At 34.4% G+C, this 71667-nt stretch overlaps 6 protein-coding genes and 1 long non-coding RNA gene across 11 annotated transcripts; 2 read left to right on the forward strand and 5 right to left on the reverse strand.

The window, feature by feature from the left end:
* Positions 1–6662: 6662 nt before the first annotated feature.
* Positions 6663–10316, forward strand: LOC126715721 (VAN3-binding protein). 2 transcript variants are annotated; one of them, XM_050416483.1, is made up of 8 exons: positions 6663–7310; positions 7513–7584; positions 7676–7744; positions 8301–8664; positions 9146–9313; positions 9459–9508; positions 9856–9904; positions 10000–10316. In XM_050416483.1, exons 1-8 carry the CDS (start codon positions 7125–7127, stop codon positions 10215–10217), a joined length of 1176 nt encoding a protein of 391 aa, XP_050272440.1. In that variant the 5' UTR covers positions 6663–7124; the 3' UTR covers positions 10218–10316. The 2 variants fall into 2 exon arrangements, with proteins under 2 accessions (XP_050272440.1, XP_050272439.1); XM_050416482.1 differs by having other exon boundaries at positions 6668–7310; positions 7510–7584.
* A 578-nt stretch (positions 10317–10894) lies between these two features.
* Positions 10895–11618, reverse strand: LOC126715722 (uncharacterized). Its single transcript, XM_050416484.1, has one exon. It carries the CDS (start codon positions 11308–11310, stop codon positions 11089–11091), a length of 222 nt encoding a protein of 73 aa, XP_050272441.1. The 5' UTR covers positions 11311–11618; the 3' UTR covers positions 10895–11088.
* Positions 11619–20212: 8594 nt separating this feature from the next.
* Positions 20213–26115, reverse strand: LOC126715723 (mannosyltransferase APTG1). Of its 4 annotated transcripts, none has more exons than XM_050416486.1 (10): positions 25794–26115; positions 25308–25571; positions 25067–25184; positions 23095–23199; positions 22559–22845; positions 21504–21785; positions 21222–21423; positions 20853–21004; positions 20595–20760; positions 20213–20479 (listed from the first exon to the last, which is right to left on the reverse strand). In XM_050416486.1, the coding sequence occupies exons 2-10, from the start codon at positions 25520–25522 to the stop codon at positions 20396–20398; spliced, it is 1611 nt and encodes a 536-aa protein (XP_050272443.1). In that variant the 5' UTR covers positions 25523–25571; positions 25794–26115; the 3' UTR covers positions 20213–20395. The 4 variants fall into 4 exon arrangements, with proteins under 4 accessions (XP_050272443.1, XP_050272442.1, XP_050272444.1 ...); XM_050416485.1 differs by having other exon boundaries at positions 25807–26114; XM_050416487.1 differs by having other exon boundaries at positions 20595–20757; positions 25807–26112.
* Positions 26116–29225: 3110 nt separating this feature from the next.
* Positions 29226–32588, forward strand: LOC126705244 (cation/H(+) antiporter 3-like). Its single transcript, XM_050404145.1, has 3 exons — positions 29226–29435; positions 30277–31284; positions 31470–32588. The coding sequence occupies exons 1-3, from the start codon at positions 29226–29228 to the stop codon at positions 32586–32588; spliced, it is 2337 nt and encodes a 778-aa protein (XP_050260102.1).
* A 3172-nt stretch (positions 32589–35760) lies between these two features.
* Positions 35761–41374, reverse strand: LOC126715725 (uncharacterized). Its single transcript, XM_050416489.1, has 5 exons — positions 40969–41374; positions 39277–39432; positions 38870–38965; positions 37817–37937; positions 35761–36212 (listed from the first exon to the last, which is right to left on the reverse strand). The coding sequence occupies exons 1-5, from the start codon at positions 41275–41277 to the stop codon at positions 36043–36045; spliced, it is 852 nt and encodes a 283-aa protein (XP_050272446.1). The 5' UTR covers positions 41278–41374; the 3' UTR covers positions 35761–36042.
* A 3057-nt stretch (positions 41375–44431) lies between these two features.
* LOC126707481 (uncharacterized) lies at positions 44432–45887 on the reverse strand. The gene is made up of 2 exons (XR_007648974.1): positions 45723–45887; positions 44432–44766 (listed from the first exon to the last, which is right to left on the reverse strand). It is a non-coding gene; the product is annotated as an uncharacterized LOC126707481 (long non-coding RNA).
* A 14918-nt stretch (positions 45888–60805) lies between these two features.
* Positions 60806–68652, reverse strand: LOC126715726 (probable E3 ubiquitin-protein ligase XBOS32). The gene is made up of 11 exons (XM_050416490.1): positions 68412–68652; positions 67439–67678; positions 67276–67335; positions 67018–67089; positions 66748–66923; positions 66497–66657; positions 65662–65720; positions 65416–65462; positions 63703–63843; positions 62712–62803; positions 60806–61572 (listed from the first exon to the last, which is right to left on the reverse strand). Exons 2-11 carry the CDS (start codon positions 67631–67633, stop codon positions 61052–61054), a joined length of 1524 nt encoding a protein of 507 aa, XP_050272447.1. The 5' UTR covers positions 67634–67678; positions 68412–68652; the 3' UTR covers positions 60806–61051.
* Between the last annotated feature and the right edge of the window lie 3015 nt (positions 68653–71667).

Raw genomic sequence — 71667 nt, forward strand, 5'->3', positions numbered from 1 at the left:
CCTCCACCACCTCCGACCCAGTCTGCACGGGTAGCTGGATCTGCCCTTTTGGTGTAACAATCCTCCCTTCGAAGCTGAGAAGGGGGGAATCATAAGCTGCCAAATCTTCCGGCTTCAGGTTCAGCCCCTTGTATAGATCAGAATACATTATCTCTACCGCGGTTCCTGAGTCTACTAACACCCTTCTCACATCGAAGCCTCCAATTCTTAACATAACCACCAAGGCATCATCGTGAGGTTGAATCGTTCCCCTCTTATCCACGTCCGAGAATCCCAGTATCAAAGAGCTTCGCTTTTTCGACCTTTTGGGTTCCCTATGCCTGTCCTCGGAGTGGAGCCGATCAACAGCCAGTACCCTGGGGATGGGTGGCCCAGTTCTTCCTAGTGCAGCGAGGATGACATGTATCGTTCCAGTAGGGGGTCTTAAGGACACATCCTTTCGAGACTCTGGTATTGCTTGATCGGGATGTCCGCTCGAGGGGTGCAGAAGGTGACGTAACTTCCCTTCTCGGACCAACTGATCTAGGTGATTCCATAGATTCCTGCAATCCTCAATGGTATGCCCATGGTCCTGATGGTAGTGACAGTATAGGTCCTGGTTACGTTTGGAAGGGTCTCCGGCCATCTTTCCTGGCCATCTAAAATAGGGCTCGTTCCTTACTTTCTCCAGCACCTGTTGTACTGGCTCCCTGAACACGGCATTCACTGTTTGCGAGTGACTCTGTCCAGCCTGTCGCGAGAAATCTCTTCTCGGCTGGCTAAGGTTATACCGTTCCAACCTAAAGTCATTTTCTTTGGGGGGAATGACCTTCTCCTTTCCCCTTCCTTGCAGTTGATCTTCCTCCACCCTTTTGTACTTGTTGATCCTATCCATCAACTGATGAACGTCGGCAACTGGTTTACCAGTGAGGGATTTCCTTAAGCTATGCTCGGTGGGGAGGCCACTTTTGAACGTGCTGATAGCAACATCATCATGGCTGTCATCTAAGTCGTTATACACCTCCCAATATCTATCCGAGTATGCTTTCAGGGTTTCTCCTTCGTGCATGGATAAGGACAATAATGAACTAAGGGGTCGAGGGACTCTGGTGTTTGGGATAAAACGGGAGCAGAAAGCCTGAGTGAGCTGCTTGTATAAGCCTATGGAATTTGTTTTCAGGCTGTTAAACCACCTCATTGCCATTGATCCCAAGCTGGATGGGAAGATTTTGCACATTAGGGCTTCATTTTGCGAGTAGATTGCCATTTTCTGGTTAAACTGGCTCACATGCTCTACCGAGTCTACTCGGCCATTATAGATGGCGAACGCCAGTTGGTTGAAGCGTCGAGGCAGCTTAGCCCCTTCAATTCTATACGTGAAGGGTGATCTTGAAACCTGGTCCAGCGCCTTCTTCATAACATCGTTCCCTGAACCCTTGCTGGATGGGTTCTCATATTTCCGTACAGGGCGTGGTTCCCTTTCGTAGGAAAAGGTTTCACTTGGGGGGGGTCTTTGACCTCCGTCGGTAACTCGCATCCTCCGCATTAGAAGACTCGTCTGAGTCGGAGGGGGATCGTTTTCGCCGCACACGTCGTAACTCCCTTTTCAGGTCATCTATCTCCCGCTGCATGGCCTGATGACTATTTCGCCTCTGGACACGTGACTACCTGTCTGAGTGTGACTCTGGCTCGTCCGGATAGTATGCACACTTCCCTCACGATTCCCCCTGCCGCCTGGGTTGGTGGGGTTATTTTGCCTCTGGGACTCGGCGGGTTGTGTCTGTTGGGAGTTTGCCTGATGAGGATTCTCCTGGTGTGGGCCTAGTTCTGCCATACTCGACCGTTGTACTAGCTGATGCTCTAGTTCTTCCCACAGACGGCGCCAATTGTAGTTGCACGATTTTCCTGGCCCAAACCCTATTGATCAAGCCCTGACCCAAGGCACAACACACAATAAATACTTGTAGAGGATGGGTCAAAAAACTTAGCCTCAGTGAGCTTAGTCGGCCTGAGGTATGGAAAATGTTGTTGCAGGAATAAAAACACTAGAATGGATACTCCACAGAAGATTCTATTTCCTAAGTGCTGAATACATTTTTTCCGTCCTCCTCTTTGAGGGACTCCATTACATTATATAGCTCTCTCATTCTTATCTGAACCTTACACCTGTTGATCATCTAAGCCCCCACTTAAGCACCTGTCCTATCAGACACCTTTATCACTCCCTTGTGAGTTGCAGTGGCCAAGGTAGTACTGTTCAGGAGTCTTTTCCTCATTAATGCGGCCAAGAGGGTGGTTGTGACACATTTAATGTGGTGGTAGCAGCTTTTCATGAGATATTTTGGGTTTTATTCTTTTTTATATGCTTGGAGGATGAGCTGCAGTGGTTGGGGCGAGCTTTTGGTCTGGACTTCGTAGTGTCCGAAGAGGTGTTACTCTTCGGACAGGTTTCTTTTACCGCAGTTGGGCCTGAATAATGTTTTGGCTATGACTTCTCCTCGGACACGATACTTCTCGGACGGGCCTGTATTTAACTAGCCCATTATTTTGAGCCGGGCCCCACACTAAGTATTTAATATATTTTTTCTCTAAAAAAAAGTATTTAATATATTTAGCATATATTTTACTTCAAATTTAGTTTTTTTTTTTAAGGAAAATATATAACAAGTGTTAGGGTACTTTTTTTTTTTACACCTAATTTTATTTGAGTACCACCTATTTATACCGCTAATAAGTTATTGGGTTTTCCCAAATATTTTTTGCTCTATTATTATGTTAATCACAAATGTTTCATATCTCATTATCTAAAATTGGGTTATGATATAAAACATCACAAAAAAGCCCAATTCTCGTTGACAATATCAAAACCCAGTTCTCGCTGGCAATATTTAAAAGCCCAAGCTAACTACTTGGCACTATTCTATCAAAAGCTCAAGGTTATTAATATTTAATCATAATTATTTTACTTAAAAGTCCAATGATCAACAATGTTTTAAGTTCTTAAACCTATTACTATAATATTACAAGCCTATGAAATTTATCTTATAAAACCCATGGTAACCATTTATGTTACGTGACACTATTCATTTTTCTAAAACCCATGGCAAACATACATCAAGCCCATGGAGAATTATGAATTTGTGTTACTAATATAAAAATCCGTGGAAAGTTATGATTTACATTAAACCCATAATATTTATTTATTTCATACCTTATTATAAACCCATGGTAAGTATTTATGTTATGTAATACTATTCATTTTTCCAAAACCCATGGCAAACATATATCAAGCCCATGGAGAATTATGAATTTGTATTACTAACATAAAAGCCCATGGAAAGTTATGATTATTTATTTTGGATGTATGACATCTATTTACTTCAACCATAATATAAACCCATGGAATTTATATAAGAACTAATGGTCACTATTTATCTTACATCACAATATTCATAATATTTATTACCAAAACTCATGGTAATTATTCATCCTACATGGCCATTATGATTATCTATACAGAAACTATACAAGTTGTTATTTAAAGCCCATGAAAATTAATACCCAAAATCTGTCATAAATATTTTATAAAAACTCATGGATTCATTTTATTTCTACTAACAACTAAAACCCATGAGGAGTAAAAAACCCATGGCAAAGCATGTCTTTGATGTCCATTTTGTAGGCTTAAGAATCTCATGAAGTAGGAAATAAGCTCAAGCAAAGAAAGGGCCATGTGGCGCAACTAAAAGTGCTGAAATGGAGAAGAGTTCCAGCCCAAAAAGGTCCCCCAGCAAGAGGCTTGAAAGTGGGCAACCAGCTCTTGTTCATTCCTAACCAAAAAGAGCAACTAGATACTCATACAAGGGAACCAAGCCTTTGAGAATGGACTAAGGGTTGTCCCATCAATTTTCTGCCACCCTCTGCCTGACGTTAACAATGCCCAAAGGCTGTCATATCAGCTAAAGTCAAAAGGATGAAGGGACTCCATCATCTTTCTCAAGACTGTACCTCCAGCGAAAGGGGAGTTGAAGCCAAATTATCCAAACTTAACAAATTGATGCTATAAATGTTAAAAACGATCAAGACATGATTCATGTACCAAGCCCATGAATCCTAAAGGGGAAAATTTGGGAACATGTGGTTTGGAGGGCATAAAGGGATCTCCAGCGGAACCCCCTAAAGTAGACTAAAGCTTGACACCTGGCTTGGGGGTGTTGAATCTTACTTCTCAGGAGACCAAATCTCAGTTTGTAGCATTAGGATTCACTCTTGATACACAATAATTAAGCTCAGCCCCAAAAATCTTGGCACTTAATGCAAAAAGCTCTAAAATCCCATCATTACCCAAAGAAGCAAGACAACCCTTCAAAGTGGATTTTCCTACTTCTGATAAAAAAAACTCAGGAAAGTTAAACCTTGATTTCGTCACCCTTGATGAGTCATGCATTTTTGGATTCTTGTCAATCAATGCTTCTCTAAAGCTCTATTATAAAAACATACACACCTTAGCCTACTGGAGGAAAAAGTCTCTTTAAAATTTTCTGTCATTAACTACACTCTGCAGAGATTCAATCTCTATTTGCTTTCTTTAAGCTTCCCCAAGCTCTTTTGAGCTCACTCACAACCTTTCTCAGCTTATAGTCACCATAACACCAACATTCACGACATTGCTTACACCTTCCTACTCCATAAATGTCCCATAACTGACCAGGACAGCCACTCCCTCTGAAACCCTTGGTTTGTTTACTACTTTGCTCGTGGTTTAGCTTTCCTCAAGCTCACCACTCATCATCTTCAGCTTACACTCATCTAATCCCAGATATTCTTCCCACCCCTCTACACAACCACAACTCAAAAATGTCCTCCAACTAGACACAAACAACCCATTACTCACAAAAAGCTTCAATCTCAGTGTTAATCTCATCTCACTCACTCAAAATAGCCCACATTCACCTCATTCATGCCTTATGATTATACACTCACCAAAATCTTAAATTAATACTTGCTGCACTGAGCTGGGGATCTTTCTCTCCCTTCGTTCCATCATATTTTTCCTCTTTTATTTGTAACTATGGAGCCTTTAATCATTGTTTATTATTATGATGAAGAATATAATGAATTTTTCCCTCACAATTGATGTAATGATGGCTGAAAGTATTATAAATTCCCTTAACCAAGACACACAAGGACCCTCAGGAGTGAACATTTTCCTAAATTTATTTAATCATTAACTGCTGGACTATAAGTATAATTTCACCCATACCACTAAAGATAATACCATACCACTAGAGGACTGATTTGAACTATGACACTGTAAAAAGATCAATAATATAACAAACTAACAATACTAACGTGTTTATTGGGCTTTATTGTTTTTTTCTTGTTAGGGTGCAGCCTTTATCTCTTACTTGGGAAGACTTACATCACACCGATAGCCTTTGGGCTTTATTTCAAGGGCCCATTGTCGAGTTTCGGCTTGGCTACCCCATATTCTATTTGGGAACATCAAAAATTTCCCCCTCAACAACAAGTAAATGAAGAAAATTATTGTCTCATGTTATTATAATTTCAAATTATTTAATTTTTTGTTAATTTAAATCCAATATATAAATTTTATATGGCAATAAGATCTATTAATTCAAATTTTAAGAAAAACATAATAGATGAAAATATTTTAAGATTATAATAAAACATGAAAATGTTGATGTTTTAATATAAATAATAAAATGTGGAACTTAAAATATTAATGACATTTTTATGTGATGAGATGAGATAAACATATTGGGGAGATTTTAATTAAGTAATTAATATAACATAACAAATAGGGACACCATTTAACTAAAGCTTAAGACTATGAGTTTGGGTTTAATTATGTTCTATTAATCACTAATTCTTATCATTATTATTCCATTTTGGACTTTTATTTACATATATATACCCAACACTAAACTACCCGTCAAAAGCCTTAAAGCTCAACTAGCATTTTCTAATGTTAAGTTCAAATCCTCCATCTCTCAGTATAACTATCAAATATCCACACACACAAACACAAAGCTGTCCAACATTCCCTCTCTTTAGTCTTTACCTAATTAATCTCTTCCTCTTTAAATCTCGGCTACCCTTTAAAATCCATAATCAAAAAACAAATGCATCGACCCTAGACCAACATTGGGTGGTCCTGAGGATCACAACCCACGATTAAGAAATACTACTTAGTATAATTGCCTGTCACATGAGCCTAATGAGCACAACTTTAACCAAATCTCCAAAGGTCACAGATTCACCAACAAAATATTATTAAGGAAACCCCACAGAAATTTCTGAGAGACACAACCAGATGAAAAGCTACCCAACTAACTTTAAGAACCTGTTTTAAATTTTAATACCAAAAAGCTAATCTTTGTTTAGATTATCATTTAACAAGTTAATCACTAAAGTAATTATTCTAATGAAAGAATGCTTAACCTTAATGATACATGTCTACCTCCTTTTCATCAATGTTCGCATCAATCATACATGTCTACTATCTTTTCACCAATGTCGGCCCAAGTGCATGCTTTGCTATAATGCCACTCTTCCTTTTCTAGCCTGTTATGGTTAGGAAATGCCTATAATGTGGTGGCCCTAGACAACTCTAGCAAGTAATCCTTCACTCTTAGCCTGAATCTATGGTTTTCATTTAAAGGTACAAAAGGTTTGGGCCTTCTTATGTTGTTTTTTAAGATTTCATCCCACGAGGGTCGATGCTTGTTTAGTGGTTAGCATGTGTTCTCTCCCACTGAATCTTTTGGGTTTTCTCTCAAATCAAATTCCATTTCCAACTGTAATACCTCATCTTTCCAACATCTTTTTGAAAAATTGATACTTGATAATTATCTCTTAGGTGGGTCAATCCAACCAACGGTAATGATTTAGTTAGTAGAGCAACTAGCTATAGTCATACTATAAACACTATTTATATGGGTGTGCACTCTATGGTTGAAAACCCACTTGCTTTCTAACATATAGATGAGATGGTGATTTAGCATGTCTAGTCAATTATACATGCATGCTTAGAGCGATCTATATATATATTTGAAGCTTGGGATTGCAATTTCTCATTCACTAAAGTACACTGCCCCTAAGATAATCATCGCTCCTAATCCATGGATTCAAATTTCAATCCTACTCCTTCAAATGCACATCCCGAGAGTATGGATTTTCTTTCGAGTGCATGGTGCAACTTTGCTGTAGAAGCGCTTCATCCAGAGCTAGAAGACCGATCGTCAATCATGATCCTTGATAACTCTATCAATAAGCAGTTCGAGAGCAACACCAAAGTTCCTTTCATGGTAAGTTGAATTGCTATTAATTATTGTTAAAATAATGGTTAAATGATTAAATTTACAATTTTTAACAACTTAATGTATTGATTATTAATTCAAAAAGATTATAAAAAGAAGTTTTGGTAATGAAACCTATGTTTTATATTCACTTCTTGGATCACGAAAAAGTGAAACCAAGATTTTATTTTATCTATAACTTGCGCAGAAGATGGACAAAAGTGTTAAGATGGATGATACAGATTTCAAGTCTCAACCACCTTGGAAATCCAATGATGTGGAGGTAACAACATCTGCATCCTAATCAAATACTATACATCCATATACACATTCAAAAATGAAAATATTTTGATATTCTTTTTACCTTTCTCCAGTCATGGATATGGATGCAGCAAGCAATGCACCCGGAATTAAACTACCACAGCTATTTCCAAAAGAAATGGGTATGTTCTTTTAGATATAGAAATAATACTAGCTTTGCTACCAAGATACAGTTTTTTCCCTTATCCCAGCCCTACTAATGTTATAATTTTTTGGAATTGCATGTGATTTTGGAAAGTAAAAGAATCGTTAATTCATAATGCCTTCTTTTTATACGTTTAGAAAAATATTGAAGCTAGTACTAGTTTTACTGTAAAATACTGCCTGAAACCCTTTACAATCAATCTGGTTTTTTTTCTCTTTCAATTCTGTCATGAATTTCTTTTTGATTAACATGATAATGAATGTGCATGATTACTGTCACTTTTTTTTAATCCAAAATTAATTGATGTCACTTTAAGATAATATATAAATGTCTAAGTTACTTTATTATGATCATTAACACATAAGTCTATAAAACTTTTTTTTTTTTTTTTGAGAGGATAAGTCTATAAAACTTATATATATATATAGCAAAATTGGTATTATCCCTGACATAAGTTTATGTATATATTTATTCTTTGGTATTAATTTTTCTACCAAGATATAAATAATAGTAAGAGAAAACTTTTGGCGCAGATGCCATGGAAGATTACTCCATTCAAGAATATTATCTCAATCAAGAAATGGTTGAAAGAAATAAAACAAAGGCGAAAAGAAGAAGGGAGGCTACAAAGAGCTGAAGTGCATGCGGCAATATCAGTGGCAGGCGTTGCAGCTGCACTGGCTGCCATTGCTGCTGAAAACTCTAAAAAGGACGAGTACTCAAGCACCGCCAAGGAGGCTGCTGTAGCCTCTGCTGCTGCTTTGGTTGCAGCCCAGTGCGCAAAAGTCGCAGAAGCAATGGGAGCAAAGAGGGAGCAGTTGAGCAGTGTAATAGGCTCAGCCATGAGTGGTACAAATGCAAGTGACATCTTAACACTTACAGCTGCAGCTGCAACATGTAAAACCATCCTTCTCTGTAGTATTATAGGATTGATAGTTGCTTCTTATGCAACATTTATATACACAACTTTTATCAAAACAACTAATATCATTAACAAGTTATTAGTTTTGATATAAGCTTACAATTGACAACATTTTAATATTTATTACTTTTTTTTTTTTGATAAATTTATTATCTACTATCGATGACTTATCAGCACAACAATTATGAAAAATATTTATGAAAAAAATTGTATACATAGACTTATTGTTTTAAGTAATGCATGATTAGGCTTAACTTTAGATATAAGCCACCTATATATGATTTTCATAATCATGCTATTTTCATTTTTAATTCTTTGTATGGGTAAGAAATTTTTAAAGGGCTTAATTGAAAAGAAATTAAAAGGTGTAACATTTAATTTAGTGCTTTTTTTTTTCAATCATTTGCAAACTATCTCTGATTGATTACTTTTGGTTCCGTGTTTAACTTGTTGCAGCACTAAAAGGTGCATCTACACTTAAAGCAAGATCAGGATGCAAAAACAGATTAAATGGGAGTGCGCCTATTCTGCCCATTGAGGACAATAATGATTTGGACTTCAATTTCGAGAAGCATAGAACAATCCTGGCAAAGGGTACCGAGCTCAGTGTCGAAACACCAGATGGTACTTACATCTAAAGTCATCATTCTTGCAAATAACAGCAAATTAACATGATTCATAATGTACCAAGTACTTTCTTTTTTCAACCTCCATGTTATTTTTGTTACTTCTCAAATTTACTTTTTCCATTTAAATTATATGTGAACAGGGAATTACACTGTGAGAACAGTGTCAGTCACACTGAACAACGAGGCCAAGGTTTGACTCATAATTTTTTAGCTAATTGAGTTTATAACTCAAAACACAGAAAGTGCCCATTGAAAGTAGTGCAAACTTTACAACTAGTTTACCTATGGATCCATAATTAAATTAGTTTTAAAGTTTTAACTGCTTTTAATTAATAGGGACCTAACTAAGTATAAAGTTAGTCACATAAATCTACCATACAACCCAATATAATTTTATTTTTTTTAAAAAGAACTACACTAACCACCCTCAAGATTTGTAAAACAAAATATTAAAAAACAGGAAAATAAAAAATAAAAATAAAAAACCTCACATCTTATTTTAAAAAACAACTTTTAATTCTTATTTCAACTTTTCAGGTTATGCTTAAGATAAGGAAGCTCAATCTGTTGAGAAGTAAGAAGGAAAGTAAGTCATTCTTTTACTTTCCTATATTTCATGGTACTTAGTTAATTTCAAAGATTATTAGCTATATAGATTGCATTATATGGAATTGTTTATAGGTATCGTGCTGGACCTGCACGCTGAGCTGTATAAAGATTCAGAAACCGAAGACAGCAATACATGTTATCTCATCGTTTTGACAACAAGTAGGGGGACATTCAAGCTAGACATGGCGGATGATTATCAGCGTTACAAGACATGGGCCACCACCATCAATCATATGCTCATGCTCTCTACTTCATTCACTAAATATGAGCTTCAATATTACAAAACCTGATTAACGTTACTCTACATTTCTCTTGTGGTACCTTGTGTACTTCGATATTTGTGTAATTATTATAAATTATAACACAAAAACTCTTGTTTATTTCATATATATATTTGGTTTTTTTTTTCCACCTTACTAGCTAGGATAATATTTAATTTTGTCGCTTAAAAACATCTCTCAGAAAGAAAAATTGTTACTTAAAACATATATTATAGGTCATCATTTGAAGAGGAGATTTACAACACAAGAAAACACCTACATCTTGAAGGTGGAAAACGATTCATGCTCGTAACAAAAATGGATGGCAAAAAATAAGCCTTCATTTGTTGATGGAAGGATACCTCAACAAATAATCAAGAGGTTTGGAGCCCCATAAGTTAAAAGTTGTTAGCTTTCAGGGATACAGCTACTTTTCTATGAGAAACAAAAGCTAAAGAGAAGTTGGCTTCGTTATAGATTATTTAATATGCTCTACAAAAGAAATTGCACGTATTATACAACTAAGGACAAACTTAACTGCGACAAATTCAGTACCATTACTAGAAAGCCTAGGCATTATTTGATTGAGTCAATGAAGAATACTTAAATTAAAGCTAGTATTGTTCCTCAAAAAAAAAAAAAAAAATTAAAGCTAGCATTTGTTACACGCATTATTACACGCCCGTATTTTAAACCGAAATCGTGGGTTGAAAACATGATTGTGTAACAGTTTTAATCATTATGTTAAACCAGGTCACAACATGCTTTGTTTATCCAACACCAAACAAAAGATACATATATAGTACGTGAAACATAGACTTACATGACTGATGACTCGCATCACACAGGCTTAAACTTAAAAGCATATTGAATAAACTTATTCAGTGCCATGAAACACAATCTAGCTTGCCCCATAAAAATTTGATAGGCTTCTAAGGATACGAACTTGCAGTTCTAGTTTTTTTATATGCTCCATAGTCTTCAAGAACAAAGTGTCAACATCATTCTCCTCCTCGCACCCTGGAATAATACTGCGCAAAGATCCAAGATTTCTTTTTCTTTGTGCCAAAATTCTAGCAAGCTTCAACTTCTTCCTAGATACTGAACGAGGCATCTTTACCATTTGGAATTTTCTTTTACCTAGTATGCAACAAGCAAAACTCTTACCATGAATTGAAGATTCTTGAATGCCACAATAGAGATTTTATAGATGAGTTTCTCCCACTACAGACAATGTTACAACTTTGCGATCACAAAAAAATATGGAAAAGATAGATCAGCGGTTATTAATATCTTTTTCTGTGGTGTCACTAGGAGATGGTTGCTATCTTCACATGATTTAACACTGCACTGTTACCCTCAGAAAAATACTACTCCTATGTAATTAAAAAATTTAGAGAACGACAATGACAAAGGAAGGAGCATGAAAATGTTTGTACAGTACGTACTACTAGGCCCTGCTTTAAAGAGCTTAGGGGAACACGTAACTTTTTGTCCTTTTTTGTTTCTAAACCATTTTGGCAGTTTCAAAGTTTGATGGTAATTAGGCAAACAAGATGGGACTTATCCAAATAAAAAAAGTAGTCGGTAGTGATTGCAAAATTTCCCCACCAACTCTCCCCATGCCCCCCTTCTCCACGCAAAAAAGTAGTCGGTAGTTTCATTTGTCACTTTAGTACTCCTTTCACTTATTTTATTATTTTATATTAATTATATAGAGAAATGTTAACGAGTGTCTTTAGGACACTGGTTAATAATCCATATAAAGAAAGTTTTTATGAGAAATAAAAATTAAGTAATTAATATTTTGACAGTTTTTTCCATTTTTCATAAAAGTGGTATCAAAACTTTCCTAAAATGGATTATTAATGAGTGCCTTAAGGGCACTCGTTAGCATGACCCAATTATTTATTCCGTGGATTTCATAATAAATTATCTTTATCAGATATTTTATGGTGCTCATTAACATTTTCCTTTTATCAAAATTAAAAATGAATTGAATTGTTTATGAATAATTTGGATTCAATTTGGAAAAAAAGTTTGTTTATTTAGTAAATGAGTCAAGTTGGACTCTAATTTTAGACCGGACTATTAAACAAATTAAACAAAAATATAATAACGTGTTTATGAATAAAATTATAAGTATGAAATTCAAGTTAAATATATAAAATATTATTTTATGTTTATATATTATTATATCAGTCACTTTAATTAATTCCTTACTAATATTACCCAACTAAGCGTCTGTTTAGGAATTGATTATTTTGCTAAAACTGAAAATTTTTTATTACTGTAAATAAAGGTAAAAATTAACTAAAATAGTATAGTAAGACTCATGAATAATACCAAAAGCTGTAGTGGGGCGTACAAATAGTAGCAAAAATAAGTTAAATAGTATAATAATTTAGTTTTTTCATATGTATCCAAACTCACAAAGTCTTTTGGTTTCAAAAGTATTCATTTATGCAAGACAAGCACACAAAACGTGCAAATTATTATTCAGCCGACCCCCTTGGTCTTATGTGGAAACTTTATATACCACCCTTGGCCGACTTCTTTTTATATATATATATATATATATATATATCCAAATTTAAGTAAGGTTATATGAATTAATATTTTTTTATTAAATGCAAATTTTAACAATTTCATTGTTGGATTATATATATATATATATATATATTTACAAATTTTCAAAATAATAAAAAATTAATAACATTGTCATCTATCACATATTTAAATTTAATGTTTAAATTTGTTGTTTAAAATTATGCATAAATAATGAGTTTCTAGATCGAATAATAAATAATATTCAATTCACAAAAAATTTAGCATATATGTTAAGAATATAAAGAACATGTAATTCAACGATGTGGTTTTCAAATTGTTATTTCAATGAAATATTATGGAATGATATAACATTACTTAAAGTTATATCATATTTTATTCTAAAAAAAAAAAAAGTTATATCATATTTAACTTGATCCTAATACACACACCCACACATCATGTCTTACATCATGTGTGTATTATTCAATTAGGCTTTGAAGAGAGTTCATGAGGCAATAATTGCTTAGAGAAGATAAGGTTCTCTTGTCCTGTGCTATTGTGAGAGGGGGTTCGTTAAGTGTATTTGGGCTTAGGGTTTGTTAGAGTACTCTTGTGTCATGTTTTGTAATCTCTCTATTTTCTTAGTAAAAAATTTTCCTTGATGTCATGCATGGATGTAATTCCAAAGCCAAACCACATATATCTTTTTTATTTCCTATGTGATTGTTTCTTCTTATTTCTATATCTATTTCATGTAAATACTAAATCCACTATATTTGGATAACATACATAACAAATTAATAAGTATCAAAAATTTTGCCATGGCAATAAGTTGGTATCAGAGCCGTGGGTTCTTTGTTTAGATTTGAGGGGACCGGATGTTTTAGTTTTGCTTTGGGTTCATTATTGAAGCATTTGATTGTTACAATAACCGCAAGATCTATTTGGTTGTCTAGTTATCTGTTACTTGGATTTTTCAAAATGACGATAAATGTTTCATTGGCAACAAAATTTTAGATAGAAAATATTAATGGGAAAATTGATTTCAATTTGTGGCATATTAAGATGTGTGCTTTCTTAGTACAACAAGGATTGTTGAAAGCACTGAAGGGGGAGGATGTTTTGCCGGCAACACTATCAGATGAAAAAAAAAAAAAAAAAAAACTCTTGCAACGGGCACATAGAAGAACACCACAACAAAATCGGGTTGCAAAATTTATGAAAAAAATTCTTTGGGAAACGGCTCGTTGGGATCGACAAGCTAGCAAGTTGTTCATATCACAGAAGAATTACATTGAGAAGAAAGTACTTGAATGCTCTAGCATGTAGTGATCTAAGCCAATGAATACTCCATTAGCGGCACATTTAAATCTTCCGGCGGCTTTGTCACCACAATTTGAGATGGAAAAGGAGCACATGTATGTTTTGTTCTTATGCCATTGCAGTTGGTAGAATGGTGTAGAGGAAAAGGATATCTCTATAGGTTGTCTTCATCTTACCTTGTTGTGCCATCAATCGAAAGGCGACGTTACAACCAATCTTTGTCCATTATAGAGGCAAAGTTCGTTGTAGCAACGATAGAGGCAATGAATGAAATTGTTTGATTAAAGAATTTGGTTGGAGATCTGGGTTTGAAGCAAGATCATACTGTTGTGTTTTGTGATGTCTAGAGCACCATATATTTTACTAGAAATCATATAAATCATGAGAGAATCAAACACAATGATGTAAAATATCACTCTATATGGGAGACTATCTCAAGACACCATTATAATAGTCAGAAAGGATGCTACAGGAGACAATGGATAATCCAAGAGATATGATAACTAAGTCAATTCCTTTGAACAAGTTGATTATTTGCAATTAATGATTTCACTTATTGGCTTTGATGAAGACAATGAAAGAGTTCCGAGGCTTAACTAATATGAGATTATCGTGCATCCTAGGTGTGATAATCATTTCATACACATATATACTTAGATTATCTAGAGTAGAGCTTTTATTTTGTAAAAAAAAAATATATATATATATATATATACCAATACAAGACAAGGTGAAGATTTGTTATATCGTTGGGTTGAATTAATTCTGTGCAAGGAACTAATATAACTAGCTCAATATTATTCAGCCAACTCTCCTTGCTCTAATGCAGAAGACCTTATACTACCTGTGGGTACCTAAGGCATGTTTGGCAACGTCCTTAACCGTTCTCAGTATACTTTGCAACATTCTTGGCCGATCTCGACATGCTTTGCAATCTAGGCGTCCCACATCGAAGAAAAACCCCCCCTCACTTTCTGCCTTAGGTACCCACACCACCCTTTAGCCGACTTCTTGATATGTATGTGTGGCTTTGTTCAATTGGCTTTCGAAGAGAGTTAAGCTAGCCATGATAGTCTACTAATCAGCAACCAAGGGGTCAAAGCGAACTCCACCACTTTCCAATAAAAGAACAAAACACAATAATAACCTAAATTATTCATTAATAAAGATTCATGATTTGATCTAATTACATTAATTTTACCAATAAAAATGTCCATGCCGGTTCTGGATATGCATGAACTGCTTTATGTAACATCTTCTGTAGCACTATCACTTTTTGATGTTTAAGGGTCCTACAATGTTCAGCTCTGTTTGGTTTTAGGGTAGAAAACTTCAAGAGAACAAGATGCAAAGGTAATGGGGAGCTCATAGTAAAGATTCTCCCCATGAGCTTGAGTATAAATTTCAAATTAAAGCAGTGGTCCACGTCCAACTGTACAGGTTGGTAGGCATGTCTTTAATTCTTGTCTCCTAATCTTGTTGCTTCTTCTGCAATGTCATCTCATTTCCATTTTCTATAAAGAAGAATAGGAAAGTCTTGATTCAGATAAAAACCAATAAAGCTTCTTTGTTCACTTGTGACCTACCCCCCTATCTACTATTGCTAGGCATTCTTAGAGAGGCTGAATCCTGAGAACTAGAGTCTCTTTCTACTGCTGTCTGTACAGTGTATGTGATGTAAATGAATTGACTACTTTTCATGATCCATACAAATCCAAACCTCTCTAGTAGCTGGCACCTTGAATACCCTTTGATTTCATGGTCCTTGCAATATCTTTTCCTCTCTAGTCTCTTTACGTATGGGTCTTTGACTCTTTTCTGAACTGCCAAAAGAACTTGGCTTGGCTTTGGCTTTCAGGGTACTGTAGCTGTTTTAAGACATGGCCATTTGAGCTGTATAGATAAAGCTATATCTGAGTCCGTAGTCATGGGCAAAGTGTAGCTGAACTAATTGCCCATAGACATAGTTGTGGGAATTTAAAAGACATTGCTGGTGAGTCAGTCAAGTTGGCCAACTGGCAATAGCAACAGCAAGTGCTTGATTTCATTCAAGGATTAACTTCTGGAAGTGCCAGTGCCGGTGTTTTAACAAAGCAGTTCATGGATGCGGACAACACAAACAGAAGTCAAAATACGTATAATCTTTATGATAATGGATAATTTTTTTTTTTTTTTGAACATGATAATGGATAATTTACTATTAGTATTAAACTACTCAAATAAAAATAAGCTTGAAAATGAAGAGAATGCAAGTCCCATTTTTTTTCTATAATCAAAACTAGTCTCATTAATGACATAAGCAACAATCTTTTCAACAAAGTTTCTTTTCTAACTACCGAACTGTCAAGCATTTTTAATTCAAACAATGATATGGTGATAAGCTTGAAGTTGTCCCATTAATGACATAAGCAACAATCTTTTTAACAAAGTTTCTTTTCTAAGCAACAATCTTTTTAACAAAGTTTCTTTTCTAACCACCAAATTATCAAGAATTTTTTATTCAAACAGATATATGGTGTTATGCTTGAAGTTTTCCAAGGAATTCCTACGCATTTCACTGCTTAAACTAGCTCTATCTTTAAAAATTATTAGAGCAGTATCAAGAATGATAATTAGAGTAGTGAGATTGAAGCAAACTGTTATATATATATATATATAGAGAGAGAGACAGAGAGAGAGAGTTTTGTATGTATGTATTCAATATATAAGTAGAATGCTAAATTATACGCAAACCTAGCCTATGAGTGATATATAAGAAATATGAGTGCTGCGCAAGTAATAATAATGAGTTTTTTTTTTTTTTTTTTTTTTTTTTTTTTTTTTTTTTTTTTTAAGAAAGAAATAATAATGAGTTGAGGCATTAGGACCTACAGTTAAATAAAATAATATTTTAACATGCTCCCTTGAACTTAAGACTACAGTCTATGGATTTATTAACAATAATACAAAAACAACCTTGCGGATGAGACTTGTTATTAACCAATTAATAAGTGGAAGTAACATAACAAAGATGGAGCATGCCAACACAAAATGGCAAACGATCTCAATATATTTGGGTTGCCTGTAAAATATGTCCTTATAAACAATTGAGAATGGCACCCCAATTTTCATAATAAATAGTAGAGGTAGTATATGTGTTGAGGTGCAAGTGTGAAACAAGCTCCTGTAGCAAGCAACGTAACTAGAAAAGCTTAGAGTTTGTGTCAATAAGAGCATAGTAGTTAATGCTAGAGCAAACTACAACATACTTGAATGCTCAAAAATGTGTAAAAAAACAAGAGCTTATTTAGACCTCCAATTAAAATATTACGGCTAGATTGTTTTTACTCTAACTTATCTAAGTGCGGAATAAGAGTAAATGAAGTGCAATAAATCGAAAAAAAAAACTACTCTAGTGCATAAGCATGAACAACAAGCATTAAAAGTAAAGCAATGAGTAAGGGAAGAGGGAATGCAAATACAAAATAACACGCCGATGTGTTATTGAAGAGAAAACCGAAGAACTCGGCGAAAAACCTCACCGCTGCCCTTCAAGCGGTAATCGATCCACTAGACAATTAGTTGGGCTAGATTGTTTTTACTCTAACTTATCTAAGTGCGGAATAAGAGTAAATGAAGTGCAATAAATCGAAAAAAAAACTACTCTAGTGCATAAGCATGAACAACAAGCATTAAAAGTAAAGCAATGAGTAAGGGAAGAGGGAATGCAAATACAAGATAACACGCCGATGTGTTATTGAAGAGAAAACCGAAGAACTCGGCGAAAAACCTCACCGCTGCCCTTCAAGTGGTAATCGATCCACTAGACAATTAGTTGGGATACATGGGTTAGCAAGAGACCCTCCAAGCCTAATCTACCCGATGTACCTAAGCCCTCTAAGTTCCTACTCCAACAAGACTTCTCGGAACCGTGTCTTGTCTAACTTTCAGGATCCCGCAATACGCCCAATTGCATTCGCCAAGCCTCACCGGCTTCTTTTGGCAATTCCCCAAAGCTTCCCGAGCTCTAAAACACTCTCTATACTCTGAAAAGATGTGAGTTGTGTTTTGGTACAAATCTCCTCTCAAGGTATGACAATGAGAGAAGGATGGAGAAGAGGCTACAATGATTTCTCACTAAGGATGAGTAGCTCTCTCTAAAAAAGATGGGTGTTTGTGTTGTAGAAAACCTATCTAGGATTTTTCTCTCTAAATTGGCCTCACTACATCATGTGAGTAATGAAAGTATATATAGTATGGGGTGAAGGGTAAGAAAATCACTCTTAAAAATCCTCTAGGCAGAATATTTCGCGACTATCTCGCGGGAAGGCCTTACCTACGAGACACTCGCGAAAATGACAGCTTGGCACGACTCTTCAGCTTCCAATCATGTGCTCCTCACGTGGCTCTTTCGCAGGTTAGCTTCTCGCGAAATCCACTGATTCTTTATTTAAGCTTGATTCTTCACCAACTTAATACTAAATCCAATACAATAAAATCTCACAAAATACAAGGAACAAAATTAAAGCAATTACAACACTTTTTGTCATGGAATAAAGCCAACATAAAACATAGTTGTAAATCACAACTTTACAATACTTAATAAAATAATTGGCTAGAAGAAAATAGTAGACAATTGTAGATCCCCGATTAGTAGGATCCCTTATCCAATCTACATTGGAGAAAACTCGTAAATCATCTAATGAAGATTGGAATGAGAAAAGAAAACCATGAAAATGTTTATCATTCACATATAAAGGATCCGAAAGACAACTGTAGACGACTAAATTTCTAAGCTCAAGAGGCCTCCTAATTGATTTGAGGACCCCATAGTCTCTCTCCAATTGCTTGGTCTTACAACAGAAGTAGAGGTTCGGAACAAACAACAACCTAAGAAAGGGCTTATAGGTTTGCAAAGAGTAACATGTCATCTAGAAGAGACTATTGCACTAGACCTTGGATGAAGTTGTAGGCCGGCAAAGGGTAGCATATTGTTCATAGCTACTGTGCCACCAACCCTTGAAATCAGTAAGAGACATTAATAGTTACCCTGAAACCAATCCGTCTGAATTGTCAAACACTGTCAGAACTGCCAAAGTAGACCAAAAGGCCATAAGTCCACAAAACTAACACCACAGATAGGTCGGGAATTTTCCCTTTCTAGAACAACGACATAGGAAATATCCAACCATGTAACGATGAGATAGATCAAAATCCCTACCAACTTATGATAGAGAGTAACATTTTGTAGTTCACCATCTATTGCATTCAGTTTAATATTGGCTTCTAGCGGACAGTTTGGTGTCTTATTACACTACTAAATAAGGCCAACACTAGACATAAGATCATAGCCATAGGTGTACTCAACTTGGGAGAGGAAGAATCCTCAGAGCTAGATGATATTTCAAGGCTATGGAAATAAAAAAAGCTAAAGGTGCCTGTATCCCTCAATTCAAATTTTCAAGGCTAAGGAAATAGCTAAAGGTGCCGGTATCCGTCAATTCAAATTTCCAAACGAGGAAAGTTTGTAACATATGAATACCTTGTCTATCATTTCTGGTAAGGGAAATAATGATACCATTCTCAATGTGGCGGATGAACATTAAGGCAAAGTCATATAAGAGGTAAACCAGGTAATGGTTCTACTAAATTTAGCAAACCCAGCTCAAGATTTACATTAAAGAGCACATCCTTAACATCCTTCTGAAAAAACGTTCCAACAAAGAAAAACTGCAACAGCATGGTTTGAAGGTAAAGCCCAATTGGGTTATGGTGATTTTTTATTATTGCAACTCAAGTCAAATTAAGCATAGTTTCATCATGTATCAATTGGGTTGTTGCGCAAATTAATTGGGGTTTCGAAAGTTTCGAACCAGTGACAAATATAATAGAATTATACTTTGCCTCATCCCTAGAATATAGGATTTGAACCTGCATTACCAAAAGTCAATGATAGGCCATTTAACTAGAAGCAAAAGCAAGGATCAAGATTCTTCCTTTTTATTTTTTTCTTACAATAGCTGGGGAATGGGAGATTCAACTGATTATGGGATTACCCTTACAATACTTTAGTAACCATATGCATTATGTTGTAAAATCAGAAAAAGATATATATCCATAAGCTACTACAAAGCATTAATCATCTTAATATTTCAGATAAAAAAAATTGAGGGTTGTCCATCAAAGCATTCCTGTACATTTTAGATCAAAAAATTGAGTGTTGTCCGTCAAAAGTATTCCTGTTAAATGTACCACTGACATAAGTTTGAACAATATATCTCCATAAGAAGCAAGCAAAAAAAAAAAAAAATTGCTAAGGGCTAGGCGACATAGATTGGTTGCATAGAAGACAAATGTCACTGGCCTGCCAAAACATATACAACAACCGATGATTGAAGATTGCGGTCCACTTTGAAATGAGAATGGAAAAACCTTTTAATCTGCCAATAAAAAAAAAGATTCAGCCAGAAACAAAAACCAAAACAAAACTAAAAATGACTAGTGCTAAAAGTGACACAAGAAAATAAAACATAAATAAATAGTCTTAGCATGTACCTCTCTATAAGAATGCAGGATTAGAAAATCCCTCAATAATCTTTCTTCTGAATCAAACAACACAACATGACTAGGTTTTGACCAATTTTTTGCAAATTCTGTTGCAAAACTGACAGGGTCCATCATGAAAAGATCTGACTCATCTAGGACTCCTTTCTCTTCACTGCTGAACAAACATTAAAGAGTAAGAATTATAAACCATCTGCATTTAGAGATTGCATGGGGGAAAAAATAAGTATTTTAGCCAAACTGTCAAACCTTGGTGAGCAGTCGAGAAAACGCATGGGTAAGTTGCGATGCAAAGTGGAGTAGTAAGGTGTTGCGTGGCATTGCATTAGGAAAAGGATGCTTTCAACTTTCTCATTTCTAGCTTCTTTGGATAGATAGATCATTACATCTTCAGTTCCTCTCTGTTTAGCATGCTTGCAGTTATGTATCAACCAAAACAAAAAATAATTCCATTCTAAAAGCTTTGGCAGATTATTTTTTCCCCTCCGATACTAGTTAACAAAATTTATACACACGCACACACAATCATAAGGCAGAAATAATTTCTAACAATTGAAGGGAAGGGGGCAAGAGCAAAAGGTAACCAGCTTTGTTTCATTGGCAAGGAAAATGATGTACCTGATGAATCAAACTCATATACAAGGCCATTGGTATGTTTGTAGCAAGCAAGAAGAAGATGAAAAATTGCATTTTTGACGGACATCTGGTATGAATGTTCAAAGATCCTTTCTTTTCAGCATTTGGAGAATCAGATGCATTCATCTTAGCTAATGCATATCCAGAGAACATCAAAGCTATTGGAAGCACAGGCAGGACAAACCTGTAAAGAACCAAAGGTTCAAAATATGCATATTCACACCAGTATATGTGCAAAACAAATAAATTCTCAGACAAGGGTACCTGAACTCTTTGTGACCCAGTACACTGTAAAGTCCTAAAACCCATGCAATAAGGCCAGACAACTTCCATTGTTTGGATTGTATGATGCCAGCTACGGAAAATGGTAAGAATGTGAAGAGCATGACCGTAAATCCCTGAGTGAAGTACCAGTGCCACTTGTGAGTGCCATAATAATCTCCTCCAGAGGACAGAAAATTGAACTTTAGAAAATTAAGAGGTACTAAGACCCACGAGCCATACATCAAACGATCCAATAAACATGTTAGTCCAAGAACCAGCACCCTGATACATTAGTCAAACTGTAAGGGAACATTATACAAATCATCCACAAACACACCAAAGGAGGGGGGTGTGGATATTTTCAACTGTGTTGTGAGGAGGCTTACAATATAAATCCATCATATTATGCTTAAATCTCTTCAAAAAGTCAAAAATATTTTCAGATATAAAAACGATTGTGTAATATTTTCCAATAAACATCCAAACATCCATCCTCTGCCTCCTCAATGTCAGGTTTTAGATTTGATACACCAAAGTTTAGTATGCACAGGTACAGGTTGCACGCATAGCACATCTTATAAGGCATTTCACAATAATATTACTTGCACTATCAGCTTCATCATGTGCATAACATAATTTATTTAAAAATAGATTTTACATGTTTGTGTGCATGTACAATGAGCAAATTGCTATGAAGTGGCACTTCATTTGTTTCTCCCTAATCAAATATAAATTTCTAAAATTTTCTTTTCTTTGTACTGGAAAAAGGTGGCCTATCAACAGAATACCTTTTTCTCATCTACATTAAATATTGGAATAAAACTCTCTCTAGCACTTCGGATATCAACTTAAAGTTTAACAATGTTTACTAACCAATTGATCATTGCAAATCAAGGAAGGAAAAAGAAAATTTTTACTAGAGATAATTAGAGTCCTTTTCTAAAAGCATGAACAGAAAAAGACAAAAAAAATAGCAAGATGAATTCATGAATTTGAAGGCACAAAAGAAATGATAAAATTGTGATAACAAACAAAAAAGCTGTATTAATACCTACCCAATGGGAGCCACCTCAAGAAAAATGAATCTTAGTCTATCACGAGTCACAAACAGCTCAAGTAGGCCAACATACACCCATATAATAGCGCTCGTTGGTCGAATAGAAAAAGCCAATGCTGCTATTGCCAGACCCCACTTCCTTGAAACCAATGGAATTTTAGTGGAAGAATCTCTAATACAGGACCAGTGGTATAGGCCAATAAGTGTAAGAACAGTCTCCAAATTATTTGACAACGTGCGAGGGAAACAAAATATCATAAACCAATTTGTCAATTGTGCAAAGAGCTGCAATAAAGTTAAGTATGCCATGTATCACAAATGCCTTAATAAGTAACAACAGTGCTATTTTATCTATAGTAAAGATGAAATGGTAGTTCCCATCTTGAAATGAAGTTAGGATATATATTGATAATATTCTAAACTATTGAGGTTGTGGGTTCACCACCCACTAGATTCATGTGCAAAATTACCAATCCCACCCCTCCAAAAAATAAAAATTAAATAAACTGTAAAGAGTATGAATAAGAAGGATACAGCCCATTTTGCAACACAATCACCAAAGAGGACATCTGACAGCTTGTACAAATACAAATCACCAACTGAGGAACATATGGACTGCAGCAGCCGTGGAGCCCTCGTCTATGAAGAAAAGAATATAGGAAGTAACTATCTTTGAAAGATAACAAACACAACGCCAAGATTTAATGCATTTATGGAAGCACTGTAAGCAAAAGAAACCAGAAACTAATGTTTCTAAAGAAATGAATGTGAATTATTTTCTGGAAACATGTGTCCACAACAAATTTTTTAGTAACATTCATTGGAAATAAAAAGAATATTACTAAATATTCTGCAACAATCCAATGCATCTGAGACCCAAAAAGAATTCCATACATCTTCAAAATTTTGCATAAGTTGTAATTGCTTATATGGCACTAATATGTGTATAGGAGGAAGTGACAGGTATTCAAATCCTACAAACTCCACAAGAGAACCTAAACCAATGAGGTTATGGAAATATTATGATTTTAATTTCTCACTTTTATCTAAACAATTTCCAATAAAATTACTTACAAAATGCATCACTTAGACCCTAATATATAGCTTATTCTAACAACTTCCAAACATGGTTAGAAGTCTAGAATACATATTGAAGCAAAATTTTTCTTTTTGATCAATTAAAATTTCTATTCAATCAAGTGGAGAGTTCAAAGTTTAAACCACACAGGCGGAAAAAGCTGCAAGCAGAGTTTCTAAAACACCACATCAGTACCTAACTAATGAGCACCAAAAACAGAGAAGGGGATCCTCTAATGCTACAAAACATATCTTGAATAGAGCTTTTAACCCTCTTTTAAGATGATGTCCTACACCTCACATCCATCATCACTGCCCTCAGCATTTTAACATCATTTTTGGTTCCCATTATGAATCCCTGATTTCAAATCTATCCAACTAGGGTAGATAGTTGCTTCTCAGGCCAACTTGCTTAATTTCTGCATAAAACGTCCTCCCTTAAACTTGTTAATTGCCCAACTCAGCTCATCAACCCAGCTTCAAAATTTGTTGGTAAACAGATATTTCCTCAACACTTCCTTATTATCTTAGTAAAAGATCATTCAAAATATAGGTGATCTTGTGACTCCATCTGACTCTAAAAAATGTGCATAGGATGTCTCCACTATATCCCCATGCTGCTAGCCTTTCCCATGTTATAAGTCTGCTCTTCACAGCCAGCCAGAAAATAAATGTGTGCTTAGGGATATTGAAGCAAACTTTGTTTGAGTGAAAACTACACTAACAATGAAGAAGTAACTTTCTAACTAAAATAAAATATCTGTAATATGCATATCCCAAAAGCCCTCCATGTTTAGAAATAATTGTTTTATTTTTTCATACATTGAACATATTAAATCCTTTTAAGTTTTTAGAGGTTATTATGACACATGATTGAGTCTAGGTAGTAATTATGCAACTAAGAATGCTTCCAAATACAGATTACACTGATAAATGGTTGATTTCCTTTGTGTGTACTTTGCCTTCAACTATAGCTCCATTATTAAGTAAATTTCTATATTTTCAAATAGCCTCAAGCCAATCAGAAACAGTTTTTCCTATAAATGCAAGCCTTAGGAGGTGGCATAAATATGAAATAGCAGCAAAGACCCTTGTCCACCTCAAAAAAATAAAATCCTCACACTTCCTGTTCGTGCCACACCAATTGAGTCCTCAGATATTAACTGCTAACCGACAATCATAATCGTACTTTGATCTAATTTCACCACTCATATAATTTTTTTTTAAAAGAACTGGTTTTCTCACCCAAATGCCCTTGCCTAGCTGAAGTTGTGCTAAATATAATTTAAAAACCCATGAAACTTTTTCAGTCATTTTAGCTAATATTAAAATCATAATCCTAACTAGTCTAGAAATACCATATGAGATACCCTTTAAAAAATGTATCACAATTTTCATTTTTAGAGGGAAAAGAAAAAGATATGATTACCATGAACCATAGTGTATCCAGACCCAATATAGAAAGAACTTTATAGAGTACAGCAAATAGCACTGGATGCAAATAGCTACGAATCCCCTTCTTCCACTCCCATGTCAAATGCCCATAGCTTCCATTTTCAACAACCAAAACAAACAAAACCCATTATTACTAAGCTAATTTTGAAGCATATTCCACTCCTTCTCAAAGCAAAATAAACACACAAAGAAATAAAGATGGAAATTGAAGTTACCCGAAAGCAATGCGGTGAGCAACTTCAAGGGCTTGCCAGTGTTCATCTGGGTTGAAATAGGTCTGCACCAACAAAGCATTGACCACCCGGAACGCCAAGCAGAGTGCAAAGACTCTCTTTGTTGAAGAAAATATAAAGGATTTTGAAAGTTTTGGTTTTTGGGTTGTGGGTTGATTGGGTGTTGGAATGGTTGGATTCTTGTGTCTCTGCCTCATTGTTTCTAACAGTCACTTATACAAATATTATTCACCATATCATTTATCCCTGAAAAAATTTGCAAGGCACAAAAACAAGAAAAATGAAAAGAGCATATTATTCAACAGACACATATGCACTTTATTCTTCATTCAGATTCAGCAAAACCTTACTAGTACTAGAACTATGTACCTAATCAAAATGTGACAAATCCAAATAAAGTTTATAGCTTTATGTAAAAATATAAAAAATATTAAAAAAATTCAATATATGGGTATTATAGAACTAAACTTCTATTCCTCACCGGAGTACTAGTCGCCATTTCAGTCCAGTGGGTGGAAATGGAATTCAAAGCTTGGGGATTTCAGAGTGGGTTTGAATTTTGGGATTTGGGGATTTTGAGTTAAAGAAGAAAGAATAGGAAAAAAATGGTGTTAATTTGAACTGGGCACCACGCAAAGGCGGCTCCGGCCACTTTTTTCCAGACTATCCGACCGGGTCTCCGCCGTGTTGGACTTGGATGTGGTGGTTCTTTGATCGGTATGACCAAGGCTTTAGAGATTTTGTGAAATTTGGGTATTAAATGAGGAAGAATTGGGTGTGGTAAGGTGTATTCCTTTATTTGTGAAAGGCTAATGTGGCTTCTTGGTATTGGAATGTGTAAAGAAAGGAGTTTGCACCAGTTGTTTTTGTTTTTTTGTTTTTCTTAATATCACCCAAAAATTAACCCCAGAAAAAAAAAAATATATATATATATATATATATATTTCCTATTTTAACCAACCAAATTTCTAACTACGATTGTGTTTGAATACCATTTATTTGCTGAAAACTGAAAACTTATTGTTAAAAGCAATGTAACAAAATAATTTTTAAATGTGTGAATAGTATTACGAGACTCAAATTTACCTAAAAATCTATGTTTTGCTGACTTTTGTGGGTCCGTAAACAGTACCTATGAAACTCGCTAAAAAAATGCTGACGCACAAATTGGGCAAAACGCCCAATCCAAACGCACAGTACATCCTCCCAATTTCATTGAAATTATATATTTTATTTAGAAAAGTACTAAGTTCATAATATTTTCACAAAAAATAATATATGATAAAATATTATTGGTTCTAATTTAAAGATACCACTTAAATTACTTTTTTATTTACTAATAACAAATAAGAGTAGCAAAATTAGACACGACCTGCTAACCCGACATGACACAACACAAAATTAGCAAGTTATGGGTTGAGGCTTAATGGATTTGTGTCATATTCGGGTTGACATGACTGACCCGTTTAATAAACGGGTTGGGTTAGTGTTCAACCCATGGAACCCGTCTGACCTGTTTAATTAAATGACATTTTACCAATATGCCCTTCAAACTCTAGGTATATAAACTTATTAGTTGTTGTGGTTTATTTTCTTTTCACATATTATGATTGATTCTTTGTGATATTGAGATATGTTTTAGTTTTGAATGATTATTTGTGATGTAGTTGCTCGTTAGTTCTGAATTTTATATTAAAAATATTTATTTGTTTGTTTTTTCATCAATTTTTTTTTTTCATTTTAATAAAATTTGATAAACAGGTCAACATGACTAACCCGTTTAATAAATGGGTCGTTTTAGGGTTGAAGAATTTTGACCCGTTTAATAAATATGTAGGGTTATTGTTGACCCATATAACCGGATATTTATGAGTTGAAATGACATGAACCCGACACACGAACACGAATTGCCACCTCTAATAACAACTCATAATTAACAACCTGCAATTTATGATTTGTTATATAAGTGTTGTAAAAACATTATAAAGCATTTTTTTTCTCCCCAAAATCTTTTTGCCATGTATTCTTCAAATTTTTGTCTCCCAAAATCTTCTCCACCCCATCACTTGGAAGAATTGAAATTCTATTCTTCCTCGAATTCAAGTATAGTGTCAATTGTCCCATGCTGCTCATTAAGTTTAAAGAGTTGGTATTACATGTATGATGTATCTAATATATATATCCAATTTCACCCTCTTATATGAGGGCGGCGGATACATATATCTTATACATAATAAGTTTAAGGAGAAGTAGATGAAGAATGATACTCCTCCTTACCTTTCCAAGTCATAAAACTAATCGCCTGTCAAAGGTTATAAAATGCGATTGATCATGGTTGAAAGCAATAATCACATAAAAGTCCCCTAAGCTGCTTATTTCTTCCGTGTAGTAAAGGAGGTTTACTCACGACCTCTATGGACTTTAAGCCGATAAAAACCATCTCCTACTACTAAAATAAAGGGTGAAGTATGAACTAAAAGTTCTTACTGGTTTCTAAAAAAAAAAAAAAAAAAAATCAAAAAAAAAAAAAAAAAAAAATATATATATATATATATAGATATATATGAATTGAGAGTTGGTGCCCTTTTGAGTTTTGAATAATAGGCTTCTCTTGATTGTGGACCTACCATGTCCCATGTTATTGGGCTTGGAACTCACTATTCCTCAAATTGGGGACCCAACATTTTGTCCCACAAAGATTAAAAAATAAATAAATAAACCTATACTTTGCATTTTTTTTTTCAATGTATAATTCTACTTTGGATTTTGCACAACAAGAAAAATAAACAAAATAAGTTCATTCAAATGCACATTAAAGATTAGGAGATTTTAATATATATATATATATATATATATACACTATTTTTAAGTAATAGATGTTATAAATTTAATCATCTATAAAATTAAAGTGAATTTCACAAAAAGTGGGACTAAAGAACAATGTAATGTAATACTAACTAATAATGTAGCATAATATATTTCTAGCAAGAAAAAAAAGAAGCATATTATATTCTAATGCCTTGAATTAGTATGACTAAGTCAAGACCTCCAGTTATTAACTGACAACTTGACACATCAAGACTCCGATAGTATACGTGGTATTACCTTTATCGTCACTTAACATGGAATTGATGAGTACACACCAGAGCCTCCTTTTTAATTCAGCAAAAATAATAATAATAAAATAAAATAACAATTTGGAAATTCAATAATCCCTACTAAAATATATAAAAATCGATTTCTATTTTTCATGGCCACTTTGAGACTTGTTGGTATTGTTTTCTTCTATATTTTGAAACGTAAATGCACAATACCTTTTGGAAGTGAAACAAGTAACAAACAACGGTTGTAATTTGAAACCATCTTCTACGTACTGATATGGATTCTTTTGTTCTCATAAAAGGAATTAACAACATGTCTTGTCTGTCTTAGGCTTGGAATAGTACTAAAAAACTAAACAGAACCGATTAGACACACGTTTTTTTTTTTTTTTTTTTAAGATAACAACAAATTGTAAAACTGTTAACGAGATAAAATCACAAATAAGCAATAATTGCATTTATGAACTCCCAAATGAAGTGTAAAACTGTTAACAATACCAGTTGGACGTTATTACAACAAGAATGAAGGCAACATTAGTAGGCAAAAGATGCATGGTTGGATGTTAATTACAATTTTCTGGAAACTAACGCGGTTCTAAGGCTATATTGTTGCTAATAATATTCATCAAGAAACAGGATGGTGAAATATTTTCTCTCTATAAAAATTATTAGTGCTAATTTTTTTTTTGGCCAATATTAGTGCTAAGTTTGATAAACCTCCATTGTTGTCATCTTTTCTTGGTACATTACTTGTTGTCTCTCTCGATAAATCAGTTAGGAATAAATTGAATCCAATCAAATGGATGAAAGAATTGTGCCAAAAGAAGTCTGCATTAGTCTACCACCTGCTGTGAATTCAGATGGGGCTTGGACGAATATGACTGCACCTCTCACCGAGTTTTCATTGCCACTGCTTCAAACACAGATGGTTGCTATTTTCACCACTACCCAAATCTCTCATTTGGTTTTCAGGAACTTTGGACTACCAAAGTTTGTCTCTGAAATGATAGTATGTCTTTTAATCCTTGAGATTAATTATTTCTTATTCTGATTTATGATACATACTTCTTTGTTTGCATGGCCAACCTGGAAAAAGCATAATTTTTGTCATAGACTCATAGTGATGTAAGCATTCAGAAAACACATTTGGGGTGGATTCTAATGGAACATTCTAGCGTTTACATTTTACTTGCAATGTAAATTTACATTGTAGACATACAAAAAGTGGCAAATATTGAATATATTTGCAAAATGTGTACAATATTTACCACTGTTTGCAAATCTATATAATATTTACAACTTTTTATGCGATTATGATGCAAGTTTACATTGCAAATACAACGTAAATTTACAAAGGTCATGTAGAATAAGAGAGTGCAATATTTAATTACCATGGAACAACCACCCTTCCCTCCTCCCCCTAAAAAAAATGTTAAGAAGAAAGAGGAAAAAAAGAAAAGACAAGGCCTGAAAGTCGTGTTATCTTTCCGATTAATGTCTTTCCTACTCAGTTTTGTCAAGAATTTGAAGTAGAGTCTCAACTTGTTGTAGGACTAGCTGTGGTCTCCCTATAATCTAGTGGTACGTGTTAAAATGATAATTTTATGGCAGTATCTATGAGGCTACATTGATATTACAATTGAAAATCTTGGAAACACTTAATGGATTAGTATTGGCTGTGACGTAGTCTGTCATGTTGCTGTGATTCTTTGTTTTCTTCCAAGATTTTATGCTTTAGTTATTATGAAATATGGAATAATTAACCAACTTGTTCAAATTATTAAATATATAATCCAGTTCTTTGGTTTGAAAAGACATACTAAAAATCTGTGATTTTATGTATGAACCAGGCTGGCATATTCTTCGGTCCTCAAATACTAGGACGCATAAAAAACTATGGAGAATTCATGTTCCCCCTTGTAAGTCAAGACCTGCTTGGTACAATATCTTTGTTAGGCTACACACTCTTTCTATTTCTAAGTGGAGTGAAAATGGATATGAGCATTATATTTAGAACAGGAAGAAGGGCCATGTATATTGGTGCTTGTTCCCTAATATTGCCTTTAATAGTTGGTATGACTACGCAAAAGCTCCTCGGTGATCATTGGGGACTAGGTGGCAAAGAAAGACTGCAACTTATCCTTGCAACCGCAACACATTCTTTGACACCATTTCCAGTCATTTCTTGCCTCCTAAGTGAACTCAAAATCTTAAATTCTGAAATTGGTAGACTTGGGCTATCTGCAGCAGTTGTGAGTGACTTGTTCAGTACCTTTCTCACCAGTATTTTCAGATTGGCTAAAGTGGCATATGATCAATCAACTAAAGAGGCTTTCATGGATTTTGGGATTATTATAGTCTTTCTCCTCCTTGTTGTGTTTGTTGCTCGGCCTGCTATGTATTGGATGATCAGACAAACCCCTGAAGGCAGGCCTGTGAGGGACATCTATATCTACACCATCATTTTTGCAGTGTTGTGTTCAGGTTTGCTGTCTAATTGGTTTAACCAATTGATTGTGTTTGGGCCTTTTATTTTCGGTTTGGCTGTACCAGATGGACCACCATTGGGATCTACTCTAGTCAATAAGTTCGATTGCATGGTGTCTGGTGTGCTTTTGCCGGTCTTTGTAACCACAAGTATGATGAAGGTGAATCTGTCAAACATCAATTTCCATAGCAATGTAGCAATTTGCCATGCAATCGTTTTGGTTATTGTTATCATCGCCAAGTTTGGAGGCTGTTGGGTGCTTTCATATGTCACCAAAATACCTAAGAATGATGCCATCACACTATCTCTCATCATGAGTTGCAAAGGCGTTGTTGAAATGGCCGACTATAGCTTCGCCAGAGGCAATAATGTACGTTAATATACTTTCCATGACATAAAATCATTTGTTTCATTTTCAGTGTTCTACTTTATTCTCCATCAATTGCATCTTACCACACCTCCCCCTTTATTTATTTTCCAATAAAGCAACCAAAGTTTTAAATTCTAATCATCATACTCAATTTATATAACTTTTTTTTTTTAAATTCAACGCAGAACTTAAACATGGAGATCTTTAGTGTTGGAATGCTTGCTGTTTTAGTCACTGCAAGCATTGTGCCAATTATGATAAGACGCTTGTACGATCCATCGAGGAAATATGCAGGCTACCAGAGAAGAAATGTTATTGATCTTAAACAAAATGCAGAGCTCCGAATACTTGCCTGCATCCACAGACCAGACCACATTACTGCCATTGTTGACCTACTTGAGACAATACATCCAACAAGGGAAAAACCCCTTGCTGTTCATGCTCTTCACCTGATTGAGCTAATTGGTAGAGCCTCCCCAATCTTCATTTCACACCAAATGCAAAAGAAAACACTTACTAACCGCTCCTACTCCCAAGATGTCATTCTTGCGTTCACCCACTTCCAGAGAAACAATCATGAAGCTGTACTCGTCAATGCCTTTACGGCCATCTCCCCACCCAAGCTAATGCACGAGGACATCTGCACGCTTGCACTGGACAAACTCACTGCTCTTATAGTACTCCCATTCCATCGGAAATACGCCATTGATGGTTCTGTTGAATTTGACGACCCCACCCTAAGGACCCTAAATTCTAGTGTCATTGAGATAGCACCTTGCTCTGTGGCAATCCTTGTTAACCGTGGCCATATGAGACGCTTAAATTCAACACCTGCTGTGGTGGGGTCATATAGTGTTGCTGTGATCTTCGTGGGAGGCAATGACGATAGAGAGGCACTTTCTATAGCTAAACGCATGGTGATGGACTCTGGCATTCGCCTAACTGTGGTACATTTGATTCCTGAGGGTGAAGAAGGCATTACTGATTGGGAAAAAATGCTGGATTCAGAGGCATTGAAGGAACTCAAGCACAAAAGTAGTACTAGTGATGGTGAAGGTTATGTAGTTTATGTAGAGGAGAGAATGAATGGTGGTCCTCAGACAGCAACAAAATTGAGAGAACTAATAGATGACTTTGACCTTTTCATAGTTGGGAGAAGATACAATGTGGAGAGCCCTCTAACAATTGGTCTTGATGAATGGAGTGAATTCCCAGAGCTTGGGGTTATGGGAGACTTGCTTGCCTCTACAGATTTCAATGCCAGATGTTCAGTCTTGGTGGTGCAACAACAACAAATGACATAGTATAGCAGACTGACAGAAGGTGAAAAGTGTTAACCATTTACAGCCTATGTAGTTCCAAATTTCTATGTAGGTAGTTCACCTCTTTTTCTTTTTCCTTTTTTTTTCTCTCCCTTAAATTCACACTTTTTCCCCATTAAATTCACATTCTTGGTTGCACTGGTGTATGATATTTCTCCTCTCTCTACATTTGGCAACTAGATTAATTTGATTTTAGACAACAAAGCCAAAAGTTCAATGTGTATGTTCCTTCAAGAGTAAGAGAAATCTCATTACATTTGGCAACTAGATAAATTTTATTTAAGACAACAAAGCCAGAAGTTCACTGTGTACGTTCCCTTAAGAGAGCAAGAGAAACTACTTGGTTGCAAATGTCCAACTCAACAACGGCAGAGTTAGAAATTTTGAAATTTTTTTTCAAAGGGACCAAGTTTAATTGATCAATCATTTTTAAATCCACAAACTAATAAACGTATATTCTTTCTACAAAATAATAATAATAATAATAATAATTAATACACATATACATCGTTTATACTTGAAACGTGTCTTTAATATAATTTATTCTTGGGGACCCCAAAAAAAATTGATTTTTTCTATATATATATATACATATATATATTGTTGCTAAACTTCAATGGCATTAAGTTAAAAGGGAAAACAATGATTTATTCTATATATTATTTTCTCAAATATATGAAAATTTCATCAAATTAGTTTTTTATAATTAAAACAAATATTTTCTTTCATTAAGTTATGTATACTTTTCCATTAAATTATGTTAATCACAATTAATATTCTGGTTTTTCAGAAGAACAATTAATATTCTTTAAATAAATTTTTTATAGATTTGATAGGATTTGAAACTATAGTGTCAACTTTATAATAATTACTCGTCATCATTAATTAAGCCAAAAAATGAATTGGTCTCTTTTTTGTTTAGCTTGGATTTGAACCCAAGTGTTTTATTTGACGATAAGAAACTTTACTCATTAATCAAATTGGAATCCACATTCTTTAAACATTTTTATTAGGTTTTTAAAAAATATAAAAATAGCTGTGAAAAAAAATAAAAGTGCACAAATAAATAAGTTTTAGATAAATCAAATAGTAAATGTTACTTTATATGTCTTGATGTACTCATGTACCTAATCTATAATAACAATAATCTATATAATATATATATATCTAAAAGTTGAAGATTGGCATTTATTTTTGCTACATCAGCGTAGCATCTCGGTCCACTTCGTTTCATTTCAGTCTACTTCAGTCTATTTCAGTCCATGTGATCGACTTCGATCTAGTTTGGTCCACCTTAGTCCATTTTGGTGTCCACTTTGGTCTACTTTGGTTCATTTAAATTCATTCGGTCAATTTGGTTCATTTTGACACACTTACTTAAAAATGGGAAAAGAGGGGTTGAAAGTACCTATTCTATATTCAAATTTATTAAAAAATATAGATCTCAAACTTGTTTCAAATTCTATTAAATTTTACAATTTAATCTCAAATTTATTTCACATATATTTAATGAATCCAAATTCATTTTAAACACGTCTAGCTATTTACTTTATTTTGCTTAAAAATAAACAACTTAACATTACTTATTGCTAAATTCTAAAACACTACTAAATTACATTCAAACCTCATAGCCACAATATCTAGTCTAAGGCCTAACATATATTGAGTAATATAAATCAATAAATATTTGTTGAATATTCTATGACTATGTCTACCAATTACTATTACCATTAATAATATTAAGATTCTAAAAGAACATTTAGATTATACCGCAAGACTAAGAGAGTGAGATAAAGAAATGGTAGATAAAGTTAATCATAAAGAAATTATGATTAGGCGAAATGTCTAATAACATGTTATAGTCAACCATTAAATAATTGTACTCACCTATAAAGTAAAATAAAATAACTGCAATATTTGTATGTATTTGCTAAGTATTACTCAAAACTAAGATCATTTTGCCAACTTGATGTATATGGCATTTGAATAATTTACCAAATTAATAATTTGTCCTAGATTCTCAATAGAAAATCAATGGAAACGCAAAATTTTAAAAGTCAAATGTTATAATTTTCTTGGTATAATACGCTTGAACTTAATAATGAAAATATGAGTAGTTTCAATTTGCTAGATTGTGGAAAACAATTTAATTTTTTTTGAAAACGTTCAATACTAAGGGATCAATTGAAAATATGAGCTATTTCAAAAGTGCCACTAACTTACCAACTTCCAAACCAAACCAACTATTGAAAGCAGTTTTTACTTGGTAGGGACTTTAATTGTTCAAGTAAAATAACTTTTACTAATTGAGTTGATTAGAATCCAAGCATTATCCAAATTTAAGATGTATAAATAATATTATTAATTTTTCCTCTCTTTGGGTCCACTAAAAGCCTATTTTTATTTTATAATTAAATAGTTGGGGGTAGGAGAGGGGGGATTTATACCCCAAATGTCTATGTTAGAATACTAAAATATGCCAGGTAATACCTAAAAAAAAAACAAACAAACAAGCAAGTAAACCATAAGATATGCCAAGTAATACCTAAAAAACAAACGAACAAGCAAACCAAAAGGGACAACTTAAGGAGAAATTGCACCTAACATTAAAACAAAAAAAAAAAATTAAAAAAAGAAGAAGAAGCAAGTAAACCATAAGATATGCCAAGTAATACCTAAAAAAAACAAACAAACAAGCAAACCAAAAGGGGCCAATTAAGGAGAAATTGCACCTAACATTAGATAAATAAATAAAAATACCTAAAAAAGACAAACAAACAAGCAAGTAAACCATATGATATGCCAAGTAATACCTAAAAAACAAACAAACAAACAAGCAAGCAAACCAAAAGGGGCCAATTAAGGAGAAATTGCACCTAACATTTAAAAAAAAAAAAAAAATCCAATTGACATTAATATAAAAGGAGAGGGAAAAGCAAGAAGCCATGATATTAACTCGTCAGCTAGAGCTTCTTAACTAGTCGGCAAAACGCATTTTCTTACAAACATAGCATTAGCATTAGTTCAGGTGATGATAATAACTCAACAATGTACAATCTATAGGTATAGGACATGTTAATTTTGTGCTAGTTAAATTAGTTTTCAGCTAAACAAAGTAGAGGATATCACTCATCAAAATTCCAATTCCAGCGCAAACACAAGTAAATCCATTTTCATAATGGGCCTCACTTTCATCTATTACTTATATTGAGATTCCAGAGTTTATATTTTAATGACGATTACATTAATTTTTCCAAAGCAAATATGTCACTATAAGCTCACTTTACATTTCAAAATATAAATGATAAATACATTTTTTTTTTTTTTAAATGATCCCATAAACAAGTTTGTAACAATATCGCAGAAAAGCATGTCAAGGAATAAGAAAAAAACAAAAATAGCACAAAATAAATGATGCTATACAAACATTGCAAAGTCACAGCTGCGTGCCAGGGAGACCAGTCCATAAAAGCAGTCTTCGAGGCCGATCTAGAAATCTGGCTCGCCAGGCAGGCTCATCATTTTCATATACAAAACTACTCTTCATATACAAGTTCTTTGCTGGTTCATTGTCAATAGCCACGTGGACATATAGATCAGTTATGCCTGAAAAAAATCCACGAATCCAGTTGAAATATCAGGTTAGCTTGGCTTAATCCTTTCCAGCATTTGCATAAATAAAATTGATAAAAAAATAAAAAAATATCAATTAAATTCAAGTGTGACGAGAGAGAGAGAGAGAGAGAGAGAGAGAGAGAGTATAAAGTTTTAAGCAACAATTAGCCTCGTGGAGACTCAAAATTTTACTTTGGAAAATAGCTTGGGATGCTCTTCCTACTAGAGAAGACTTGAATAGGAAATGGCCTCAAAATGACTTATCTTGTGTGCTTTGTAACCACCCCACAGAATCCCTATGCCATCTGTTCATTTGCCCCTTCTCTATCACGACATGCTCCCTTACTGAATGGCCATTAATCTTTCTAAGCTGGGTTCTACCAGCACCTTTGAGCTTGTAAAATGTTTGATTTTCCCCCACAAAGTCCCTGTTAATTCCAAAAGAGGTTTCCCTTAAATTCATTCTCTTTATCTCCATCTTTATTGACAACATTTGGAGAATTTGAAACCAATCTATTTCTGCAGGTCTCATTCCTATCTCAAAGAAAGCAGCAGCAGATATCAAGGGGCATATCAAGAGCACCTAGGAGCTTGGACAGCCCTCAAGTCCCACATATCTGCCAAGTGGATGCCACCTCCTCCAGGCTGGGTCAAGATTAATTTTGATGTGGCCATCAGAAATTCATTCTCCATTGGGCTGCTGTTTGTAGGAATGATCTTGGAGATGTCATCTTTGCCCACACCACATTGATGCCTCCCTCTAATTCTCTCATTGGTGAAGTGAATGCTGCCCTCTTAGCATTAAAATTGGCTAATCATCATAATCTCACATTTTTCCAGTATGAAGGGGATTCAAAATCTGTGATTGACAATCAGCAGTCTCCTACACCCTCTATCCCAGATTTCTTGTTGGATGCTAGGCCCATTGTTTCTTCATCTTTAAAATCCCTATTCAGTTGGGAATTTTGTTTTGTATCCAGAAACCTTTAATTATTTTGCTTGTTGGGCTTCTTTTTGTAAATAGGATGGGCCTATTGCCATCTCTTCTCTTCCTAATTGGGTTTCTTATCCAGTAGTTAGAAATGGGCCCTCCCCCTCCCCCTCTCTTTTCTCTTAATATAATCTTCATTATCAACCAAAATATATATATATATATATAACTATAAATTAGCAATTACATAAGAACAAAGAAATCATTTACCCAAAATCAGATTGGTCTACTGAATAACATTACACTAATCTCACAAGCAACATTTGTCTAGCAAGAACTTTTTTCCAAAACGTTCAAATTTTTTTCTTGTATTTATTTAACTATTAAACTGTTTCATTCAGTGTGGCTGAAATGAAGGATAAACATCGAAATATTGGAAATATATATATTAATATGGAAGAGACTATCGATTTACAATCTGCTAGTTCTATTGTGTACAACAAGAACAGCTCGGATGCTCAAATGGAAGGTACAATATAGGTATTTGCAGCCATAACACAAGTTAACTCCAAGGAAAACAGTTACCAACAAACCAAAAGCATGCTCGAATGGTGTTTAGTTAAGGCAATGACAGTGAAAGTAAATACACATGGTGAGTTCTTACCCCAATCTTGAGCAACACTCTTTGACTTTGCGACAAGCAAATAACCTAAACCATTTCTATGCAATTCCTGGGCAACGCATACATTGCTTAGATATGCCCTCAAGAAGTCAGCTCCAATCCCCTGTTCAAGTGAACCAAAAGCTCAATTATACTTCACCTGCCCTGTGAAGTTGTGACTGTCATGCTTTTGATTGGTCCAAAGCTCACTGGTTCCACACTCCATGCAAAACCATGCAGTGAGGCTTGTGGCTTGCATGTAACCCATGGCCCAATCAACACCCACAGTTGAACCACATAAAGTTTGTTGACATTAAAAAAAAAAAAAAAAAATCTGGAAGCCACATCAAATATATCATAATACAAATAAGGTTTAATAACTGATTTAGTATGGTCTCCAAAATAACGGGTGTTACAATGACATTGCCCATAAACCCAAAACCTATGTATATATTGCATGTTACTTTCTTTTATGTATTAGGATAAAATAACAATGTTGAAATTACTTTTAAAGATAATCCAGAAACAAATGTGTAGGAAGCTGGATTGCATAGTATTATCGGAAACATATATCATATCTTTTTACAAGATTAAACAGAATTGGGCTTAAACAATCCCTATATTAAAATCCGGAGAATGAGACAATAATAATAATAATAATAATAATAATAATAATGATGATGATGATAATATCCAAGATACTGAAACAGGTCTGTTAGGCTCTAAACTTGTAGAAAATTATATGAATCCCAAATTCCCAATGTTAAACTATATGCGGATCAGGGGGAGTTATTATCTAATCCTAAAAGATTTTGTTGCTTGGTTGACAAGTTGAACAGTCTCACCATCACACATCTAGATATATTTTTTTGCAATTAGTGTTGTGAGTCAGTATATGGAAGCTCTTGTCTTCCACATTGGGACTAAAATAGAGGAAAAATATTCAATTTTCATAATGAAATATGCCAATTATGACATCCTGCATGTAATCCTACCAGAAATATGAATGGATATGCATACGATCCAGAAAGTCAGAAGTGAAATATGATCAAATACCTCTGGTTTCATTCCTGTTATCTCATCTGGAAGCCTAAGGCACTGGTTAAGATCAAGGGTCCCAACTACAACCCGATCTTCTCCATTGTCAGAAAACTACAAAAGAATATAAGAAACACAATGTCACATAACAACACATGAAACACTAAATTTTTAGATCTAAAGTAAGAAATTTTATCAAAGACCATTACAAGGAAAACTTGATGTCCAAAGCTAATTACATATGAAACAACAAAGATTCAGATCTAAAGTGGTGCTTAATGGCTGTAAAGATTCAAAGATAAGCTGTTAAGCATTTCTTCATCACAATAGAAGCACTACAAGGGACACACAAATCCGCCAAAAACCCACGAGAAACACATGAAAATGAAAGTTCTTGCCATGTCAAAAAAAGGAAGCAAACATACCTTACATTCAGCACATAGATCATCTGAAAAGCTTGATAACTCTGATAATGGAAGAGTAGCATTTATGCAGGAAACTCTTCTGAAGCCCTCTCTTTTCCCAGCTACACGTTCTTTTAGTGCTTCAAACTCACGCTCGGCCAGGTCTCTCTTATGATCCTAATAGAACTTAACAAGGAAAAAGTACAATCAGTATAATCTGATTCCTGGAAAAAAGAAGAAGAAAAGCTCAAAAGTAGTTGACTCCAAAATGATTACTCCTATATCTTGTGGAAGTTGTGACTAGTGGCAGAAAATATACTGCTTCAAACAACATTTGTTAATCAGTTAAAAAGAGATAAGATGGGAGCAGCAACATACATTTCACCTATTAAAAAAAAAAATACATTTCAGGTTTTCATAAGGGACATGAGAAAATCAATCGCATCTCCAAAAACCATGGAAAACTCACTAGCAATAAAAAGGTTGGTTTTGGCCCCAGATAGGTCCTAGGTACAAATCTTACCAAGTAAGAAAGAACCAAAAATGTATTAAGATCAAATGGAGATTGAAAAGGAGTGTGGCTTTAGTGTTTGCTCCTATTATGAGATTATCCGAGATACACTGACTAATTCTTTCCCTGGAAGAGTATTTGGTGTGTAAAGGCCCCTAGGAGGGTCTCACTCTTTGTTTGGACATCCAGTAGCCTGGAACAAGATTCTTACTCGTGATAACCTTATCAAGCGAGGATTTTCGTTGGTTGGATGGTGTTGCTTGTGCCGATGTAGTGGAGAGACATTAGATCATTTGTTGATCCATTGTGACGTAGCATATGTTTTATGGAGTCTAGTATTTAGAATTTTTGGGATTCATTGGATGTTACTGAGGAGGGTCATTGATCTCTTGTTTGGGTGGAGGAATTGTTTCAGGAAGCACTCATCAGAGATTTGGAACTTTGTGGCATTATGTTTGATGTGGTTATTGTGGAAGGAGCAAAATGGCCATATATTTTAAAGATACAAAAAGATCAAAGGCCCAGTTGGAATCACTGCTACTTCAAACTATGCTACTTACAAATAGCAACTGCCTTCGAGATCTCACGGAATCACTTGACATTTGTACATAATTCTTTTAGTTTATGGTATGCTCCTCATCGTGAGCATGAAGTAATCTATTCTGCTTAATAAAAATATCATTAATTATCAAAAAAAGAAAGAACCAACAAACAACAACAATAACAAAAATTACCAAGTGGAACCTAATGATATCCATCCATTTATATTTCCAAACATAATACAATAAAGTTAGTGTTTGAACACATGATTTGCTCATCGTCCCGTTTCCTTCCCGGACAGAAAAACAATTATCTTAAAAGTAACTCAAAAAGTAAAACTTAACAATTTCTTTTCAATTGAAATTTGCTCCATTCTGTTTCATTATAACGAAACAAATTGTATTCCTTTTCTACAGTCCACACAGTCAAGGTACTATCAATCAAATCAGAAACAAAGAAACCAACTTACCTAATCAACCATTGCAAATTTTCCATTCCATTGCTGAAAGTAAAATTTTACCAAACACAGTAAAGTTGACTTTTTTTTCTATGTTCTTTTGTTTTTGGGTCTAAATAAGAAAACCCAAATCTCAAAATTTGATTTTGTTATCAAATTTGAGAGAACAGAACAGAAAAGAAAAGAAAGTGTTTAAAGGACTCACATGGATGGCGTAAACAGTGGGAGCAAAGTTATAAAAGGAACGGACACGGAGACACGAGGCTGCCCAGAGCTGATCTTCTGAGAATGCCTCGGCAACGTTCAACAAGGACGTGTCAACTGTGGTGGTGGTGGTGGCGGTGGTGGTGCAGAGGTGAGAAGCAACAGTGAGTTGAGGTTGAAGGCGGCGAGAGGAATAAAGGGTCCTTTGGAAAGAGAAGGAAGAGAGGCTGCAATTTGAGTTGAGTGGTGTGTGAGAGATAGAGGAAGAAGATGGATAAGTGACATGAGGAGAGGGTAAGAGGAGCGCCATTTCTTTTCTTTTGTCCAAATTTCTCTCTACTCTGCAAACGTTTTGCTCCTTCCCTTTTTTTGCCTTTCATATCCTTTCTACTCTTTTTGGACCTTCCTGACTTATCTCAGTAGTATTATTTATTTATTTGCCCATTATCTGCTTGTTTTTCTTTTGTTTTATTCTAGATTTAGGATTTGGATTTCTCTTTGAAATGGTGAGTATCCGATTAACGGCTGAGATTTAACTAAAATCAATTTATATTTTGAAATATGTCACATCATTTAAAAGACACTAAGAGTGACCACATCGGTTCATGTATTATACACACCCATTTTTACACTAAAAACCTACTTTTTCTATTTTACACATCTATTTTTACAAAACACCCACATTAGTTTATCTATTCTATCATTTGTTTTATTTAAATAATCATTTTCTTACTTTTCTTATTATTATTTTATCTTAAACCCTCTCTCTCCACACACGAGACTCTGTTCTAGAGTCTTCTCTGAAACTACTTTCTATTCCAACATTTTCACTCTTCTCTGAAACTCCTCTCTATTCCAAACTCTCTGAAATTTCAATCCAAACAGGGAGCACGATGCCGATTTGAAACTCCGATCCAAGTTGAAATTTCCATATAAAATTCAAACACTGATCTGAAATTTCCATCTGAAACTCCGATCCAAGCACGACGTCGATCTGAAACTCCGATCCAAGCACGACGAGAAAAACTCCAATCCAAGCACGACGAGAAGAATGCCGATCCAAGCACTCCGATCCAAGCACGCCGATTCGCCACAAGCGCTGATCCTTTCCTCTCTGTCTCCGTTGGTGTGTCCGTGTGTGGGTGTATTTGGTTTTGTGGTGTCTGTAGGTGATTTTGTTGTTGATTTTGTGGTTGATTTTTGATTTTGTCTATGGGAGTGTGTGTATCAGAGGAAGAAGTAGATGATGAGGGCGTTGGTTGTGCAGATGGAGAAGAGAGAGAAAAAAAATGAGCGAAATTAGAAATTATTAAAATAATGTATAGACGAGCTACAGTAACTGTGTATATATGCACGGTTACTGTAGCTCATGGAAATTTTTAGAAGACTTTACACAGTTTTACATGAGCTAATGTGGGAGTTTTTTTTTTTGCCAAAATGTGTAAAATGAAGGAATTTTTGTATTATAAAAGAGTTTCAACCAACTGATGTGGATGCTCTAACACTGACCTAACATTTTAGGGAGACTTAATAGAGCCAAGGAAAACAAATGTGAGTTTCAAAGGGCTTGTTTGGTCGCCCATTTTGAACACACTTTTGAGCATTTTAAACTACATTACACACTTTTTCACCCACACGTATATCAAAAACACCCAAATAACATTACTCAAACTCCTCTACAAACACCCCCCAAGTGTTCTTTCATTTGACTCTTTGGGGCTCTCTCCTCTCATCACATCTCAGTTTCTTTCTCACTCTCGACAAAGCCCAGCCATGGCTGACTTCTCCTTGCCCGCACATCACCATGATTGACAGTTCTTATGACCGAAATCACCCCGAAGATTTGGGGCCTGTTTGGTTGGTTAGTTCTAACTAACATTTTCACATTTTAAACAACATTTCACACATTTCAACACACTTTTTTACCCACATGTATATCAAAAACACTCAAACAACATTATTCAAACTAACCAACCAAACAGGCCCATATCAGCTTTCTAAATCCCACCCAAAAAAAAATCTTAGTTCAAATTTTGATATCTGATATATGGTTTTGTTCTTTCTTATCTTTTTTTCTTTGTCAAAGAGCAACTTTTTCTTTCATTTATAGCACTAAAGATTATACCTTTCTTTGATTGAAATTTTTTCCTTTCCTTGCTTTAGATCTGTGGTAACTGTAGTGAGTCTCTCCCATCTCAATGTCTCTCTTTTTATCCTTGGGTCTTATTTTCTTTCAGTTTTGATCAGTTTGATAACTGTGTTTTCGTTTTGGCATTAACTAATAGTAAGTTCCAATTTAGTTGACGGAAACAATCATAAAATCTTCTTTTCCAAGTTATATATTTATATTATGGGTCCGGTTAATGTGTGCCCTTAGGGTACACATTAAACCATCCATTTTTTGAAACATTTTCTCGAGAATTGAAAAGGCATTGCTTTTTGCTTTTTCAATTCTCGAGAAAATGTTTCAAAAAATGATCAATTATTGTGTGCCCTTAGGGCACACATTAGCAAAATCCTTATATTATTTTAATAATAATGATAATATGTTGATTAAATTGTATATAAAAGTTTATTAAATTTTGAAGTTTCAAATTTTAAAATTTAAAATAAGTATGTATCACTTGTCAAATAAAAAAAAACTTATAAAAATAAATAAAAGATGCTTAAAGGAGTTACTCTTCAAATCTATGCTGGCAGTTTGGTTTTGTGTTTACAAGAATTGATTATTAAAGAATTCTCTTGGGATTGATCGAACCCATCTTGTTGCATTATCAGCCTTTTTATAGTTGAGCTCATCACTCTTCTGTATTTAGTTAATTTATTGTAAACCTCTTGGTATAATTGTTGGGGGAGTCAAGCCATCAGAAATTGTCTAAATCTGCAAAACCTTCTTAAAAAGTAGATCTTAAAGGATGCAAGACTTTTTTTTTCTTGCCCCATTTTCTATGAGAATCATGTGTTATAGTGGTGAAAAAGGTTGTTTATTGTCACAATCATGTTGTTATGGCTTCAATGACTATAAATTCATAGCAATTGACATGTACTTTGATTTCCTATTTTGTGTTACAGGGCTTGGATTTTGTGGTGAGTGAAGTGAAGAAATCAGGCTCATATTGTTATAAACCAACAACTAGGGTGCGGTGGTAAAGCCTTAGTGGGAAGTATAAAAGAGATCTAGGTGAAGATAGAGAAACTTCCCAAAAGTTGAGCAAGTATTTGTAACTCAGCAGGAATTATTATATGTATTTGATTTGAAGATTGCTTTCTTTGTTGAAAACGTGAACCTTGAATGGTTTCATGTTGAATTTCTTTTGCAACTCTTGTATAAGTGATAAGAGTTTCTTATCTTATGTATTTAACAAGCAAGATTTCTGGTAGTAGCTTCTGTTGTTTCCATTCATGAATCTTATTTGGAGGATTTTTCTTTTTATGGTCATCTTGTGCTTCAAAACAAGCTATGTACCTGAAATGTATCCTAATTCCATATATTCAAATGTATAAAGTATACTCAAAACACTAGTACACCATTACCAAACCAATTGGTATATAAACAACCATTAGAGCATTTGTCCACAACTTATGTCAAAGATTACAAAACATGATTCTAAATTAGAAAAACAGCATCCTAAGCTAGAAAAATGGCTTGACTATGTGCACCATCCTATGCACTCCACTTAAGACTAATTTCACAGATATTTGGCTCAATTGGTAGAGAGTTGAGTTCAACTGCAAATCGGTAGTCATGCAACAAGATGGATCCAATCAATACCAAGAGGATTCCTCAAATAATCAATTCCTACAAACACCAAAACCAAACCACGAAAGAGATGATACCAGTAAGCCTTATTATTTGACAAGTGAATCAAGTGATACAAACTGTATTAGTAAACAGGAAAATTTATATACAAGCATCATACATTTTTTTTTGGATAAGTGTATACAAGCAGCATACATAGACTCCCTCTAATAATTATAAACCAAAACTTTTTAGCTTAAACTGATAAATTTTTGCTGAAAGTGTAAAAAAAAAAAGAAGTTAAAACTTAACTGAATAGTACAATGAGACCCATAAGTAGTACCAAAAAGTGTAACCAAACCCATAAATAATACCAAAAAGAAGCTAAAAACTAAAATAAACTAAAACTTTTATCAGCTTTCACTCACAATACAGTCTAAAATTCAAATTATTAACAATGTCTACAAAGGAAGGGGTACAAACACTACCAAATCTAGTAGAATACTCATACAATGACAACAAAAATAAAGATTTTAGCTCAATAATTGATAACTAAAAGCCATTAAGCGTGTGGTTACTTATTTCTATCATCTATCCTTATTGTCCATATAAGTAAAGGGGTATCCTAAAAAGAAGCAATTACATATGAAAGCTTATTTCAAGTTGCGACTATGATCTGATGACTACCAAACTTACATTAGCATTCAAATCAGTCCCGCCAATAACCCAATTTTAAAACCCAAGAAAAATCATCAAGCTTTATGCTTAATAATAAAACTCAATCATCTAGCCAATCAAAAGTGAAACAAAAAGATATCCAAGGGTTCGGTAAACAAAATAAAAATTAAAGAAAAAAAAAACAGAGAAAGACTCATACACCAACTACAATTACCCCAAATCTATAACAAAGAAGGAAAAGAATTTCAATTAAAGAAAAGCATAATACTTCGTGCTATAAATGAAAGAAAGGGATGATCTTGGCAAAGAAAACAAGAAAAGAAAAGGGAAAAAAATACATAAATTTGATATCAAAATTTCCTTTAGAAATAGAGGTGGATGGCTGAAACACAGTTGGTGCACAACTGTGTGTGGGTGCAAGGAGAGCTGAAGAAGCTTAACCATTGCTGGGTTTGATGGGAGGGAGAGAGAAATAGAGAGGAGAGGGATACAGAGTTAGAGAAGAAAACCTAGACGTTGAAACTAAGGTTAGTTTAGCTTTTTACTCAGTTAAGTCTCCTGTTAGTACTTTTAAATGACGTGGCAGATTTTAGGCCATGGATTTATATTAAATCAATCTCAGCCCTTAACTGGACACTCTCCATTTCTAATGACAGGATCCAAATCCCCAGATTTCTAACAATTCTACCAAACTGCATTAGTATAATGGAATTATATGGTCAAAAGTATAATTATTTATCACATAAAAAAAAAAGTTTAATTATTTATGATTATTTTATTAAACTTTTCTCTTTACTCCATGTATCTATCTCTCCTTTTCTATTGCTTCCAAGGAAACACAAGTGAGCTATTTTGGTTGACGCACCCACCAGTAGGACGTGTCCTCGGTGGTAGACGCACCCATTGGTGGGATGCATCCTAGGTCAATTTTTTTTTTTTTTTTAGGACGCAGCCTAATTCGGTTTAAAACAATTCTAAATGATCCGAAATAGAACCCGATATGGCCCAAATACTTATAAAATAAGAAATTAAAAAAAAAAACTTTAATTTCAAACTTATCTTTTATTTAGTTTTAGTTTCAAAATTTCAATATTATATTCTAATTTATGAACATCATGTAATGGTTATGTATTCATTTTATTATCTACTATTACTCTTAAATTAATATATGTTTACTATTATATGGAAAAAAAATGGTTCTGAAAAAAAAATGCTTAGCAATACGTAGAAAATATATATTTAATAATTAATTAATAAATGTATCTCATTGCATCGGTGTCCTACTTTTTAAAAAATTGTCATGTTGCCGCATTGCACTCACACCCAAACCCAAATCCACACTTGTGCTTCCTAGATTGCTTCTCGGAGTCTCATACTTCTCTCTCATTGTCTTCCTCTCTTCTTCTCTCACTCTCTTCCTTAGCCACCTTCAATTTACCACCCCATGTCGTTGATCTGCTACGCCATGTCGTGGGTAGTGGATAGTGGTGGGGTTCCGATCCGATGGGTGGGTAGTGGTGGGGCTCCGATCTAGTGGTGGGCTATAGGTAGTGGTGGTGGTGGTGGCAGCTTTGGGTTTTGAATTTTTTTTTATTTGTTTTTTTATATTGAATGAGTTTTTTTAGGTTATTTTAATGTGTTGTATATATTATTTTAATGTGTTGTATGAAAAAATAGAATATCAATTATAAAATGGTGTGTTAAAATAGGTAAAGTAATTTTTTGATATATGAAAATATAATTTGTTTAGCACAGTTGATGTTGATGTTCTAAATACTAGTACATTTTTCACTGTCACACTCATATTTTTCTTTCATAAATTACTTTTTCAAGAGATTTGCATCAGTCATGCAAAAATTATGTCTATGTTAACTAAGAACTTATTTTTTCAATTTTACATAATCAATTATTTTAAAACATTCACATCATATTATTTATTTTATTGTCTATTTTATTAAAATATTAATTTTTCATATTTTTTTAATTGTTTCTCTCTCTTCACATATCACAAGTTACAACCAGCATCCACTCCATTTATTCTCAGGAGACACAAAGAATATATATATAAAAAAAATACATATACAAACCTACATTAGCCTTGCAAATTTACATGACTATTGTAGCTAAAAAGAAAAAAAAATACTTAACTTTACACAAACTAGTGTGCTAAAATGAAAAAATACATAACCTCACATAGACCAATGTGTTAAAATTACATGGACTAATGTTTGATGATTTTTAAGGTTGATTGACCAAAATTTTGCATTTAAGCAATTTTGTATGGACTAATGCAAACGCTTTAATTATCATATCTTCTATTGAAATAAGTTGTTTTGATAAAATGGCAGAAAATAAATGTTATAACTTTTTTGGGGTAGTTAAGTTAGATTTAATTTCGAAAGGTTATTTCTATATATATATATATATATATATTGATAGTTCTAATGGAAGAGAGGAGATTTAAACCCAATTGAGCTAAATTTTTTTTTGATAATTTCAAAAGGTTATGCTGATGGATTAAGAGTAATGAAAAAGGGAAAAACAAAAATGAAAAACCGGCACTTGGCAATTTCTCTGTGAAGGAGTTGATGAATTTGGTGCGTGAACTGTGAAGTGCTATTCCCAAATGCATTTTCAGCATTGACGACACAAATATGCAAAGTGTTGATAAAATTAATTGAGTTAATCTGAAAAGCATTTATTAAATGGCACTGGCAACACAATAACCTACATTAATCCACCTCACAATTGGTCACAAGTTTACAAAATGCACAGTCTGGCCTGTGTAAGACACAGCACCTTTTTTTTTTTTTTTTGGCTCTGGGTAAGACACACAGCACTTAATCACATGCCACATTTCTCTTTCATTCCCAACAACAGATTAATTATTAACGCACAGCACTTTCTTTCTTTTTTTTCTTTTTTTTTTTAGAAAAGACTCGCAGCACTTAATAACATAGCACACCATGACACCACAACCCAGTAACAAATGCAGAAGACTTGAACATAAAAATCAAAATATGTTTATATATAATATAACATGTCACAGGATAATAAAAGAGCAATGCTACACATATAACAATTTTTGAGATCAATTTTATAATTGCTGAGTTGATAGATTATTATTGATTCTCATATGGACCCACTATCACCGTTGACATTACTTTATTATTCACCATTCAAAACTTGCCACCTCAGACAATTGTGAAATTTGTTATCAATTTTGGTGTGTTTTTATACTTATTAGATAACAATATGTCATAAAATAAACATTGTATCAACAATCAAGGGCCTTGTAGTTGAATTGGTACATTTTCATGCACAAAATACTTGAGAGTCTAGGGTGAAAACGATTCGAGCTGCGGAGTTAGCACGCGTATAGAAAAAGATTCGAATTGCGGAGTTAACAGTACATATGCGTGTGCGCATGCGCACACACACAATAACCCTCACAAATATGATGTCTTTTTTTTTTTTTTTAAGAAAGTTTCAATTTATCGCGTCCGCTCCTGAAGATAGTTCTTTATCATCAAACCAAGACACCAATCAGTTTTTGGTGTAGATAGGGATTGAACCCTAGATCTCTTATACAACCATTAGAGACTTTACCTATTGAGCTAACTGGAACCCACCACAAATCTGATGTCTTGATAAGAAAGGATTGATTATAAATAAAATATCATAAACACGGTCAGTTGAGGGTAGATGAGACGTGATTAATGATTTGCTTTAATTAAGCAATGGGAAAGTCTTTTGGTTGCTAGAATTTAGTTTGATGACAATTCAGGGTAATTTGGTTAGCTAAACCAACTTCATTATGCTTTCCTTGGAAGAAATGATCACTTAAGAATTTTTTAAATTTGAAGGATCTTGTCAATTATCATTAATTAAATGAGGCCAGATGGCTTTTTCATAGCTTTAATTAATTAGGCTGAGAAGGAAGGGAAATAAAACCGATTGTTAATTAAAGTTATTTTTAGTTAAACTTATGGCTTGCACGTGGGCTTGCTCATGGGCTTTGGATCTTGCAAGTGCTCCAAGCCCACTTTGCAAAGTCCTCCTCTCAGGCCCATGTATAAGCTTTAATTGACCCATTTGCCTCTCAATACCGCAATCCCTCAAAACCTCTATTGGTTTTATATGGACATAGTCACATAGGACACTAAAAAAATAGGTACAAATAACGGGCCCAAAATAACTAGGCTTGGTCTATTTTGGGCCTTGGGAAAGAGAGATTTAACATGTTCATTCATAAAGCCTTTTACTCCTACCAAGTTGGTCAACTTGTTGACATGAATGTATTGATCACAATATAGAAATTGAGTGATTTTTAGGGTTCTTGCCTCTAAGTCAAAGTGGCCTACGCCAATTTCAAATGCTTGTACACCGGCCTGAAAATGGTGTACACTGCTCTAGTCAGTAAGTTATGAAATGGGCTTAAAAATGAGTTTGTGTCTCGAGAAATAAATTTTTGGGCTTAACACATGATATATGTCAGATCATTGTGGTAGAGATTGTGTACATCATTAGAAAAGGGGACCTTGGATATCGGCCGAAATAAAAGGGGTGACTACAAGGATATTCTATTAATAAGCTCTGTCCATTATTTTGGAAGAGCTTCTCTTCCATCTTAGTAACTTAGAAAACATTGTTGCCAATAGGTAGGCTTTGTCCATTCTCTTGGATGACTGTCCCCTTCTTCTAGGTACTTAGAAAATTTTGCCTTTAGTTATTAGGCTTGGTCCATTAATCTTTTGGACAATCTCTTCCCATTTTTTATTTTTAGTTTTGTTGGGTTCCTACTTCCTTGGGAGGTTAGCTTGTAAATGGGTCATTCCAACCCTTGTTCTCTCTTTTGCCAATGAGGTTTGTACAAGCTTTTAGTTTTGTAATTATCACTTTCAATTCGTTTTAATGTACATCCATTAAAAAAAGAGAAAAAAAAGGCCTAATTAATAGTAATAGAATAACAAGTAGTAGGAAGACTTTTGGTTGGTCACTTGGTCCACACTAATAAGTGACTTGGTCCAAGTGACAAAGACCGTGGAGGAATGCATGCTTGGGCACACCATTGCCCAAGCAACAAGGCACATCCTCTCTTTGTAGGTTCAAATTTCACTACCAATTAAGCTACGGTTAACAAGGGCACACATGTGTCTCGACTTTATTTTTTCCAATTCATGGGGCCAATGAAGACTTCCATGGCAGACATTTAATACACAGTTCACTCCTCCACCCGACTCTGAGGAAAGAAATTAAGATGGACTACAACCTCTCATCCACAGCACATTCACAAAAACAGAAAGTTACACTTTTATTACCCTTGACCACAACCATGCAAAGCTTAAAAGATATGAGAACGACATCAGAGAGCCATTAATTTGTAAGATGGAATTAGCTAAGTCACACACATGCATGCAGTGGGTATCAGATTTCAGTACACAGCACAGCAAACACAGCAATATACTAGCATATTCAAATATTTCTTACGTAGGTGGCTGCAAACATGAAGTAGAAAGTAAAAAAGATAAAAAGTACAGTCTGTGAAGAGAGAGAGAGAGAGAGAGAGAGAGTGAGACTTTTGTTTGTGTGTGTGATGGATTGACTATGTGTTGTCCCGTCACAAAGGTCGTGATGATTATCAAGATTAAAAGCTGACTGACATATTCATGAAGATCCTATCCATCTCATACCCCCCCCCCCCCCCCCCACACGCGCTCTTTTCATTGTTTCTTTTCCACACTCTAAAGTCTAATCTCTTCCCACCTATTTGCCAATGTGATTGATTTGAATTGTAGATTTGAAGGGAACCTTTGTTGTGGGAGAGTGGATTAAAAAATTTTCCTTGTTTCGTATTGTCTGTCACACTGGAATAATTGCTGGTGCTCCTTTCTTATCTCCTTCCTCCACGAGTGAAGCAACAACACAACAAGAAGAAAATAATTAAAAAAAACCTATAAACAAGAAGAAAGTATTGGTGGTGGGAAAGAACAATGGAAAAGAAAAGAGAGAACTCTCAATCTGTGAGTTTGTGTAAAATAAGGCAGCTTTTATTTGCAAAGCTGTTTTATGTTTTTTCTCACCCTTTAAAAGGGCATCAAAAGATATTGTTTTGCAGTCTATCCAACATTGGACACCGTGTTGCATTACCCCTTGTTGGACTCATATGTTCGAGAAGTCGCTGTTATGGCCATGCATGGACTTTCGGTACATAACATCATTTTTTATATTCGAAAGGTTCATGTCACAAAGAGTGACAAAGAGTAATGACAACACATTTTTTATTATACACCACAGGTACACATAATGACATGGACTGAAATCAAGGCTTCAAAACAGTAATGCATAGAGTATGCAATAAAATAAAATTATTTATTGACATAGGGACTGAAAACACAATTTTAATGGAGTGTGTATAAAACGTGGAAGAGTGTGACATAAGATTATAAGAGCAACCACTTTTACAAGAAATTTTTTATCTATTTTACAAAAAAAAAAAAAAAAAACTTTTTTTTTTCTATTTTACACATTCATTTTTATAAAATACCCCTATCAATTCATCTATTTTATCATTTATTTTATTTAAATAATAATATTTCTTTAATTTTTTATTATATTAAACAAACCACTACCCATATGGTACTCACGCACCTTTTTCTTTCTTTGTTGTGAGAAGAAGAGAAATGAGAGTGCAAAGTAGTTTTGTATATTTACACATTTTTACAAATACTAATATGGATGTTTTTTAAATTAGAATGTATAAAATTGAGTACTTTTTGTATTTTGTAAATTTTTGCAACTACTGATATAATTGCTCTAAGAAACCAATTATGATATGTTATAATGATGAGATGTAAATACACAGAGTGCACTTTTTGAAGGTTTTCTCAGTGATTGTTTCGCATTTTTGACTGGTAATAATTAGCATTTTCTGTTCAACTGATCAACTCAAAGACATAAATTTCAAGGTCATTGTCAGCTAGCTGTTTAACACTTCTAGTTATTACTTTATAAGAAAATCTTTTGCATGAGAAGTTCATGAGAACCTCTATCTTTTGGCAGCCTGGCAGGTATATAAACATGAGATATATACCTCATCAACCTGTACACGTACACTTGAAGGGAGAAGAACGTGTTTAAAGAATAGTATTAGAAATGGAACATGGCATGAGGATCATAAAGACAAATTTGTAAGGACTAGTCTCTAGAGCTAGTCAAAGATGTCGCCTTAGACAAGAGAGGAGGAAAGAGAGCTAACAAAAAGACACCGCAAAGACTGCAACTATTAATTAACTTTCTCTCATATTCATTGCAATTTGCACTCCATAGTCCATACAGAATTACAGACACTGTTTGAACCTTTTTTTTTCTTCTGTTTTTTTCAAAAACTTGAAATTCCGAGTTCCCATGCTTCTTCTTATTCTTTCGGATTTACGTATCTGAGAGGGTAAAAGATGTGAAGAGTGAAGACAGACGAGAGGGACAGAGATGGTTAAGTCACATTACTAACAGAGCTGTCTCTGTGAACTAACCCCACCTCCTTCTCTCACATCAATCACCAATTTTCTGTTAATAATCCCATATCTCTACTTTTATTTTTTAATATATAAATAGTAGTACTTGTACTATACTAATGGATCATTTTTTCTCTGTACTATCCCAACCCATTTCTCTCAAATCAATCACCAATTTTGTTTTCAATAATAATTTACGTCGAATCAATATTGTAAAATATATGTTATAAAATTTGGAATATACCTCGAACATTATTTATGTAAGAAAATTCTATTTACTATTATAAAATTTATTAGGAAAAGGTTAACAAGCAAAGACAAAATGTTGACAAAAAATCAAAAATTTTAACACAAATTTTGGTGTTTATAGTACCTGTTAACACAACTCAATTTATTATATGAATTTTATAAAGTAATTTGATAATAAATATAATTAATGAATTTTAATAAAATAATATCTTAATTATTTTTCATCATAAACACGTAGGTTTGTAAATGGTGTGATACTATGGTCACAAATTATTTACAATATTTTTAATGATATAGCAAATTTTTACTAGTTTTTATCTCATCCATTACTAATATTATTTTTTTTACTTAACAATAATCACTTGTTCAATCCATTTATAAAATAATTCATGTTTTTAGCCTTTTTTTGATATAAAATTACAATAATTCTAAGAGTACTTACATTAGTAAATGCAAAATAGTGCAAAATAGAAAAAGTGTTGAGATATGCACATTTTAACCAAAAAATATCTGCATCAGTGGATGTAAAATTATGCATTTAATATTTTAGTATTTTTTTGTTAGTGTTGGGTATGTGAGAGAGAGGAGTAGTGAGTGAGGAAATAATAAAAAATTGTAAAAGAATGAATATTTTATTAAATAAATATATAGAATAATTAGACTAATGTAAATGTTTTGTAAAAATAAATGTGTAAAATATAAAAAATAAATAGAAAGAAACTTTTATACCTGCGGTTGCTCTAACATAACATCGTCATTAAAGAGAGAGAAGGCATTGTTTCACTACTTTTGGGTACACTATTTCGTGGTTTTATTTTAATTTAAAAAAAAAAAAAAAAAAAGGAACCATAAGCATATTTGGAACACCCTCAAAAAAAAAAAAAATAAGCATATTTGGAATGTCAGTCCTTTCTTATTCTCATTTATTTCCCACTCATTTTTCTCTATATAAACTCCATCCATCTCTTCAGAAAGTATGCTCTTCTTGCACAATTATATCACTTCATAGCACACCTTATAGACATTGTGTCCTCACAGTCATTCCATGCCTGTCTTTTCCTTATCAAAATGCTCTCGGTCTTTGCTGGTCAACAATCTCTTCCCTATTGGGAATCAAACATGAGGCCTAAGAATCGTGAGAGGAAACACCTGCCCCTTGGCTTCCACCACAAATGGAGAAGGAAGAAAACCGTAGGGTTTTGATGGTGCTATCCTAACTGAGCTTTTCTCTCTCTCTCTCTCTCTTCTTGCAAGATCTTTTTTCTTGACCTTGCAAGGCTTTTTTATTTTTATTTTATTGTTATAGCCATTTTCTAATCTGTTTTTGTTTATGATTTTTATTCTTGTCTTGACCAAACCTCCCATCTTATCACTTTCTCGCTATTCCTCCTGAGCTTTACATTATAATGTTAGACCATGTATACAAGATGTATATATTGTCTGTAAGTTGTAATCTGTAATATTTCAATAAACTACTGTAATTTTAAGTTTTTATTAATGTTCTATGGTCTTCTCTTTCTTGTTTATAGTCTGGAAGACACTGGCAAACTAAGTTGGCAATTTTTTGTTTTTATTTTTGTTTTGTGGGGGATTTAAATTAAAACAAGTTGGCAGTTTATGACGATGCTCCATTATATATTAATCTCGTTTATCATAATTCAGTTTCTTGTTCAGTAGTAGTTTCAAATATGCCATGGTTAAGTGCTTGCCTCGGATACTTGTCCTTGTCCATCTTATGCAGTCAATAAGTTGATAATTAAGCATTTTGTAGTTTCCTTACGTTACTTGTTACCAAACATTAAAAAAAGGTTAAAAAGGAAGAAGTATCATTCAGTTTCAGTCGCATAAGTTTTATAATTGTCAGGAAAAGGCTGTTTTATTGTGATGGCTCAGCAGAGAGAAAAAAAAACTAGCAGCTCATTGAACCTAAAGTTTAGGGGGGGGGGGGGGGGGGGGGGCGTGTTTGGCAGGCAGGAGAATTTAAACGACAGTTGTTGTTTAAATAATATAATATGTATTTTTATAATATATTTTTATTTATATAGTTTTTTAAAAAACTTAAATAATTTTAGTACAACAATATTATCAAACAACTTTTTAAATTTTGATGCCGAAAATTTGTCTCTGCTGTAAAGCAAAGCAAAGAAAAACAATGGATTCTGAAAGCCGGGTGACATTTTTAAGATTAAGAAAATTTGGGGGTCAAGATTTCCAATATTGGCACTTTTATCACCGAGACAAAAAATTGATGAAATTTAACCCATTAAACCTTAAGGACTTGTACAGGATATGATAACTTTATTTGCACAAGATGTATGGATCATATATGATTATATACGCTTTGATACTTTAGTGTCCCGGGTATCTCATAGTTATTAGTTAATATAATACAATAGATATAACTTTTGGTAATTTTTATACTAAATGTGTAACAAAAGCTAAAAACTAACATTAAAGAAAAAAAGAAAAGAAAAGAAAAAAAACTTGTTTTGTTAAATAACAAAAATTAGCATCAGTATGGGTAAAATCTTGTAAAATAGAAAAAGTTACTCATTTTACACATTTTAAGCAAAAAAATCCCACATCAGTGGGTGTAAAATTATGCATTTATGTACAATTGCTACAGTAATCGTGCATATATGCACAGTTACTGTAACTTTTTTATTTATTATTTTATATTTTTTTTTCTCTCCTCTCTCTTGCCTTGTTAGGCTCTCTCTCTCTCACCCACTCTTCAATGCCAAGAAGAAGAAGAAGAAGTCGAAAATCACAACAACCTAGCATCGCTAACCACCACCATTGCAACCTAGTACTGCCAACCACCACCACAACAACACGGACACACCACAAAATCATCAAAATCGTTTTAAGGCTTAGTTTGGATTGAGCTGAAAAGTAGCGCGTTTGCGTTTGCGTTTTTTCCTTTTTTTTTTTTTTTTTTTTTTTGGCTTTCACGCGTTTTTTAGACTTGTGGTTACTGTTCATGTACTGTTCAATGAATAGTAACTGCAAAATTTGACTTTTTTTAACTTTTTCAGCCAATCAATGCACATCATGTACTATTTATAGACCCAAAAATTTCACTTTTCAGTAATTTTTTCATTAAAAATGAGTCTCACGATACTATTCACATATTTAAAAATTATTTTGCTACAGCGTTTTCAGTTTTCAATTTTTAGCTGTATCCAAATGGACCCTAAATCTAGATCCAAATTCATCAAACCCATATATAAATTCATATAAATAATCAAACCGAAATTGAAAAAAGAAGAAGGAGAAGGAGAAGAAAGAAAGAAGAAGATGCTGAAGAAGAGGAAAGAAAAACCCAAACCAAAATTTTGCTTTCTCAGTCCAAAATCACTGCCCTTAATCAAACCCAACCCAAAATCATTGTCTATAATAAAAGTATAAAACCCAAATTGTAAAAGAAGAAGAGGAAAGAAAAAGATACTCAAAAAAAAAAAAAAAAAAAAAAAGAAAAAAAGAAGGAGAAGAAAGAGAGAGGGAGATAGAAATAAGGACAAGAAGAAGAAGAAGGGAGTATATTCAGTCTCTCAGAGGAAAAATAAGTAAGTGTTAGGTGAGAAAAAAGAAGTAAGTGTTAGGTGGGGTAGGTGAGAAATAATAGAAAAAGTGAGGAAAAATATTATTTTAATAAAAAAATGTGTATAATAGATAAATTGATGTGTGTATTTTGTAAAAGTTATGGTGTAAAATAGAAAAAATAATTTTTTTTTGTATAAAATAAACAGAATCTTTTAGACATACTAATGCGATTGCTCTAACGGTAGAGATGATTTTTAATCTGTTAGGTTGAGAACTTCAACCCCACCTAATTTATTGCATGTTCAGAAACTAACTCAACTCAACGCACATGGTTGGATTAGGTTTGGTTGGGTTAATGAATGGTTCATACATATTTTATGTCTTAAAAAAAATTGGGCTATTTTTTGTTTTGTTTTGTTTTGTTTTGTTTTTTTTTTTTTTTTTTTTTTTTTTTTTTTTTTTTTTTTAATTTGGTCTTTTGATGAATGAAATTTTGGGCTAATTTCATCTATTACTTAAACAATATTTCTAATAAATAATTAAAATTTTTATAACATGGTTAAATTATAGAATAAGGTTTCTCTCTAAACTAATTTAGAGAGAAATCTTTCAAACTTCTTATATATTCTTTTATTAGTTGTGAATTTGGATTACATTTGCATGTCAAATTTAGTTAAAATTCAATATTATTTATTATTCGATCAATAAATTTATTTTGTATACATAATTTTATACCACAAAAATTTGGAATTTAAACATTTGATTGATGACATAGCTATTGAACTTTGATATTTTTGAAATTTTGCATAAGTCACTCTCTCCAACCTCTATACGAAGGATATAGTAAAAATATACAATCTAGTTAGTTCATCATGATTAATTCTCAAAATACCAAAATCAACAAACTAAAAAAATAAAATAAGAGTATTAAAATAAACTTATATACATGTTGGGTAGGTTAGATGAGTTGAAAAATTTGTCAACCTAAAGTAAACTCGACCTGAGGTTGAAAGTAAAAATTTCAAACCTACCAAACCCACGAAAACTAATTACTTGAGGCATTTGGTTGGATTGGGTCAATTTCATTGGTGGGTTTGATTCAAACCCCTAAATAGGACATCAAATTTCAAACTTTGATATTGCTATTAGACTACTTGGTTGCTGCCCCCTCTGGATCCCCTTCTTGGTGAAGCTCACGCCGCGTTTTTGGCACTCATGTTGTCCTCCTTCCACGGTCTTGTTCTACTTGAACGGGACTAGCAAAGAGTGATAGAAGTTTCCCAACAATCTTCTACACTTACTCTAGAGTTTCTTTCCCTTTTAATCCTTTTGTTTTTTATTGCTTTAAATTCCCTTGCTTGTTGGGATTTTTGTTTTGTAAACAGGGAATTTAATTTTTTTTGCCCCATAATCTTGCTAGTTGGGAAGCTCTTGGGGTGAGCTCATAAACATCTCTTCCCAAGTCCAAGATAAGGTTTTGGTCTCTCCGACTCTCCCCCTTTTTTTTTGTTTACCATATTCCTTACTTATTAAAAAAATATATAGACAACACTATGTCATTAGAATCAGTGTCACCAAACACATACATATGCCACACAAGTCACAAGGTCTATAACCAGACTAGCACAGATGATTTGTGGCATCCAGCTTAAAGATGTGAATTATTTTTTTATGGTAGGAGAAAGTCGTGAACATGTGTAGAAATGAAATGATTGATTATGTTATGTATGACACTAAAATTTTGACAAAATTTTTTACCTCCGTCAATATGAGTAGTAGCTTAAAAAATAATGTAAGTAGTGGATTCAGATGAAAACCAACTAAGCTTGTGATTTTTTTTTTTTTTTGGTATGTTGCATTGCTCATTGAAAAGCTTCTTGAGAAGAACCTACTTTGTGGTGTGTTGTGCATCACAAAGTTATTTTAAAATCATAACCTTTACTACAACTATTATACGTGACAAATTGTGACTGTTTGCTTGTCACTTTTATATAAATCTACCATTTTTTCTCCATCATTCACAATCAACCACGTAGAATAGTCGTAGAAAATAGAGTAATAAAAGATATAGTCATAAAATTTTTAGTGCATCATAACAAGAATAATATATTTCAACATTCGTCTTTTACCGTTGCCTTAACTTCTATGGTCATCCCTTATTTGAGACGTACTACCATGGTTTAACTTTGTAAAAATGATTCATTATGAAGGTAGTTGGTTTCTCAACTTTCCTAGGTTCGATTTAGCCACTGCATTTGCGAAGCTAATAGATATGCTGATGGCTTTAGCTAGGATGAGATCTCAAGAAAATATAGATTACTGTTTGTGTGATAATCTCACGTGTGGGCTTATCTATGATTCAAATTTGATGGGGATGTACTTAAAAAAGGCATTGTCCCGAGACTTTGGCTGTTCTTTAACTTTCTATGAATTTCCTTTTTCTATCAAAAAAAAAAAAAATTATGCATTATTATGAAGCTGGTGCTGTCTTGGAGGATGCAAGATACCTTTAAACACAACTGATGACCTTCCATTTTTCCCCCTTTTGTTTTTGGCAGAAAGATGACCTTCAATTCTAGTACCAAACAAAGTAAATTGTTCAATAAAGTTTAGAACCTATCTTAAAAAAGCAAACTTAAGACTTGCAACACATGACCAAGGAAAAACGAGAAAAGGGAAAGTTGAAAATACAACTTCTTCTCTTTGGTTGGGAAAATTATCTTGTAAGATGGTTATATAATACATCTTTCTTACAATATTTACAAATCCCACATATTGTAATTGAGATTTTTCATGAGACCATCTCATAAGAGAAGGTAAAAGAACTAAAAATTGAGAGAAAACAAATATGTCAGAGCCCACCATTTATCATCATTCCAAACTGAGCATAAATGGAGAGAAATGCAAGGAAAAAAGTTCCAGATGTCCAAGCTCCACCATTAACAAACTATGAAATTTCCTTTTTCCCCCCGAGTTTTCACTCTCTTTACTTCATTGGGGCATTAAAGTAAAAATACATATTTTCCCTTCAATTTCTCTTCCCTTTGGAAACCAAACAAAAGAAATATCAAATATGTTCTTTTCTTTTCTTTTTTCCCTCCCTACTTCCAAACAGACAAGAGGAAAGCATTTTTCTTTTCCCACTTTGTTTTTTCTTCCTCCCCCAACTACAATCAAACATAGTGTTTCTCTCAAAAACAATCAAGTATAGTGTAAAAGATCATGCACTACAAAAACTGCATCTGGAATTAAAAGGGCAAGATTGAGAAGATTCTTACATAATGGTGCATGTATGAGGATTAGTAAAATTGAAAGGGCAACTTAGGGAGTACCCTATAATGGTTTCTTAGAAATAAATTCTTAAATGCATCCACAGGAAGCCATAAGAAAATTCAAGAGAATGCAGTACTTTCAATCTGTGACAGCCCGCTAGGCAGCATGTGCATTCACTGTAGTAAAGTCAAAGTCATTTACAACAGCATGAGAATAAACAGTTGTGACCACCCACATACAGTTATAAAGGACATACTCTAATTAGTTTCTCAAAAAATAATGGTATGTATTCTAAATAAAGTAAGAAATTTCATGAGGTGTACCTGCACTTCGTATGTGCTATGCAGTCCATAGAAAGAGACAGAGTGCATATCTCAGGCAGAAGAGTAGTGCAACCCTAACAGAACATCAGTGAAGCTCACTCGGATTTTGTACAAGTTCCTCACATGTGAGGAAGTGATAGTGGAGCATCACATTCTAGCATAGTGAAATGTTTTCTTCAAATAATACAATCAACTAACATTTTGGTGGCAATTTGTTGCAAAACCAGAACTAAATTCACTTTGATGCTTTGGTGGCATAAAAAGAATGCTTGAGCTAATTAGCTCTAACTCAAATGGCACCTCTTCCCCCTATAAAAAAGGCGGAGGGTAAGGTTGCAGGTACAAAACCCATTACGCACGTGTGTAAATTTGCAAATAAAAAGAATGTGCTCGATAGTTCAATGAATCTCTACAATAATAGTCTAATTTGGCAATAACAGGACAAAATTCCTGCACCAAACAGTTTCTAAGATTCGCAGTTTCTTTTTTATATTCCATTATCCTGGCAACTAGACATGGAAAGAATATGTTCTACATGAATTTGAAATATAATGAATGTTTAAAAACTATCATACAAAGAGTCGACATTTGTTCCGTAGCTGGTAGCTAATGTTTATTAATATGTACAAGTACAAGCCCAATAATCATTATCAAATGAGAACCCTCGTCTTTTGTTATGGACGAAAAGAAAGAGGGAAAAAAAAAAAAAAAAAAAAAAACTTTGTAAGGCAAAAAAGAGAAATACAATGAAATCAAAAAATTTCAGCACCCACTACCAGTTGTTACATAATGATTTAAAGCAGAGAGCCATGACCTTCTGCCCTCAGAAGCTGATCGCCTAAGACCTGATCTTGAGCACCTAGTCAATTGGTTCCGCAAGTTTCGGTTTACATTGCAAGGAACTAAAGAATGACGAATTTCTGGAGCTCCCATGCAAAGGCTAGAGTTGATTTTCATCGATGGGAACCTTTGGAAGCTCAGGGAACGGAAAGAAGATCCTAGAGGGAAAATTCGGGAGCAACGGAGATCAGGCTTGTAAAATGGGGTTGCTAATGAAGAGGATTCTAGTTCCTCACTCGAACATGTGCAAAATGGTAGGGACAAACTTGTTCTAGAAAAATCCTTTCTAACCGGTCTTGTTCCAGGAAGCTTGACAAATAAAACAATACCATGCCGGCAGAGAGGACATGCAATTGAGCCGGGTGGACCTTTGGCAATAATTGAGGTGCAGTTTGTAGAACAAAGGTACAAGGCACATCGTGTGCAGAACTCATGATCACAACCTGAACCGAGAGACATGTTATCGTGTTGCTGTTTAATGGATAAGTACATGACAGGAGCAGATAGTATAGTAGCACACAAGTAGAGATGTTAAACAAATAATACTTAGTATGGTGCCATTAGTCACACAAAATTTATGTACAAACAAAACATTGGATCATTGAAAAAGCATAAATGGGGAAGAAAGAGGGTTAAAAATGATCTAGAGAAGGATAAATGATGTAAGAAAAACATTGCATGAAAGAAAAGAAGGGTGTGATACATGTTGCCTAATTCACAAATTGGCCGAGGACTGATTTGTGATATATGTGGATAATTCAAAAAGTATTAAAAATCATATGGACATAAAAACATGTAATCCATGTCATAACTGATGCAAAAGCTTCTGCTTTTGAGGGGTCTTAGAAAGGTGATTGGTAGCCAACCTTACCCCCAATTTTTCTTTAAAAGCATCCTTGACTCCTTTTCCACAATTCATAAAAAAAGTTCAAATACTTATTTTATGACTTCAAAATTTCAGGGTTTTTTATGATTGATTATCACATGCTAGAGGCCCTATAATCTCACATACTTAATCCTCATTCTTTTTCTCCTCTGGCTGCTAAATGTGATTTTGACTAGCCCGATCTATGGTTTTCATTAAGATCTCCAACATAGTGACACTCAATAGTTAATACCACCACAACAGATGATACCTTATCAGAACTATACTCACTATCTGACCGTTATCAACCCTGCTCCTACCATAAAATGCAACCACTTCCACCCTAATGAACTACACCTCACTGCCTGATTCACAATCACCATAGCACCATCATCTGCTACACCGTATGCCATCACTTGTTTATTTCACCTCTATATACCACCACCGGGTAGCTCGACCCACTTATGTGCATGCGGTAACATTAGAAAAGAAATTGGTGAAAGATTCTGAGTTTATTCTCCACTGTTATATCTTCTGTCTTCTTGGCAACCAAACAAAGAAAACAAACTTTTCCCATTTTTTTCGAAAAGATCTTGTTCTTAACCTTTTCCCATGATTCCATATATCTAGCAGTTTGATATATTAACAAAATAAAAAAATAATAAAAAATAATAAAAAAAATCTAGGAAATTTAACTAGATTTCAAAGGTTATCTACCTTCTGCAGCTACAGTGCACTTTCTTTCCAGACAGACAACACATGGATCTTGACATGTGGGTAAAGATTCACTAGTCCTCCATCCACATTCTCTGCAAACAGTAACCAAAAGAAATGGGGAAAATTTTAAACTTATTTGACAGGATACTATCCTTCTACACATCCTGACTTGGTGACAAGTGTATTTCCCAAAATTCAAATGAAAAAAGAGTATACAAAATAAAAACATAAGAAAGTTTTTGAAATTTGATGGTTCGTCTTGACTGCCACAATAAGCAGGGCTATTTGTTAATAACTTGACTATGCCAATATCATAGGATGTCAATGAAATAGTAGATTTCGCTTTAACCACATTCATGCCAATAATTTTCACAAAAGGTAAAGTGGCTTTCAGGGCCATATCTATTTAAAGCAGCCAAGCAGGTGGCTTGAGGAAGCGGACAAAAGCCTATCTATATGAAATAAAGGAAAACTAATATCAGACAGAAGTAGAATTTTAGTCTTATTTTAGGATAGAAAGCCTGATCTAATCGATTTGTTGAAGGAGGTCATTATGGCTCCAAGATCCAAATGAAATAAAACTGGAAAGAATAGGAACCAACATGGGGAGGAAGAACTTTAGGTTACAAATTAAAGAATTAATACTGGGAAACATTTTCTTTGAATTTCAATTGAAACATTTAATTAATTTGAGAAGAGAATTCTTTCTTTTGGAAAAATAAGTTTAAAAAGAGAACAAAAGAAAGAAAGAAAGAAATTCTGCTTGCAGCCAAGGGAATAAGGATGATGCAGACACTTTAAATGTTTTAGGAAAAGGCATGTAGAGTAGAATTTGGGGCATGGCAGTTTTTGTCAATATCAGCATATTTAATACATTCTCTAGAGCTAGAGCACTGCCAACTTGCAAACTAAAATTCAAAATTCAAGGCACAGTAACATTTGTTGCTGTGCAACATAAACTAGCAAAGAGGACAGTATAATCTTTACTCACCTAGCAATTTTAACAATGCTCATAAGGGGAAGAGAGAGATATGGTGAAGGAAGTATTTGTGGCTGCCCTCCTAGCTCTATGCTAAGAATTTCCTCGAGCCAAGTTCTATGCCATGAACGAGCAACCATCAAGGGACTCCATCTTTGACCAGAAACCAAAACAGGAGTAAGTAAAATAATTCTAAGACCATGAAGAGAAAATAACAGAAATAGTTCTTAAAAGTAAAGAATAGATAGGGCTGTCCTTCACTGAGTTTCCACAATGCAGCAAAGGACAAAGGGAATCTGGGCATCCCATTTTATGTTGCACTAGTTTCTTTCATTACAAATGAAGGTATAGATTGAGCCCTTAAAATGGACAGATTGAAAATTGTTAACAATCAATATGTCACCCATGGACATTTTAACACCAAAAGTTTAGAGACCCACTATGGAATTTGTAGACTAACAACTATCTGTATTTAATTTGATCCTTATCCCTATGCAGTTAGAGGTTCTCTGTTACCAGAATCCAGATCCAACAAATCTGATTATATGACACTTAAATCTTAATTGTTGTCACCAGTAAGAATTAAATGAATGCAAATATTATTGGAAGACAAAGGTTTGGAGATTCAATTTTAAAGGACAAGCATATTCAATCTCAACAACACATGCGGAATGGAGACATTAATTTAATTAGACACCAAATTAACCTGAATTCTAACCAGCCAAATGCATCTAGTAAAACTTCAGTCCATCTTTATAGGAAATATAGCATAATTCAGGTAATTGCACTATCTTCTTTTATACAAACAAATACGTAGTCATTTGATCAAATGGAAATGACCAGCTACAAATGGAGAGCTCTCTCCCTTTTCCCTCAAATTCCCGACATCCTACGTGAATGCAGGCTTTGATCATAGGTGTCTAGCACAACATTAAGAGAGCTTATCGGCCAAACCAATTGGCATATTCTACATCAATGGCAGCATATTACTGAGACATTTTTCATGTCCAAAATCATCTTACAGACATACAAAATGGGGTATGACCATTTTCACTATTTGTAGTGGTAATGCCCAAATTAATATTCACGTTAGTGATAGTACAGTTACCTGAACAAATAAAACTCACTATCGAAGCTGTGTAAACACATCTTTAACAAATCAAGAATTTGCAAAAGGACATAAATGTCACCCTCAACATACCAAAATCCCAATGATATACCTACCAATCAATACATACAATCATAGACAAGGACATGTATCCAAGGTAACCAGAAATCAAAAAGAGGAAAATCATAGCCTGTGGTCATACCATGAGGTTTAATAACCCAGATTAATATTTTGGGTAGCACCTAATGCACTAATCCTTCATCTAAATGAAACTAAAAAGGTTGGAATCATCTGATCATCAACATAACAAAATGGTAAAATATTTTAGAAGTCTATAAGATGTGTACTTGTTTTTCATTATGATAATAGCTATCAATTATTAAATTGTCCTATTCACGATGATGGATTTGTGTCTCACATGGTTTCCAAACTACCAATAAGGCATCCGCTCTTTTACAGGACAGCTAAACAGGCTCTTATTTAATGAATTTCAAATGAGTGGGTATTTTTGTTAATAACACAGAGAAAGCTTACAGCCATAAAAAACAGAAAAATTTATAGTTGAAACTACAATAAATCATAAGACATTAGTAGTAACAAGGACTTAAAATGCATACCCATTTGCGTTTTCAGCAGTCAAACTGGCACCCCTGGCAATTAAGATCTGAACCAGAAAAAAAAAGTATATATATAAGAAAATTTCAGCATAAATCTTTTGATTGGTAAGTTACACCACATAACCAGTGGTCTTGAACCCGCAACCTCTCTCTCTAGAAGAAGGTGCAATTTGAGCTAGAGCTCATCACTTCACCATAAATGTCAATGTCATATTCAACTTGAGTGTGTTTTTATTAAGAACATACTTGACAACATTGAGCATTTCCACCACATGCAGCATAATGAAGAGCTGTGCTCCCAGCACCTGCAATGTGACAATAAACATACACTTTTTGACCACATCTACTTAGAGATTAGATATTGCAATACAATAATTGTGCCATTGCACTCTGCACCATAGCCAAAAGGTAATATAAAAAAGCTTATTTAAAAATTTAAATCTAGCTTGAATTTCTTTCACAATGTAATCTAATTCATGGAACTATTATGACACATGCATCTATCATCAGTAAAATGCTTTTAAGAAAAATCACAGCAAAATTTGCATGAAATGCACCTAAAACTTTCCACAATAAAAAAATTAGTCAATTAAAATGATTCAAAATCTTATGATCCCAGAAGTCCTATCAATCTCATGGTAATGATGGAGTCAACAATAATATTGTATTCATTTTGATTGAAATGAATTGAAATCTGGTAGAAATTGAAGTATTGAACAAAGAATAATTCTTCAGCTTAAAGCCTATATTATTAAAAGAGGGAAGGGAGAGTAAGCAGGAAAATTGTAAGCAGCAGGAACTGATATTATTATATAAATCAGGTATCTAAGTTAGAAGAATTGGGTGATAACCATTTGGACCATGAAAATGAAGAAGAAAAGTAGACCACCATTAGTGGGGAGGGGGTGGGATGGATGGGGCCTATGGCCAACACCACAAACAGCAACACAAAACAGGAGTTGAATACAAAAACATATTAGACAATTACTATCCAATTAGAAACAAGTCCACATCTGAAGAAGCAAGTAGTTGACATCAACAATGATTATCAACCAAAAAGGCATAAACTAAAGGGAGTTACCTATTAGATCAATTGTGCTTCCATCCTCCACAGTCAGCACAGAAACAGAAGCTCCCAAGTCCAAAAGCAATTGCACACTCCCAACATGCCCATTCAGTGATGCCATGTGGAGAGCAGTGATTCCTCCATCAGCGGGCTTATTAATTGCCTGACAGAGAGCACTGGTGCCACCAGTGGAACAATAAAATAAATCAAAGCGGCATACTGGTATGAGAAATTAAAATTGCTAGAGGAATTTGGGATGAAGGTACCTCTCATCAAATTCTGAGATTGATTCTTCATTGCCTGATCTGTTTCTTAATAGATTCCAGATATTGGGGATGCTAGGGATGTAATCTGCAAGGAGGAGACGAATGCACCGAGTATGACCATTCAAAGCAGCCAAGTGTAGGGCAGTACCCCCATTCAGATAATCAACTCTGTGAACCTAATTCCCCACAAATTTGTTATTATCTTATTCCATAATCTTCTAGACTAATGAAGTTAACGAGATATAGGAAAAGCTAGGAGAAGAGTCCTACATTGGCTCCAAAAACAACCAGAGTCTGCACGACTTCCCAATGACCATACTGACAGGCTTGCATCAAAGCAGTCTGTTCACAAGTATGAAGAACCACAATCTAATTTTTAATATCCAAATAATGCAAGTCCTCAAATAAAAACAAAAGGCCACATGATCCTTAATCTAAGTGTTGAAATGATTGGGAAACCGAAATGACTGTCTATGTTCAGACCAAAAATGAATCAATCAAAGATTCAAACTTTAGGATTGGTATTACCTGACCACGATAATTCCTGAGATTGATATCAACTCCAGACTCAAGCAATAGAGAGACTATCTAAAGCATGGAAAAACACAATTGGTACCATCAGATTAAACATATGTAAAATTCAAAAAATGAGTTAAACTTCAAACATTTTAGAATTATAGTTATGGTATACCTCATGGTGGCCCTGAGCTGCAGAGTAATGGAGGGGGGAATTCCGAACACCAAAAGTCGAATACCTCGCAAGCCGGGGATTATAATCCAACAGTGCCTTGGCTTCTTGAAGGTCCCCATCTCTTGCAGCCGAAACTAAGCGCTCCCCAGATGCTGAGCATCCGAATGAATTCCCCACAATGCTAAGAAGCCTCATGACCCTCCCTCAAAGATTATTGAATCAAACAAACAAACTTGCTTCCTAGCACAACATGTTCCTTACTTTTTACAAATGGAACAATACAAAGGACAGTTCTCCGAAAACTTACTTACACACAGAATTTGAAGGAAAAGTGGAAAAAAAAAAAAAGGCAAATTCTTAATCTCTCTCTACAGAACCACTTAGGCCTACCAAACTAATAACAACCCGGAACTAAGTCTCTCAAAACACATTCAGAAAAAAGTTGGTTGTAACGGTCAGTATCCCACTAAACTTAGATGTTCAGGGGGAGAGAGAAACAGAGAATTTTGTGCAAATAAAAAACAACCCACTCTGAAACTACCATTAGAAAAAAATGACCAAGATGTGATTGTTTATAGATTAGTTATCAGGTCCTCGTAAACTTCAAAGAAACCCAACAAAATCCTATATTACTCTGTATTGTTAAATTAATCTATCCAAAAACAAAAAAAAAAAAAAACAAAGAAAGTCCTATATTCTTTCACCCCAAATGGTCAGAGTCACAAATGAATATCCTCCAAAGAATCCTAATCTCTGATACCCACTTCTACATAATCCTAAAAGAATCGAAATCTCCACTACCCACTTTCAAATTCTGAAAACATAAAAATTCCCCAACACCCACTTCCAAATTCTCACTCAAAAAAAGAAACAATATACCAACAGACCCAATATCCAATTCCAGAATCCTCAAAGAGGAAAAAAAAGAAATTTAAAAAGATGAAAACTTTACAAAACCCTTATCACATATCACCTTTGGGCTTTGTTGGAGAGAGAGATTGATCAAGCTCCTGGCAGAGAATCGAGCAAAGGAAATATATAGTGCATGATATATGTAAAATATTTTGTTAACTGTAATTTGCTTAAAATAAAAATAGAAAGAGGAGAAAGTAAATATGGGCCAGTAGAATGTTTCATTTGGGGACAGGCAGTTTTTAGTTTTTTACAGCAACATCCTCAACCAAAACCATCACAAGATTGCCCTGCAACCAAAGCGTGTCTCTCATGATTGGATATTTTTATTATTATTATTATTTATATTTTTAGACAGTCAACTTTCTTGTTAGTTGGGTTGTACCTTTCTCTCTCTTTCTGTGTGATTATGAGGAGGGAAAATTTCCGAGTCCACAAGCTTCAGCTGACTTATTGGAGTTAAGGATCTCAAGGGCATTCACTCATGCACCGTCTTTGTTTTTTTGTTTTTACACTTTTACTTCTAATTTTAAAGGAATGTCTTCTTTGACTTCGCTGAATTTGATGTCAGATCACTTGGAAGTACAACAAATATTCTGACTTTTTTCTTTGAATTTTAAGTCAGATAGACTTTTTGTTTGCAAAGTTTCTATCGAGATTTGGGAGCTATAGGATTGAATAGGAGAAATTGATGATGAAAGGAAGGAGGGGAAAAAAAATAGTTGATATGACTTATTATGAGTTAGTTCTATTAATCCTAAAACCCAATAATGTTCATTGGTTAAAACTTGAGTGTACAAAATTATTTGTGTGGGACTGGGGTTAATAATATTATTTAAATCTTAGATGCTAATTTAGTTGAATTATAAGATTCTTGGCTTCTCAACTTTGGTGATGACTGAAGTTTTACACAAAAAGTTCTCATTTAAACCTTTAATTGTTATCCCAAAACAATTGTGGGTAGATTTTAGAGTTTACTATATATGCTAATGCCTTCCATTCTTAAAAATATAGAGGGACGGAGAAGATGGCAAAGTTCTTACCGAAAAGACTAGTATTGCAACTAACTTTATTTATATTTTTGCTAAATAAATTATGTTAAACTGAATTTAGCAAAAGAACAAAAAAAATACAAATGTAAATAGCACGCGAAAGATATATAAGCATGAACCTCTCCTTTCTCCCTCCCCTTGTTAGGTAGAACTTCATCTTAGTTTAACCATACGCTAAAATAACAGTACTAATATTTGACAAGACCAACAAACATAACATTGTTTATATATTTGTTTCTAAAAAAAAAAAACATTGTTTATATATTTTAGTGTTTTATTAAAAAATATATATAAGGATGTGGTGTAAAATTCAAGTTTTATATATTTCTGTGGGGCCCAACAATTTATGGGCCAGACCCACTTATTCATGGGGAGCCCTAAGGCCCAAGCCGAAGAAGTTTATAGTCCAAACTCAATAACGTAAAGCACAAATTGGCCCGGAGAAGCAGCCGAGGACAGTGCAGTCCTCGGCTGACCCAAAGCTCCACCAAGAAGAGGGGCAAAAACGGTATAGGGACAAACTTGAAAGAAAGTCTAAAATATCTAGGAAATGCTGCCCTTACTACCTTCCCCATACATAGCTCTGCACCTAACAGAGCCGTATTCTTTAGCTTTATCAACCACTCCTAATAACTTTGGTCTTGGACTGACGGGACAAGTATCAGTCTTGGAAAGGTCGACCCTACACGTGGACGAAGGAAAGTGAACGCAGGCTAGTATAAAAGAAAAAATAAGTAATCTGGAGAGGGGGCTGGGAAGACTGGCCAAAAAGGAAGGGCCTCCCAGTCCACCTCCAGGAGAAAGACTCCAAGGGTGAAGACACCTCAATCACATATGAGCACCACAAAAACCCACCGCTGGGTAACCGAGACCTAGCCTTTCGAACCCACTATCTACAAATGATATTGTCTGGGCCCATTCACGTGCGAACCCAACACTACTGCGGTTCGTTGCGGAACGTGTCCCTACAATTGGCGCCGTCTGTGGGAAAGGCTTGCGCGTTAGCTCGAGCAGCGGTGGAGTTGAGCTTCTGTCGAACAAGGGTCTACGACGATGCCTTTATGACCGGCGACACATTGTTGTTATTCCGACACAAGTTCCCACTAGGGGCTACGCCTCGTAATGCCAGTGGCATGGCAAGTCTAGGGGCTTTAAACATCAAGCTAGCTTCCCCCACCTTATTCGAGGAGCTAACCTTTAGGAAGTAGATAAATTAAGAAACAGAATACAAGTTTTGGACAGAACCAAGGCCTCGTATGGTCCTCGGACCCAAGCCTCTGGGGAAACCAACTACTTACAGAGAGAATACAAGTTTTGGACAGAACCAAGGCCTCGTATGGTCCTCGGACCCAAGCCTCTGGGGAAACCAACTACTTACAGAGAGAATACAAGTTTTGGACAGAACCAAGGCCTCGTATGGTCCTCGGACCCAAGCCTCTGGGGAAACCAACTACTTACAGAGAGAATACAAGTTTTGGACAGAACCAAGGCCTCGTATGGTCCTCGGACCCAAGCCTCTGGGGAAACCAACTACTTACAAAGAGAATACAAGTTTTGGACAGAACCAAGGCCTCGTATGGCCCTCGGACCCAAGCCTCTGGGGAAACCAACTACTTACAGAGAGAATACAAGTTTTGGACAGAACCAAGGCCTCGTATGGTCCTCGGACCCAAGCCTCTGGGGAAATCAACTACTTACAGAGAGAATACAAGTTTTGGACAGAACCAAGGCCTCGTATGGTCCTCGGACCCAAGCCTCTGGGGAAACCAACTACTTACAAAGAGAATACAAGTTTTGGACAGAACCAAGACCTCGTATGGTCCTCGGACCCAAGCCTCTGGGGAAACCAACTACTTACAAAGAGAATACAAGTTTTGGACAGAACCAAGGCCTTGTATGATCCTCGGACCCAAGCCTCTGGGGAAACCAACTACTTGCAAAGAGAATACAAGTTTTGGACAGAACCAAGGCCTTGTATGGTCCTCGGACCCAAGCCTCTGGGGAAATCAACTACTTAAAAGGAAAAACTACGTTACGTGGACCTTAGAATCTCCCCGAGGAAAACTCTCCATTAACAATTGGGTTAATTCCTGAACTACATGGATTCTCTAGTTTGCCCTCGGATCCTCAACACCAAAGGGACCAGTACGGAATGGAGCAACATGTTTCCAAAAGCATAATCGAAGTCATTCAATGCTCGGTCACCCCCTCGGATGAATTATTTAGAATTTATCGTTCTCGGACAGTATTCTCGCACTTATTACA

The sequence above is a fragment of the Quercus robur genome, chromosome 2 (genome assembly GCF_932294415.1).
Source record: "Quercus robur chromosome 2, dhQueRobu3.1, whole genome shotgun sequence".
In the NCBI taxonomy this organism is placed as follows: domain Eukaryota; kingdom Viridiplantae; phylum Streptophyta; class Magnoliopsida; order Fagales; family Fagaceae; genus Quercus; species Quercus robur.

Bases quoted from the DNA above. Each gene is read 5' to 3' on its own strand.
- LOC126715721 (XM_050416482.1), top strand. From the start codon at position 7,125: ATGGATTCAAATTTCAATCCTACTCCTTCAAATGCACATCCCGAGAGT. The intron at 7,585-7,675 runs GTAACAACATCT...ACCTTTCTCCAG, and splicing joins GGAAATCCAATGATGTGGAG to TCATGGATATGGATGCAGCA. The intron at 8,665-9,145 runs GTAAAACCATCC...AACTTGTTGCAG, and splicing joins TACAGCTGCAGCTGCAACAT to CACTAAAAGGTGCATCTACA.
- LOC126715722 (XM_050416484.1), bottom strand. From the start codon at position 11,310: ATGGTAAAGATGCCTCGTTCAGTATCTAGGAAGAAGTTGAAGCTTGCT.
- LOC126715723 (XM_050416486.1), bottom strand. From the start codon at position 25,522: ATGAGGCAGAGACACAAGAATCCAACCATTCCAACACCCAATCAACCC. The intron at 21,786-22,558 runs GTAGGTATTAAT...CTAATGTATCAG, and splicing joins CTTGAGGTGGCTCCCATTGG to GGTGCTGGTTCTTGGACTAA. The intron at 20,761-20,852 runs GTTTGACAGTTT...ATGTTTGTTCAG, and splicing joins TTTCTCGACTGCTCACCAAG to CAGTGAAGAGAAAGGAGTCC.
- LOC126705244 (XM_050404145.1), top strand. From the start codon at position 29,226: ATGGATGAAAGAATTGTGCCAAAAGAAGTCTGCATTAGTCTACCACCT. The intron at 29,436-30,276 runs GTATGTCTTTTA...TGTATGAACCAG, and splicing joins AGTTTGTCTCTGAAATGATA to GCTGGCATATTCTTCGGTCC. The intron at 31,285-31,469 runs GTACGTTAATAT...AATTCAACGCAG, and splicing joins GCTTCGCCAGAGGCAATAAT to AACTTAAACATGGAGATCTT.
- LOC126715725 (XM_050416489.1), bottom strand. From the start codon at position 41,277: ATGGCGCTCCTCTTACCCTCTCCTCATGTCACTTATCCATCTTCTTCC. The intron at 38,966-39,276 runs GTATGTTTGCTT...ATTCTTTTGTAG, and splicing joins ATCTATGTGCTGAATGTAAG to TTTTCTGACAATGGAGAAGA. The intron at 36,213-37,816 runs GTAAGAACTCAC...GATTTTTTTCAG, and splicing joins GAGTGTTGCTCAAGATTGGG to GCATAACTGATCTATATGTC.
- LOC126715726 (XM_050416490.1), bottom strand. From the start codon at position 67,633: ATGAGGCTTCTTAGCATTGTGGGGAATTCATTCGGATGCTCAGCATCT. The intron at 67,090-67,275 runs GTAATACCAATC...ACTTGTGAACAG, and splicing joins TCAGGAATTATCGTGGTCAG to ACTGCTTTGATGCAAGCCTG. The intron at 62,804-63,702 runs GTGAGTAAAGAT...TACTGTTTGCAG, and splicing joins AGCATTGTTAAAATTGCTAG to AGAATGTGGATGGAGGACTA.